Source organism: Lynx canadensis, chromosome C1 (genome assembly GCF_007474595.2).
Source record: "Lynx canadensis isolate LIC74 chromosome C1, mLynCan4.pri.v2, whole genome shotgun sequence".
Classification (NCBI taxonomy): domain Eukaryota; kingdom Metazoa; phylum Chordata; class Mammalia; order Carnivora; family Felidae; genus Lynx; species Lynx canadensis.
In genome coordinates this window covers 31,084,872-31,156,960 of record NC_044310.1, presented here as the reverse complement: position 1 = coordinate 31,156,960, position 72,089 = coordinate 31,084,872, and the positions used below count along the sequence as shown (strand labels likewise).

General features: G+C 39.6%; 1 protein-coding gene and 1 long non-coding RNA gene across 3 annotated transcripts; both read right to left on the bottom strand.

Annotated features, from left to right (window-relative positions):
- Positions 1–35,874: 35,874 nt before the first annotated feature.
- Positions 35,875–47,288, bottom strand: LOC115521262. Its single transcript, XR_003971008.2, has 3 exons — positions 47,161–47,288; positions 41,693–41,819; positions 35,875–37,346 (listed from the first exon to the last, which is right to left on the bottom strand). It is a non-coding gene; the product is annotated as an uncharacterized LOC115521262 (long non-coding RNA).
- Positions 47,289–53,158: 5,870 nt separating this feature from the next.
- On the bottom strand, positions 53,159–68,392 carry ZNF684 (zinc finger protein 684). 2 transcript variants are annotated; one of them, XM_030326371.2, is made up of 5 exons: positions 68,234–68,392; positions 66,468–66,506; positions 60,671–60,797; positions 60,245–60,340; positions 53,159–54,709 (listed from the first exon to the last, which is right to left on the bottom strand). In XM_030326371.2, the coding sequence occupies exons 2-5, from the start codon at positions 66,480–66,482 to the stop codon at positions 53,805–53,807; spliced, it is 1,143 nt and encodes a 380-aa protein (XP_030182231.1). In that variant the 5' UTR covers positions 66,483–66,506; positions 68,234–68,392; the 3' UTR covers positions 53,159–53,804. The 2 variants fall into 2 exon arrangements, with proteins under 2 accessions (XP_030182231.1, XP_030182233.1); XM_030326373.1 differs by having other exon boundaries at positions 66,468–66,493; positions 68,234–68,360.
- Positions 68,393–72,089: the final 3,697 nt, after the last annotated feature.

The following is a 72,089-nucleotide window of genomic DNA, read 5'->3' as shown; positions in this document are numbered from 1 at the left end:
AATGGCAGAACACTTTTCTACTTTTCACGATGTTGCTAAACCTTTTTATTTATTTATTTAATTTATTTATTTATTTTTTTTTGCTAAACCTTTTTAAAGATAAGGTAATCTGGGTTGTCTGGATGGCTCAGTTGGTGGTGTGTGTGACTTCTGGTCTTGGGATTGTGAGTTCAAGCCAAATGTTGGGTGTAGAGATTTCTTAAAAAATAAGATCTTAAAAAGGTAACCTGAAAATTGACCAGAGAAAAGACACTGTCTCAGAGGGAACAATAAATTGGTTAATTATGGACTTTATTTATTTATTTTTGTATTTGGGGAGAGCGCAAGTGGGGAAGGCTCTGAGAGAGGGGGACAGAGGATCTGAAGTAGGCTCTGTGCTGACAGGTTGACAACAGTGAGCCCAATGTGGGGCTCGAGCTCACAAACCATGAGATCATGACCTGAGCCAAAGTTGGACACTCGACTGAGCCACCCAGGTGCCCCAATTATGGATTTTAAAAAGCAGCCCCAGAGGCTAAGGCACTGCTAAGTAAAAATAAATGTCAATTTAGAATTCTATACCTAGCTATGCTATAATTCAAGAGTAAGGGAGAAATAACTTACACTCAGGGAATAATTTACTTCTGTAAGAAACTCTTATAAGGCTTACTATGTGCCAAGCACTATTGTAACCATTCCACAAATATGAATTCATCTGATCCTTATACCAACCCCATGAAGTAGATATTATCATCCCTATTTTATAAATAGAAAAACTGAGGCACAAAGAGATTCAGTAATCAAGGTCAAAGGTCACAGAGCTAGTGATCAACAACAGAGCTGCATAGCCACCACAGGTCATCTGGCTGCAGAGTTGGTGCTTTTGACCAATGCACAAGCTGTCTCTGCTCTAGGATGCCGAGGAGTGGAATTCACAAGGAAGGAGGAAATACAAGAACCTGTGGTAAGAAGCTGGCAAATGTGCAGGTTAATCTAAACTTGCATGGTCTACTTACAACAAAATAGTGAAATATTATACAACCATAACATGTAAGGAGAAGCAAAGCAAGTGTTCTAGTCTCTACCGTTAATAAAGTTTGCATTAATGCCTCTTCTTAAGTTATGAATGTTAACACCAAACAAAAAGAGATCAAATGTAACTACTATCTTCTAGAACAAAATAGAGAATAAATAAAACATAACCCAATGGAAGGAATGAAAAGAAGAAAAAACCCAAAAATCCCAATCTGACAAATTTTCAAGGACTTTGACAAGCTGATTCTACAACTTACATGAAAGAATAAAGGGCTTTAAATAGCCAGGATGATTTTTATAAAGCTAGATCACTCAAAAATGTATTATTGGCACAGAGGCACACAAGTAATGTCTTCAGTAGATTATCTGTCTGATAGCTTAGATGACAGAAGCTGAAATCCCTTAATTAGTTCTAAAACATCAGCATAAAAAAATCTCAAAAATGTAATGCTTGGGGCATAAAGCAAATTACAAAAAAAAACAAAAACAAAACAAAAAAAACTAAGATATCATGGACACACAGGTAATTAAAAAAAAAAAAAAAACCCGAACACACACAGAAATAATACACAGCAACTTGAGCATAATGGTTACCTCTGAGCAGGGCTGAGGGAAAAGACAGCATGAAGCTGCAGTTCAATCTGTTTTTTCCTTACCACCCCCCCCCCAAAAAAAACCTGATGCTAATGTGGCAAAATTTAACATACTATTGTTACATTTTCTGAACTTTTCTGTATGCCTGAAATATTTTATAATTAAAGTATTTTTTAAATCTAAAAACAGAAAAGAGAAGAAGAGTTGGAGAGGAAAAAGCAAAGAGGAAGAAGGAAAAGAAACTAATATAAATGTGAGTTGTTGGAATTTTATTAATACCCTCATTCAATATTTGAGGGCCTCTCACAAGCCAGTTGCCATTATAGCCCTTGGGCATACCAACACCGGCTCCCAATGTGAGCCGATGGTCTCTGGACAGGTCAGCTGACAGTCCTCCTAGAGCCCCAAAGTCTCTCTAATGGTGGATATCCTTCCCCTTGCAATGGCTGCCTAGGGGCACATAGTACAAAGAATTCAGACAAACCGCTCTCTTCCTTACTCACATTTAATGATGAAGCTGGGTCCCTAACCTCTTCCTAACCTCCTGGCCCCAGTCTTCCTGCTTCATGGCCAGGCCCTCAGGCTCTGTCTCTGATTAATTTATGCCTCCTGAAGGGAGTCAGCCTTATTACTGCCTTCCTATAGGATCCCTCCTTCCATTGGGGGGATAATGGTCCCACCTGACTTGGGCCACTTGGGGAAACAATGAAGCATGGAGTTGCTTTCCAAGGCCCTTCACAGCAGCTTTTCCACCTCTGGTCCCAACGCTGACGGGGTCCATCTCTACCCACTACAGCTCACCCTCTACTCAGCTCAGACTACTCAGGGAAAGCCCTGTACTGGGGTCACCACACTTGTTTGAAACTTTGGAGAAGCCTCTGGGCTTTCTACCCCCACCATCCCACAACCTCCCTCCTATGCACTGTTCTTTTTCCTTTCCCTCTAATCATTTCCTTTCAGACTTGCTTTCCTCTCCTGACCCAGCCCCTTTCTTTAGCTGTCTCTTCTACAGACATCTACTCTAAAGATGCCTTACCTCGAGACTTCTATAATCCATGGTGCAAGGCACCCAGAAGCCTGGTGACATGATGGACGGGAAGATGCTCAATTAGAGCCAGGAGGCTTTCAGTCTAGAAGGGCCTCTGCCAGGTAAGGGGCATCTTTCCACGAGGAAAACCTTGTTTGGCACGGGTGCTGGGTTACTTATTGGTTATGTCTAACATAAACCTCTTTGTGATGGAATCAACCTCTGTGGAGCTTGTCAGTCCAGAGCTTGACACATAATTTCATGTCACAGGATTTTTCCTGAATAATACAATAGATACATGTTTTAGCATGAGTTTTGACAAAAGTATTTTTACAATTGATAGTTTAGGGGTGAGAATTCTTATGTTGAAGGCATATAAATCTACTATAGCGATTTAATAACATGAATATTATCTCAAGTCCATTAGTATATTCATCAGTTTGACAGGACTTCTCCCCTGCAGGGATTAACTAACGATGAAACCCATGATCTGACTGAAATCTTTACCGTGCGGTATTTCAATGTGTGGACTGTGAAGTCTTTACTGCACATCACACTTAAAGGGGTTCTCTCCCAAGTGGATCTGCATTCAAGAGATATTTGTTGAATAGCTACTTGTACCAGGCAGGATGTCAGGAGCTGGGGACAAAATGGTGAGCAAAGCATGCGTAACGAGACGCTCACGGGGCTCACAGAATTGTTGCAGAAACAGACTCTGGTAAAGGGGGAGGGATGCACTCTAATAGAAGTTCTGACCACACGTTCCACACCTGTAGGGTTTGTCTCCCACGTGGGATCTGATGAAGATGAAGGTAACAAACTCTTACAGCATCTATCCTATCTAATGGTTTCTCTGTGTGAATTCTTTGATAAACTTGGAGATCTATGCTCTGACTGAAGAAGTTCTTACCACACACACTTGTAGAGTTTCTCTCCTCTGTGGACTTTCAGATGAGCATATAAGTGTGTTTTCAGAGTTTCACGTTTGTGTGGACTCTCTGATGCACTTGGCGATCTATGTTCTGCCTGAAGCCCTTACCACATTTATCACATGTGTAGAGTCTCTCTCCAGTGTGGACTCTCTGATGGATGCGAAGGTTGGAGCTCTGAGGGGAGCCCTTGCCACACTCACACTTAAAAGGTTTCTCTCCTGGGGCGCCTGGGTGGCTCAGTCGGTTGAGCGGTCGACTTCGGCTCAGGTCATGATCTCGCGGTCCGTGAGTTCGAGCCCCGCGTCAGGCTCTGTGCTGACAGCTCAGAGCCTGGAGTCTGCTTCAGATTCTGTGTCTCCCTCTCTCTCTGACCCTCCCCCATTCATGCTCTGTCTCTCTCTGTCTCAAAAATAAAATAAACGGTTAAAAAAAAAAAAAGGTTTCTCTCCTGTGTGAACTCTCCAATGAACACGAAGATTTGTGTTATAACTGAAGCCTTTGCCGCACGTATCACATATGAAAGGTTTCTCTCCAGGGTGAATTCTCTGATGATAGCGAAGATCTGTGCTTCGACTAAAGCTCTTCCCACATTCGGCACAGTCGTCAAGTTTCTTCGCTGTGTGGAAAAGAGGATGTTTTGAGAAAAAGAAAATGTTAACTAAAAATCTCAATCAAGGCTGCAAGCAATAGGATATCAGACTGGAGAATGTGGAAAACTATATTAGTTAAAAAACCAACTTGAAGAGTTCTACTAGGATTCAAAGGGAAAGGATCAAGAAAGTGAAATTGTGAAAATGAAATTATGAGAAAAATATTAAGTCGTGAAGGCTAGATCTAGAAGATCTTAAAAATGTATAGGAGATCCAGAAAGAGCAAACAAATAGAATTCATGAAAGTGTTACTTAAGCTGAAAGAGACTTTCAATCTAGAAAATCAAATAACCCTCCCTGCCCAGTACCATGTAGGAGCTGAAAAAAGGACAAACATATTCACATATCTAGATGAAATTTCTGAATTTCAAGGATCAAGAAAACAAAAGCATATACAACATTTAAAAAAAAATAAAACAAGTTACTCCCTTGAAAAGAGAGTAAGATTGGCAGAAGACAATAGTACAAGGTCTCCAGTATCCTGAAGAAAAAGATGATACTCAATAATTCTAAAACCTCACCTGATGGTTCCTTTACATAGGCAAAAGGAAGATACCCTCAAAAAAGCAAAGACAACCAAAGTTAAAATAAAAACTCATGAAGAGGGAAAACACGAAATATAAAAAGTAGAAATAAATAATAAAAATGTAAAAGCTCAGGGTGTCTGGGTGGCTCAGTCGGTTAAGCCTCCAACTTTGGTTTCGGCTCAGGTCATGATTTCATGGTTTGTCAGTATAAGCCCCCCATCAGGGTCTATGCTGACAGCACAGAGCCTGCTTGGGATTCCCTCTCTTCCTCTTTCTCTGTGCCCTGCTCGTTCTCTCTCTCTCTCTCTTTCGCGCGCGCAAGATAAACTTAAAAAAAAAAAAGTAAAAGCTTTACCTCCTTTTCACCCAACAAAATCTCATAAAACAATAAGGGGAAACTTCTCTGATCTGAAAGATTCAGAGATGAACAGGCTCAATGACTGGCAAACATGATTACTTAAAAATTTTTTTTCACACCTAGATATATTCTGTTAAATTTCAAAATTCCAAGGAGAAAAAGATGAAAGTTCTAAATGTTTTCAGAAGGAAGGGGGAAAAAAAGAACAGGTTAAACAAAAATGAGAGAATTACTAAATGAATGAATCAAATTGGAGTAAGCAATATCAGGAGGTTAAAAACAAAGATAGGATGGCTAAAACATTCTCAGGGAAAAATGATTTTGAATCTAGAGGTCTCTACTCTGCTACACTAGTATCCAAGATTGGGGTGAATATAAATACCCTTACAAACATGTAGAGATTCAGAAAGTTTGTTGGCAAATGAAAAATAGATCCAAGCAAAAAAGATGTGGGATTTAAGAAATTATGGAAAAAATTAAAGCCACCTTAATCTCTGAAAAAATAAAGACACGATGTAAGAAAATTAAGAATTATATCTTGTTTCAACTAAACACAGGCCATGGGGAAAAAGGTGTGTGTGTGTGAGAATGCTAAGTGAAAGTTTGTTAATAGGTCTGTATTGTTCTGGAAAGCAGAAGTTATAAAGAACTGTTTAACACTTGCCACTGACGGAAAAATATAACTTTTAAAACATGTTAAAATCTTAAGGATAATTAAAGAATAAAAATGGAGGGGAAAAAGGAAAGTAACAATTCATTTAGAACTCCCTAATAAGGGAAGAGGGTGAGGAATTAGAATGCATAAAATGTCAAGAATCATTATTACAGTAAATGTAAAAGGACTAAATTCCCCAAGAGTCTTAAAGACTCCAAGATTAGGTTTAAAAATACAGCCATTTTCAGCTTGCAAGAGACAAATCTATAGCAGGCAAATGCTAACTAGGAGAACAGAAGAACAACATTAATATCTGACAAAGCAGAATTCAAGGCAAAACACACTAGGGGATTTCTGGGGAAGATGGTGGAGTAGGAGGACCCAGTTCACCTCATCCATGGCCACAACTAGATAACACCCATATCAGTATAAGTAACCCAGAAAACAACCCAAAGAATGGTAGAACAAACTCTACAACTCAATGTAAAGAAGAAGCACCTCAAAGAGGGTATAAATAATATGGCAGGGAGCTAAACATAAATTGTGGGATACCCGAGGAAGGGAGGGAGCAACAGGCGTGGAGAGGGGGGAAAAAGATGATCACACTAGGGAACCTGTACAGGGTACATCACTCGCCATAGCATTTGGCTCTGAAAACTGGAGGGGCTAAATTTTGTGGGTTCTTACAACCAGCAGAACTCGAAGCCTGGAACATCAAAAATCAGCAGGCTTTGCTCGGGGAGAGCCCAGAGGGCAATAGGAAACAGAGTCACTGCCATTAAAGAGCTAGCATGACAGATAACCCATGGAGACACAGTGTAGAAGCAGCAGCTGGAAAAATGTCTGGGGCATATGGGAGGGAGAAAGATATCCAGATCCAGGAGGCACGGAGCTCTCCTGACAAAATCAACCCGAGGAGGTTCACACCAAGACACAGTAATCAAAATAGCAGAAAGTAGCGATGGAGAATTTTGAAAGCAGCAAAAGAAAAGACAGTTATATACAAGGGAAACCCCATATGGCTATAAGTGGATTTTTCAGTAGAAACTTTGCAGGACAGAAGGGAATGGCATGATATGTTCAAAGTGGTGAAAGAAAAAAAATCTACAGCCAAGAATACTCTATCCACTAAGGCTATGATTGAGAATAAAAGAGAGAAAGAATTTCCCAAACGGAAGCTAAAGGAGTTCTTGACCACTAAACCAGCCCTACAAGAAATGTTAAAGGGGACTCTGAGTGGAAAGGAAAGATCATAAGAATAAGAAAAGTAGGAAGCACAAAGGCAGTAAAAATAAGTGTATCTGTAAAACTCAGCCAAGGGACTCACAACATAAAAAGATGTAAAGTATGACACCACGTACCTAAACTGTAGGGGGTGGGAAAGAGTAAAGAATGGGCTCAAACTTAAGTGACCACCAACTTAGTGTAGACTGCTATATGCGGAACATGTTATATACAAACCTAATGGTAACCACAAATCAAACACCAGTAATAAATGTGCAGAAAGGAAAGGAATCCAAGTACATCACTAAAGAAAGCCAACTTACGGTGAGAGAAGAAAGCAATGGAAAAAAGAAACAGATAAGATCTACAAAAACAACCATAAAACAACAAAATGGCAACAAAATATCAATAATTTCTTTGAATGTAAATGGACTAAATGCTGTAATAAAAAGATATAGGGTGATGGACTAGATAATAAAAACAAGACCCATCTATATGCTGCCTCCAGGAGACTCATTTCAAATCTATAGGTACATGAAGATTGAAAGCGAGGGGATGGAGGTGCCTGGGTGACTCAGTTGGTTAAGTGTCTGACTCTTGATTTCAGCTTAGGTCATGATCTCACAACTCATGAGTTCGAGCTCCACATCAGGCTCCATGCTGACAGTGTAGAGCCTGTTTGGGATTTTCTCTCTCTCCCTCTCTTTCTCCCCCTCTCCTGCTCACACTGTAAGTAAATTTTTTTTTTTTTAAATGAGGGGATGGGAAACATTTATCACGCAAATGGATGTGAAAAGAAAGCCAAAGTAGCAATACTTATATCAGACAAAATAGACTTTAAAACAAAGATTGTAACAAGAGACAAAGAAGGATATTATGTAATCATCAAGGGGACAATCCAACAATAAGACATAACAATGGTGAATATTTACACACCCAGCATAGAAGTACCCAAATACATAAAATAGTTAATAACAAACACAAAGAAACTGATAGTAATACAATACTAGTAGGGGACTTTAACACCTCACTTACATCAATGGACAGGTTATCTAAAAGGAAAATCAATAAGAAAACAGTGACTTTGAATGACATACTAGACCAGATGGATTTAGTAGATATATTCAGAACATTCCATTCTAAAACATCAGAATACACATTCTTTTCAAGTGAACATGGAACACTGTCCAGAATATATCACATATTAGGCCACAAAACAAGTATCAACAAATTCAAAAAGATCAAAGTCCTACCATACATCTTTTCTGACCACAATGCAATGAAACTGGAAATCAACCACAAGAAAAAATCTGGAAAGAGCACAAATACATGGAGGTTAAATAACGTGTTACTAAACAATGAATGGATCAACCAAAAAATCAAAAAATACATAAAGATAAGTGAAAATGAAAACACAATGATTCAAAATCTTTGGGATGCAGCAAAAGCAATTCTAAGAGGGAAGTTTACAGCAGTACAAGCCTACCTCAGGAAGCAAGGTTGGGGATAGGGTTAGGGTGAGGGTTACACAACCTAACCTTACACCTATAGGAGCTAGAAAAAGAAGAAAACTAGCAGAAGGACAGAAATTATAATAAAGATTAGAGCAGAAATAAATGATACAGAAAATAAAAAAACAATAGAACAGATCAATGAAACCAGGAGCTAGTTCTTTGGGAAGATCAACAAAATCAATAAGCCTCTGGCCAGACTCATCACAAAAAAAGAGGACTCAAATAAAATCAGAAACAAAAGAGGAGAAATAACAATCAACACCACAGAAATACAAAGGATTGTAAGAGAATATTATGAGAAATTATATGTTAACAAATTGGACAACCTAGAAGAAATGGATAAATTCCTAGAAAGCTACCTAGGAATTGCTAGATTGAACTACCTTCAATCTACCAAAATTGAAGCAGGAATAAATAGAAAATTTGAACAGACCAATTACCAGCAGTGAATTGAATCAGTAATCAAAAAACTCCCAGGGGAAAAAAAAAAAAAAAAGCCCAGGACCAGTTGGCTTCACAGATTAATTCTGCCAAACATTTAAAGAAGAGTTAATACATGTTCTTCTCAAACTTTTCCAAAATATAGAAGGGAAAGAAAATTTGCAAATTCATTCTATGAGGCCAGCATTACCCCAATTCCAAAACTAGACAAAGATATCACAAAAAAAGAGAACTACAGGACAATACCTCTGATGAGCACAGATACAAAAATATTAGCAAACCGAATCCAACAATACATTAAAAAATCAATCACTATGATCAAGTGGGATTTATTCCTGGATGGCAAGGGTGGTTCAATTTTCACAAATCAATTCAATGTGACACATCACAATAAGAGAAAGGATAAAAACCATATAATCATCTCAATAGACACAGAAAAAGCATTTGACAGAGTACAACATCCAGTCATGATAAAAACACTCAACAAAGTAGGTTTAGAGAGAACATATCTCAACATAATAAAAGCCTTATATGAAAAACCCACAGTGAACATCCAACTCAATAGGGGAAAACTGAGAGCCTTCCTCCTAAAGTTAGGAACAAGACAAGGATGTCCACTCTCACCACTTTTATTCAACATAGTGATGGAAGTACTAGCTGCAGCAATCATACAAGATAAAGGAATAAAAGGCATCTAAATTGGTAAGGAAGAAGTAAAACTTTCACTCTTTGCAGATGACAAGATACGATATATAGAAAACCCTAAAGACTACACCAAAAAACTATTAGAACTGATACATAAATCCAATAAAGTTGCAGGATACAAATGCAATATATAGAAATCTGTTGCATTTCTATACACCAATAACAAAGTGTCCGAAAGAGAAATTAAGAAAATAATCTCATTTACAATTGCACTAAAATGAATAAAATACCTAGGAATAAGCTTAACCAAGGAGGTGAAAGACCTATACTCTGAAAACTATAAGACATTGATCAGAGAAATTAAAGACAACACAAATAAATGGAAAGATACAGCATGGTCACGGATTGGGAAAACAAGTATTGTTAAAATGTCCATACTATCCAAAGCTTTTAGAATGTTGTTCAAACTGGGATGCCCAGGTGGCTTAGTTGATTAAGCATCTGACTCTTAATTTTGGCTGAGGTCATGATCTCACGGTTCACAGGATCAAACCCCACGTTGGGCTCTGTACTGACAGCATGGAGCCTCCTTAGGATTCTCTCTCTCCCTCTCTGCCCCACTCACATGCTTTCTCTAAATAAATAAATAAACTTAAAAAAGAATATCGTTTGAACTTAAGTGACCATCGACTTAATATAGATTGCTATAGAGGTGCCCAGGTGGCTCAGTCGGTTGAGCATCCAACTTCGGCTCATGTCATGATCTCACAGTTTATAAGTTCAAGCCCTGTTCCAGGCTCTGTGCTGACAGCTCAGAGCCTGGAGCCTGCTTTGGATTCTGTGTCTCCCTCTCTCTGCCCCTCCCCTGCTCATACTCTGCCTCTCTCTCTCAAAAATAAATAAACATTAAAAAAAATTTTTTTTATCCTCAAAAAACTAAAAATAGAACTACTCTACAACCCAGCAACTGCACTACTAGGCATCTATCCAAGGGATACAGGTGTGCTGTTTCGAAGGGACACATGCACCCCCATGTTTATAGCAGCACTATCAACAATAGCCAAAGTGTGGAAAGAGCCCAAATGTCCGTCGATGGATGAATGGATAAAGAAGATGTGGTATATATATACAACGGAGTATTACTTGGCAATCAAAAAGAATGAAATCTTGCCATTTGCAACTACGTGGATGGAACTGGAGGGTATTATGAGAAGTGAAATTAGTCAGAGAAAGGCAAAAATCATATGACTTCACTCATATGAGGACTTTAAGAGACAAAACAGATGAACATAAGGGAAGGGAAACAAAAATAATATAAAAACAGGGAAGGGGACAAAACAGAAGAGACTCATAAACATGGAGAACAAACTGAGGGTTACTGGACGGGTTGTGGGAGGGGGGATGGGCTAAATGGGTAAGGGGCACTAAGGAATCTACTCCTGAAATCATTGTTGCACTATATGCTAACTAATTTGGATATAAATTTAAAAAAATAAAAAAACAATAAAAAAATTTTTTTAAATAAAATATAGATTGCTATCTACACAGTCTGTTCTATATGAACCCAATCAATGATAACCACAAATCAAAAACCTAAAATAAATACACAAAAGATAAAGAGAAAAGCATCCAATCATAATGCTAAAGAAATCCAGTAAGCCACAAAGGAAGAGAGCAAGAGAAGAGAAAAGGAATAGAGAACTATAACCAGAAAAAAAAAAATAATAATAACAAAATGGCAATAAGTACATGCTTATCTATAATTACTTTAAATGTAAATAGACTAAATGCTCCAATCAAAAGACAGGGTGACTGAATGGATTAAAAAACAAGACCCATCGGGGCGCCTGGGTGGCGCAGTCGGTTGAGCGTCCGACTTCAGCCAGGTCACGATCTCGCGGTCCGTGAGTTCGAGCCCCGCGTCGGGCTCTGGGCTGATGGCTCAGAGCCTGGAGCCTGTTTCGATTCTGTGTCTCCCTCTCTCTCTGCCCCTCCCCCGTTCATGCTCTGTCTCTCTCTGTCCCAAAAATAAATAAACATTGAAAAAAAAAAAAATTAAAAAAAAAAAAAAAAACAAGACCCATCTATATGCTGCCTATAAAAGACTCACTTCAGACCTAAAGACTCAAAGAGACTGAAAGTGAAGGAATGGAAAATGATATCCATGCAATAAAAAGGGAAAAAGAGCTGGAGTAACAATACTGATATCAGACAAAATAGACGTTAAAACAAAGGCTGTAGCAAGAGACAAATAGGGTAGTACATAATGATAAAGTGATCAATCCAACATGAGGGTATAGCAATTGAAAATATCTATGCACCCAATATAGGAGCACCTAAATACATAAAGCAAATAGTAACAGACATAAAGGGAAAAAATGACACTAATACAGTAATAGCAGGGGACTTTCACACCTCACTTAAATCAATAGATAGATGATCAAGACAGAAAATCATTAAGGAAACAGTGCTTTGGAAGATACATTAGACCAGACAGACCTAACAGATATATACAGAATGTTCTATCTAAAAACAGCAGTATACACATTCTTTTTGAGTGCACATGGAACATTCTCCAGGATAGATCACGTTAGTCCACAAAATAAGTCTCAATAAATTTAAAGAAGACTGAAATCACATCAAGCATCTTTTCTGACCAAACAATATGAAACTAGAAAACAATACTAAGAAAAAAAAAACACGAAAAAACACAAACACACAGAGGCTAGACAACATGCTACTGAACACCAATGGATCAATGAAGAAATCAAAAAGGAAACAAAAAATACTTGGAGACCAATGAAAATGAAAACATAATGGTCCAAAATCTTTGAAACACAGCAAAAGGAGTTCTAAGAGGGAAGGTTATAGAGATGCAGGCCTACCAAAAGAAACAAGAAAAATCTCATATGAACAATCTAACCTTATACCTAAAAGAATTAAAAAAAAGAACAAACCCTTGGGTTAGGAGAAAGTAGGAAATAATAGAGTGGAAATAAATGATACAGATAAAAAAATAGAAAAGATCAATGAAACCAAGAACTGTTCTTTGAAAAGATAAAAAAAAAAAAAAAGCTGAGAAACCTTTAGCCATACTCATCAGGAATAAAACAGAACTGAAATAAATACAATCAGAAATGAAAAAGGAGAGGTAATAACTGAGACCACAGAAATACAAAGAATTATAAGACACTATTAAAAAATTATATGCAAACAAATTGCACATACTATGAGAAATGGATAAATTCCTAGAAACACATTCATCCAAAACTAAATCTGAAAGAAATAAAACATCAGAACAGACTGATTACTACTGATTCAATTAACAAAATTGAATTGGTAAATTCCCAACAAATAAAAGTCTGGGACCAGACAGCTTCACAGATAAATCCTGCCAAACATTTAATGAAGAGCTAATACCTGTTCTTAAGCTATTCTAGAAAATAGAAGAGGAAAGAAAGCCTCCAAATTCATTCTATGAGACCAGAATTACCTTGATACAAAGATAGACAAGACACTATAAAAAAAGAAAACTATAGGTCGATATCCCTGATGAACACACATGTAAAAATCCTCAACAAAATAATAAGCAAATCAAATTCAACAATACAATTAAAAGGATCATGCACCATGATCAAGAGGGATTTATTCCAAGGATGCAAAAGTGGTTCAATATTCTCAAATAAGTCAATGTGATACATCACATTGACAAGAGAAAGGATAAAAACCACAGGATTATTTCAATAGATGCAGAAAAGGCATCTGACAAAGTACAACATCCATTCATGATAAAAACTCTCAACAAAGTAGGTTTAGAGGGAAAATATCTCAACATAATAAAGGCCATACATCATAAACACAGTGTTAACATCATACTCAATGGTGAAAAACTGAAAGCATTTCTTCAAAGATCAGGAACAAGACAAAGATATCTGTTCTCACCACTTTTATTCAACATAGTAGGGGAAGTCCTAGCTGCAACAATTAGATGAGAAAAAGAAATAAAAGGCATCCAAATTGATGAGGAAGTAAAATGGTCACTATTTACAGATGACATGATATGATATGGTTAAAAACGCCACCAAAAAACCCTTCTAGAGCTGATAAATGAATTCAGTAAAGTTGGAGTTTACAAAATTAATATACAGATATCTGCTGCATTTCTTTTTTATCTTTGCATTTCTATACACTAATAATGAAGTAGCAGAAAGAAAAATTAATCCCATTTACAACTGCACCAAAAAGAATACCAAGGAATAAACTTAACCAAAGACATGAAAGATCTATACTCTGAAAATGATAAGACATTGATGAAGGAAACTGAAGACAACACAAACAAATGGAAAGATATACGTGCTCATGGACTGGAAGAATTAACATTGTTAAAATGCCCACTGTACCCAAAGCAAGCTACCAATTCAATGAAATCCTAATCAGAATACCAATACTATTTTTCATAGCAGAACAAATAATCCTAAAATTCATATTGAACCACAAAAGATCCTGAACAGCCAAAGCAATCTTGAGAAAGAAGAATAAAGCTAGAGGTATCACAATCCCAGATTTCAAGATATACTACAAAGCTACAGCAATCAAAACAGTGTGATACTGGCACAAAAATAGACACAAGATCAACAGAATAGGATAGAGAGCCCGGAAACAAGCCCACGCCTATATGGTCAATCTATGACAAAGGAGGCAAAAATATACAACGGGGGAAAGATAGTCTCTTCAATACTGGACAGCTACATGCATAAAAATGAAATTGGACCACTTTCTTACACCATACACAAAAATAAACCGAAAATGGATTAAAGACTTAAATATGAGACCTGAAACCATAAAATTCCTGAAGGAAAACATAGGCAGTAATCTCTTGGATGTTAGCCTTAGCAACTCATTTATGGATATGTCTCCTGAGGCATGGGAAACAAACGCAAAAATAAACTATTGGGGCTACACCAAAATAAAAAGCTTTTCATAGCAAAGGAAACCAACAAAACAAAAAGGCAACCAATTGAATGAGAGAAGATATTTGCAAATGACATATCCAATAAGGGGTTAATATCCAAATATTTAAAAACTTCTACAACTCAACACCAAAAAAACAATCTGATTAAAAAAATGGACAGAAGATGCGATTAGACATTGTTCCAAAGAAGACATCCAGATGGCCAACAGACACAGGAAAAGATGTTAAACATCACTCATCATCAGGGAAATCCAAATAAAAACCACAATGAGATATCACCTCATACCGGTCAGAATGGCTAGTACCAAACAGAGGGAATTAAGTGTTGGCGAGGATCTGGGGAAAAGGGAAGCCTTATGCTCTGTTGGTGAGAATGCAAACTGATGCAACTACTATGGAAAACAGGATGGAGGTTCCTCAAAAATTTTAAAACAGAAATATCATAGGATCCAGTAATTCCACTACTGGATATTTACCCAAAGAAAATGAAAACATGAATTCAAAATGATATATACAGCCCTATGTTCACTGCAGCATTATTTACAATAGCTGAGATATGGAAGTAATCCAAGAGTCCACTGGCAGATGAATGGATAAGGAAAATGAGGTATATACATATACAATGGAATATTACTTAGTCATAAAAAAATAAGATCTTGCAATTTGCAATAGCATGCATGGAGAATACTATGCTAAGTGAAACAAGTCAGACAAGAAAGACAAATAGTATATGATTTCACTTACATGTGGAATCTAAAAAACAATACAAACAAAGTAACAGTAACAACAACAACAACAACAAAAACCCAGAGAACAGATTCATAAATAGAGAACAAACTGGTGGTTGTCAGAGGGAAGATGGAAAGGGGGATGGGCAACATAGGTGAAGGGGATTAAGAGGTACAGACTTCCAATTACAAAATACATAAGTCATGGAGATGAATACTACAGCATAGGGACAGTCAATAATATTGTAACAACATTGCATAGTGACAGACGGTAAGTGCACTTATCATGGTGATCATTGTGTAATGTATAGAATTGTCAAATCACTATGTTGTGCACCTGAAACCAATACAACATTGTATGTCGACTATATTTCAATAAAAAAATTTTTTAAATTGTGATTTGGATACTCTGATATTTGAATCTCAAGCCCTTACTTAGTTAAAAACTTTAAGAGCCCACAGATTTTAAACACCATGGAAGCAAAAATCCTCCAAAGAGTGGTTGTCCTCACCCACCAAGACCAGGTTGTCATAGATTTCCAGCATCACCTCTTTATGTAGGGCCCTTTGTGTGGGGTCTAGTTGCCTCCACTCCTCCTCAGTGAAGTCCATGGCCACATCCTTGAATGTAACAGGTTCCTAAAACACCAAAGAACAGTAATTCCTCTTAAGCATCTACACCAATGATTGTGGTACAAAAGGCTAAACTTGGGAACACTGACAAAGGTAGACAGAATAAAGAAAACTTCAGAGTTCTGCCCCAAGACATAAGAATAATTAAAAGAGAGGTGCCTGGGTGGCTCAGTTGGTTAAGCGTCCAACTTCAGCTCAGGTCATGATCTTGCGGTTCGTGGGTTCAAGCCCCGCATGGGGCTCTGTGCTGACAGCTCAGAGCCTGGAGCCTGCTTTGGATTCTGTGTTTCCCTCTCTGTCTGCCCCTCCCCTGCTCATGCTCTGTCTCTCTCTCTCAGAAATAAACATTAAAAAATTAAAACATTTTAAAAGATAACATCTTATGCAGAGGTTCACTAACCCTAATAATACGAAGAGCTCTTAAAAGTCAATTAGAAAAAATTGGCATTCTCTCTCTCCCTCTCTCTCTGCTCCTTCCCCACTCATACGTGCACTCTCTGAAAATAAATAAACTTAAAAAAAAAACATACAAGTGAAAAGTCATCTGAATAATCTCTAAAAGAAAAATAAATGGCCAGGGGCGCCTGGGTGGCGCAGTCGGTTACGCGTCCGACTTCAGCCAGGTCACGATCTCGCGGTCCGTGAGTTCGAGCCCCGCGTCAGGCTCTGGGCTGATGGCTCAGAGCCTGGAGCCTGTTTCCGATTCTGTGTCTCCCTCTCTCTCTGCCCCTCCCCCGTTCATGCTCTGTCTCTCTCTGTCCCAAAAATAAAAATAAAAAACGTTGAAAAAATAAATGGCCAATAAACACCAGGTAAAAACTTTGGAGAACAATTTGGCGGTATCTATCAAACATATACTTTGATCTAACATTCCCAATTCTAGAAATCTATCCTCATTAAGATAATCAATGACTTCCTTGCTAATAGATCCAATGGAAAGCTTTCAAACTTTTTTATGCTTGACTTTTTCGCATTATTTGGCTCCACCCACATGGTCTTCCTCAAAACTCTCTCCTCCTAGAGCCTGGATATTATAGTAACCCAGTTTTTCTCCTGACTCTCTGATCACTCTTTCTCAATCTCTTTTTCTACTCATCAATGTTGGGGTTCCCAGGCCCTCCTCTCGCTCTCCCTATGTGATCTCATCTATTCTGACGGCTTCAAATGCCTTCAAATGCTGGCAACTCTCAAATGCACTTTGGCAGCCAAGACCTCAAGCCAGACCTAGAGTTCCAGACCCCATTAGCTGCATGATGAACATCCAGTGTGAAGTAGGTAATCGATTAATATCTACCAAATGAAATAAATACCCACCTGCATGTTTCAAAGCCATCTAAATCAACCTGCTCAATTCTGACTTTATCTCCCTTTCCAGATCTGCTTCCCTCCCAATGTTCCCTAATTCAGGCAACCACACCTCCACCACTCAGATGTTCAAGTCAGCAAAAGAGGCACCATCATTTCCTTCCTCTGTGTCCTCTCTCACACCTGCTCCATCACTAAATCTTCCTAAAGATCTCTCTTCTCTCTGCTGACACCACTTTTCTGAGCCACCACCTCACCTCTGCCTCCTAACTGGTCTATACCATCTTGCCTCCCTGCAACATAACCTCTACTCTGGCCCCTCTTATTGTGACCAGTCCTTAAATAGTTGTGTTCCTCAAGGCTTTTCTCTAGTTACCTTCTTTTTCTTCTTTTGTCACATATTGGCTGGATGATCTTAACCAAGCCCATGACTTTAGTCACCACATACATGGTGACAACTCATAAATTTGTATATTTAACCTGGATCTGTCTCAGACCTTGATATCTTTCTTCTAGACTTCTTTAATTGGATGTCCCAGAGGCACTTCAAAGTGTCTTCTAACTCCCCCTCCACACACACACACGCAAACACACAAGTACATACACATTCCATCTCCTCTGTTTCTTATCACAGTGAAGAGTTCACCATTCACCCAGCCGCCCAAAACTTGTGTTGCAGCCTTAACCAGGCCCCTTTCCCCCACTCCCCACAACTATACACAGACCCATAGTGTTTTGTCTGTTTTAGATACAAACTTGAAGATATCCATATTCTTTATATACTTATTTATCTACACAGCCAGCTTCCATTTCATTTCAAAGTTATAGTTCAACATTAAGTTCACTGAACTCTGCCTAACTAGGCACGCTAACAGATACATTTATTATTAAACAAATCTAAGGATTCCTTGATCTATCATTCTTTTTTGGCAACCCAGCAACTTTAAACACCCTAAGTCTAAGGAATTTTTCACCTTATGAATCTGTGTGTCCTCAAGATAAAAGCCAGAAACTTGCTTGCCAGCATCCCTCGTAGCTTGATCAGCCAACCAGAGGTACTTGCACAAGTTTTTAATTCAGAAGCTAATGGTTGGAAAGAGTAAGGATGGCATCAGAGGCATCTAGTTACAGAAGCAGTAGAAGCAAATGTTCTGGGGTGGTGTTTGCAGCCCTGGGTCAGCAGTGCAAACTGAGTGCCCAGCAGAAGTGGTCGCTCCATTGGGATGGTCCAACTGTGGGATTTGAGCATTGTTCCAAATTGTGTGGCTTCCAGGCCTGTCTTTCTGGCCTTTGAAGAGATTCTGCGAGCTACCAAATATCCCTCAATAAATTCCTTTTAGCTAATGAGGATTTTGGCTATTTGAACAGTTGGCATTAGAAAAATCTATTACTTATGTAATCAGAGCAAGTGAAAAAGGAAAATTTATGTGATCATCTCACAGGATAGCAAAACAACATTTAATAAAATAAACTTCTGTGTCAACTATACTTCAATTAAAAGAAAGAAAAAAGAAAATAAACGTCTAATTAAAAAACCCTTCTAAAGGACAATGGTTTAGGTAGTTGGGATGCATCGGTGAAATAAACAGAGGAAATATAAACCAAAATGAGAATAACATATCAACATGCAATGATGATTTTTTTTTAAAACAACAGCCATTTGCTTAGGAGTTCAAAACCCTTCTGATCATATTGATGTTCTTTTGACCCCCATTTTCACAAAATTTATAGTTTTTACTTGACTAGGAAGATATCATTCCTATTTTCAAGCAAACTTATAGATTCTTGAACTATCTTATAGACTAACTACTGACTGTAAACATAGCTGCATTCATACCCAAATAGAGTGGCTAGGTATTAAAATGCCCTTGATAAGAACTGGCAGTTTGCACAATAGACGAGCATGTGTCCTATGAACTGAAAATGATTTTATGGGATTAATGAAAAGCTAGTGCTTTTCTTCCCAATTACTGTACTATAAAACAACCAATATGAATAAGGATGTGACAGATCTTTTAGTGTGCTTATTTGTATTTATTATGGTTCTAGAAGAAAGATTAAGTTGTACTGTAGGAAGACTCTCTAAGAATGAAATTCAATGCCTTTTATAAAGATTTAAAATAATTCACTAATGATTTGTCAATCTTAAAATTCAAACATCAGCATCAATAATATTCAGTGTATAATAATCATAACTCATTTTCTAGGACTATGTATTATATGTGACTTAAAGACTGAAAATTAATAAAGGAAACCTCGGTTAGAATGGAGTCAGGAGGCCAGCAGGGGGAGCTCTCACACACTACCAGCGGATCAACTGCAGACCCAACAGGAGAAGCACCTGTACCTTGCAAGTCCACACTACTTTAGCTACTACTTCGCTATCCCAGCAGAAGGAAGAAAGGTTTCCTCCTTCCCTGACAACAGCCCAGCCAATGAGAGGCTGTCACAACTCAGCCACTATATGGGGCACCTGGGTGGCTCAGTTAAGTGTCTGGCTCTTGATTTTGGCTCAGGTCATAATCTCACAGTTCATGAGATCGAGCCTCACATCAGGCTCTGCACTGATAGCATGGAGCCTGATTGGGATTTTTTCTCTCTCCTCTCTCTGCTCCTTCCCTGCTTGTGCGTGGGTGCTGTCTCTCGCCACGCGCTCTCTCTCTCTGAAAATAAATAAATAAACTTTAAAAAGCCACTATTCAAAATTCCTAGTTTACTCCAATGGACTTTTTGTTTATAACAGCCCTCCCAACTTCCCCCACCCCCTTCCTCTATAAAGAGCATTCCTCTCCTTTGTTCTATAGACTTGACTATGGCTTTGCCTTAGCTTGCTTGTCTCTGGTTGCAATTCTCTGCTATTCTTGAATAAACCCATTTTTTGCTGGTAAAATAAGTGGTAGTTTTAATAAGACATATTTAAGACATATGTTCTAGATAACTAGCCCCTATCTTAATTCTGTTTCTCAATCATCACAAACTTATTTCCTATATAAGTCATTTGTTATCATGCAGTGAATTAATGCAAAATTGCTACATCCAGAGATATAGCAACCTCAGAAACAAAGCTGATCGAAATAAATTCCCAATAATTAGGCGTGTTCATACGGTAGCCCTCATTTTCTTTCTTTCTTTTTTTAATGTTCATGTATTTTTGAGAGAGAGCGAGTGCGAGTGGGGGAGGTGCAGAGAAAGAGGGGAACAGAGGATCCAAAGCGGGCCCTGCACTGATAGCAGAAAGCCCAATGCGGGGCTAGAACTCACAAACCATGAGAACATGCCTGAGACGAAGTAGGATGCTCAACCAACTGAGCCACCCAGTTGCCCCTGTATCACCCAATTTCAATTCTTAATCATGAGAAGCGTTTGGGAACTCCCTGTAAAAATGAAAATATTCACATTGGTCTTGAATATAGAAACAATGCTAATATTTTGACTTGGTCTTGAATATCAGGATATTGACAATATTTGTTAAAGAGTCTGTTTTATAAATTTACAAATATAAAATTGGATTTATCTGTAGTCAATAATGAATAATCACATCAGTTACATTTTGTTATTTTCTAAAATGCATTCCTAAATATAATAGAGATGTATCATTATAAATGCCTAAAGCCACAGTTTTTAACGCCCAACGCTAGGTTTTATTTCGGCTGTTAAAGAAAAAGCAACATCAAGTGTATATACAGCTGTACCACTACCAAGTATGTGGAAAAATCACTGGCAGTGTTGAAATGTCTCATATTTATAATGATCCGACACTCAGTGAGCAGTACTAACACACATAAATTAACTGCTGATAGAAATATATAGTCTAAGTCTCTGTTCTGGTTGATCTTATGTAAAGAAAGTACAACCTCTGGTTCTTCTTCATATTCCTGGTTTCTAGAATGTCTGTGCAATACAGCTGTACTACCACTTGGTTGGGGATTTTTTTTCTCAATGCTGCATACTCTCTTTACATATATAAAACCCCACCGATGTAGCTCACTAATTTGGCAGAGTGCTAGCTTGCATTCTAGGCTAGACAACTTAAATTATGACCTCCCCCCCACACCACGGTATGTACTAATATAATTACTATTCATATATGGTAAGAAAACTTGATAATAAAACAACAAACATCTCTAATAACCCTCTGCCCCCCAAAAGGGAGTCACATTTCATTTGCTATTTTTTTCTGATAACAAAAGTGCTATAGAAAATAAGAGAAAACTACAGGAAAAAAATACAAAATACATAATCGTATTTTCCAAAAGAACTGCTATTTATATTCTGGCATACATATGTAGATTTTTTAATTGGGAATATTCTTTACAGCTTAAAAATAATTTTCTCTTAAAATATCATGAACATTTTCCCTTGTTAGTAACTATTCTTCTACACCTTGTTAATAGCGACAGAGTGGTTCATGTTATGGTTACATCATTATTTATTTAACAATTTCCCTATATTGAACACCTCAACTCCTTCCCAATTTTTATTACTATACTGATACTGCAAGTTTTATCACTGTATTTCAAATTTATTTACTTATCAACTTTTTCCTTGGGGTAGATTCCTAGAAGTAGGATTGCTAGGTCAAAGATATAGGCACTTTAAAGACTTCTGACACATATTTCCCAAAGCCCTCCAAAAAGTTTGTGGCAAAAGGACATTTAATTTAAAAGTATTTGGCAGTCTCAGTTTACCAGAAAGTGTTTTTAAAAAACACATACCTGGAGGCGCCTGGGTGGCTCAGTTAGTTAAGAGTCCAACTCTTGATTTCGGTTCCGGTCATGATCTCATGGTTTGTAAGTTCAAGACCTATGTCAGGCTCTGCGCTGACAGCATGGAGCCTGCTTAGGATTCTCTCTCTCCCTCTCTCTTTCTGCCCCTCCTGCACTTATGTGCGTGCACTTTCTTTCAAATAAATTTTTAAAAAGCACCTATCTGCCAATTTGATAGGTGGCAAAAATGCCATTTCATTATATTATAATTAACATTTCTTGGATTACTAGTGAAGTTGAAAAATACTAAACCAGATGTAAAAATATTTATAAGTTCACCACAAAACACCTAGGAATAAACCTATCCAAAGAGGTGCAAAATTTGTACACTGAAACCTATAGAAAGCTATAAAAGAAATTGAAGAAGACATTAAAAAATGGAAAAACATTCCATGCTTATGGATTGAAAGACCAAATAATGTTAAAATGTTGACACTACCTAAAGCAATCTCCACATTCAATGCAATTCCTATCGAAATAACATCAGCATTCTTTACAGAGCTAGAAGAAACAATCCTAAAATTTATACAGAACCAGAAAAGATCCCAAATAGCCAAAGCAATCCTAAAAAGAAAACCAAAGCTGGAGGCATCACGATTCCAGACTTCAAGCCATATTACAATGCTGTAATCCTCAAGACAGTATGGGACTGTCACAAAAACAGACACATAGATCAATGGAACAGAATAGAGAACCCAGAAATGGACCACAAAAGTATGGCCAACTAATCTTTGACAAAGCAGGAAAGAATATCCAATGGAAAAAAGACACTCTCTTCAGCAAATAGTATTGGGAAAACTGGACAGTGACATACAGAAGAATAAACTTGGACCACTTTCTCACACCATACATAAAAACAAACTCGAAATGGATGAAAGACCTAAATGTAAGACAGGAAGCCATCAAAATCCTAGAGGAAAAAACAGGCAACAACCTCTTTGACTTTGGCTGCAGCAAATTCTTACTTGACACGTCTCCAGAGGCGAGGGAAACAAAAGCAAAAATGAACTACTGGGACCTCAAGATAAAAAGCTTCTTCACAGTGAAGGAAACAATCAGCAAAACTAAAAGGCAACTGATGGAATGGGAGAAGATATTTACAAATGACATATCAGATGAAGGGTTAGTATCCAAAATCTATAAATAACTTATCCAACTCAATACCCCAAAAACAAATAATCCAATGAAGAAATGGGCAAAGATATGCATAGACAGTTTTCCAAAGAAGACATCCAGATAGCTAACAGACACATGAAAAAATGCTCAACATCACTCATCATCAGGGAAAGAGAAGTCAAAACCACAATGAGATACCGCCTCATATCTGTCAGAATGGCTAAAATTAACAACTCAGGCAACAACAGATGTTGGTGAAGATGCGGAGAAAGAGGAACATTTTTGCACTGCGGGTGGGAATGCAAACTGGTGCAGGCACTCGGGGAAAACAGTATGGAGGTTCCTCAAAAAATTAAAAATAGAACTACCATACGACCCAGCAATAGCACTACTAGGTATTTGTCCAAGGTATGCAGGTGTGCTGTTTCGAAGGAGCACACGCACCCAATGTTTACAGCAGGGCTATCAACAATAGCCAAAGTAAGAAAAGAGCCCAAATTCTTCAACTGATGAATGGATAAAGGAGATGTGGTGTGTGTGTGTGTGTATATATATATATATATATATATATATATATATATATAATATGGAATATTACTCAGTGATAAAAAATGAAATCTTGCCATTTGCAACAATGTGGATGGAACTAGAGGGTATTATGCTAAGCGATATCAGTCAGTCAGAGAAAGACAAATATCATATGATTTCACTCATATGTGGAATTTAAGATACAAAACAGATGAACATAAGGGAAGGGAAGCAAAAATAATATAAAAACAGGGAGGGAGACAAACCATAAGAGACTCTTAAATACAGAGAACAAACTGAAGGTTGCTGGAGGGGTGTTGGGTGGCGGGATGGCTAAATGGGCAAAGGGCATTAAGGAGGAGACTTGTGGGGCGCCTGGGTGGCTCAGTCAGCTAAGCGTCTGACTTCAGCTCAGGTCATGATCTCATGGTTTGTGGGTTTGAGCCCTGCGTTGGGCTCTGTGCTGACAGCTCAGAGCCTGGAGCCTGCTTCCGATTCTGTGTCTCCCTCTCTCTCTGCCCCTCCCCTGCTCGTGCTCTGTCTCTCTCTCTCTCAAAAACAAATAAATGTTAAAAAAAAAAAAAAAAGGACACCTGTTGGGATGAGCAATGGGTGTTATATGCAAGTGATGAATCACTAAATTCTATTCCTGAAATCATTGTTAAACTATGTTAACTAAATTGGATTTAAGCTAAAAAATATATATTTGGGAGTTCGACAGGTCAATCACACTATTTTACTGAAACAAGTAATTTCACCTAGTAACTAGAAACAATGAAAAAGGACTATTCTTTTCCCCAAAAACCGAAAATGAAAACTATAACAAAACCACAGAGTGAGCTGAAATTACAGTGGGAGGCAGCTGGAAGGCATAGGTTTGTCCCACAGAGAGATGCCAACAGCAGCACTACTATGTGACACAGAACCTTGTGCCAGCTGCAGGGTGGGGGGTTTAGACTGACTCTAAGGAACTGGAATCATCCCATGTTAGTAGCATCCTCTAAGCTACTACCAGAAATAGAAGCAAATTCCCTCTGGCGGAAAATTTCTCATAGGACTCATATATATTAAGATCAATCAGTGAGTTCACAATTTAGACTACCAACAATTATAGATATTTAAACCACCAGATACGGAATCAGAGCAGCAATACATAAATTAGTTGAAAAAATTAAAAAGGCAACTATAAAACGATCAAGCAAAGAAATTACCTGGAAATAACATTCAACTGTGAAAAAACAACAAATTGAACATCTAAAGAGGGCATTAAAAAGCAACTTCTAGGGGGACCTGGGTGGCTCAGTTGGTTAAGCATCTGACTCTTGATTTCAGCTCAGGGCATGATCTCACAGTTAGTGAGATCAAGCCCTGTGTAGGGCTCTGTGCTGACAGTTCGGAACCTGCTTGGGAATCTCTCTCTCCCTCTCTGTCTGCCCCTCCCCTGTGCTCTCTTTCTCTCTCAAAATAAATAAATAAACTTAAAAAAAAAAAAAAGAAACTTCTAAAGAATGGACTTGAGGAAAAAGAAAATTGATCCCAAAAGGCTAAGAAGGAATGGCAAGCAAATAAGTGATAAATATGTACATAAATCCAGACACTGTACAAAATAATAATTCTAATAATATCTAATTTATTAGGTTAAAAAAACAGAATTAAAATGCAGAAAATAATAGCTTATAAGTCAAGCAAGGATACAATCAGTAATAAAGAATTTTAAAGTCTCTGCAATATTCTTAAAGTTGTTTATTACCTTTTTTTTTTTTTTTTTGAGAGAGAGAGTGAGAGAGTGAGCGGGGAAGGGGCAAAGAGAGAGAGAGGGAAAAGGAGAATCTTAAGTAGGTTCAACACTCAGCACAGAGCCCAATGTGGGGCTCAATCTCACAATCCTGAGATCACGACCTGAGCCAAAAGCAAGAGTTAGATGCTTAACCAACTGAGCCATCCAGGCACCCCTGAAAGTTGTTTAAATGTAGACTAGCAAATATATGGTATAATTTCAAGGATAATCACCAAAAGAACAGATTTAGGTTATAAATTTAAAACAAGAGGGGGAAAAAAACCCCTTGCCACTTAAAAAAAACAATATATAAAAAAAATCAAAGGTAAGAAAGGAGAAAAAAGCAAAAAATGAACAAATATAATTAAAATGTAAGATAGTATAAACACATCAAATACATTAATAATTACACTAAATGTAAATAGACTAAACTTGCCAGTTAAAAAAGCAGAGATGATCAGATTGAGGAGGAGGAGGGAGAATTCAGCCTTAAACTGTTAACAAGAGGGGTGCCTGGATTGCTCAGTTGGTTATGCATCTGACTCCTGATTTCTCCTCAGGTCATTATCTCATGGTTCATAGATTCAAGCCCCGAGTCAGGCTCTGTGCTGCCAGTGCAGAGCCTGCTTGGGATTCTCTCTCACCCCCCCACTCTGCCCCTCCCCAATTCATGCTCAAACTCTCTCTCTCTCTCGCAAAATAAATAAATAGTTAACAAGAGATATATCTAAAGCATAAGGCCACGAAACAGTTGAAAGTATGGAAAAAGATAAACCAGGCAAATAACAACCAAAAGAAAGAATAGCTATATCAATATCAGACAAAGTAGATTTCTAGACAAAAAGCATCACTAGTGAAAAAAAGGTCACTACATAGAGATTTTTTTAAAAATCCAATTCTCCATGAAGATATCACAACTCTGAATTTGTATATACCTCTTAAAACATCCATGAATTACATTTTTTTAGGTTTTTTTTTTTTACATTTATTTATTTTTGAGAGACAGAGTAAGACAAAGTGAGAGTGGGGGAGGGGCAGAGAGAGAGGGAGGCACAGGATAGGAAGCAGACTCCAGGCTCTGATCTGTCAGCACAGAGCAGGGCTCGAACCCACAGACCGTGAGATCATGACCTGAGCTGAAGTTGGACACTCAACCGACTGAGCCACCCAGGTGCCCCCATAAATTGCATATTTTTAAAGTGTAAATACTGTACAGAGAAACTGACATACCTACTACTCAAAGAAATTCCACACATTTTTTTTTCTCAATTATTGAGGGGTCAAGCAAACAAAAATAAATGAACGCATATAGACATTGGCACCTAACATTAGAGAATACATAATTTACTCAAGCACACATGAAACGCTGTAAAAATTGATCATATATTAGGCCATAAACAATTATCAACAACAAAAAAAGTAAAGACTTGAAAGAGGTATGGAAGTTCATATACTCAAATCTTCTCTTTAAGAAACAAAAGTTCACCGAAGTCTTCTCAGGCACCCTTCTCTCATGCTGATACCACTGACACTTAAATATAGCTTCTTTCATTTTACTTAGTGTATACATGAGTCGTAATCACCACTTTACACATGTATATATAAGTCTCCCTCAAATAAACCACATACTTTGAAGAACTGTATCTAAGTCAATTTGTCTTGCTCTTACAAATAAAAAGAGCAACTATAGGGGCGCCTGGGTGGCGCAGTCGGTTAAGCGTCCGACTTCAGCCAGGTCACGATCTCGCGGTCCGTGAGTTCGAGCCCCGCGTCGGGCTCTAGGCTGATGGCTCAGAGCCTGGAGCCTGTTTCCGATTCTGTGTCTCCCTCTCTCTCTGCCCCTCGCCCGTTCATGCTCTGTCTCTCTCTGTCCCAAAAATAAATAAACGTTGAAAAAAAAATTAAAAAAAAAAAAAAAGAGCAACCATAACTAAGTGGATAAATGAAGGAGCAACGCGTTAGGTAGAGAACAAACTTAAAAGGAGGGCATCAGGCCAGAAGGGAGCATTCTCTTTGGAGTCCTTAATTTCACGGATTAGACCCAGCCCTTTGGATGTGGACAATTTACACCCAGTCCATGGATGAGAAGACCTGTCCATTGACAACATGTACAGCAGACACAAGGGACCTAGAGATGAATACTGGCTTCCCCATTTAATAGCTTAGTGAACTTGACAAGTCTCTAAGCCTCACTGGGCCAGTTGATACGTCTGCAAAATGGGAATAATATCCACTTCTCACACCTATTGTGAGAATTAAAAGAAAAGTCAATGTTGAGTCTACCTAGCATGCAGTAAGTGCTCCATAAAGGTTTCCCTCTCCTTTCCTAAGGGAGAAAGAGGAACTTACGTTCTTCCTCAAGAGTCAGGACTGAAAAAAGGAAAACTGCATCTCACCTGGGAATTGGTCATCTCTTCTTCCTCCTGGGCAAGGTCAGGGAGTTAAGGAGGCAGAGCTGGAGGAGAAAGGAGCCATGAGACATCAAGCCTTCCTTGTAGCTCCCAGAGTGGCCATTGTTTCTGCCTTGTCTGAACCATTCCCTCGACCATCCTGCCCTATGTTGCTTTCTTTTCTCCACACTGCAGATGGTTCACCATCTCAGCTAACTCGTCTTTCCTCTGTTCTGAGTCAAAACCTCCACGGTCTCTCCCTGTTCTCCGCAAGTGGTCATGTGACCCAAGACTTGCAGCCCCAGCAGCTCCAAAATCCCGTCTTCCTCCACACCCCAGTCTTGGCTCAGTTTTGGCAGGGCTCAGGTCCCAGGTGTGCCCTCTCAAGGATGGGTTCCAGCTGCTGTGGAGCTGCGGCCTTCATTCATTACAGCATGGCTTGCTCCTACTGGCTCAGGACAAGCTGGCTCCTACAGCTTGTCCTCGACTGGCATCTTTGTCCTGGGCTCCAAATCTCTGTACCCTCCAGCAAGAGTCTCCGGAAACCCAGCCGGGGTCAAAGTTAACGCTAAGCACCTCTCAGGATACATACCTGCAGGAACTCAGGCTAGGGACCACTGGACACAGGAATGGCAAAGCAGGAGACCTGAGGCACCAAAGAGGGGAGGCCCCCGGGGCACACTGCTCTGTGGGGAGACGCTGGATCGCGGGCCAGACCTGGGGGCGCGCTCAGACCCGAGCGGCCGGCACAGGGTTGTGGAGCCAAACCTGGACTCGGAAAGAGAAAGGGGTCCTGGAGCCACTGGGGCGGCAGATGCCACTAACCCCAGTCGGAGATAAGTAGGGCCAGCCGGAGTGCGTTAGAGTACCTGGAAGGTTCCCACCCTCCACAGCCAAATCTCGGCAGCATATTCTTTTCAGGACCATAGCTCCCGAGGCCCGTGATTTGGAGGTTCAAGTCCCTCCATCGCACCCGCACTCCGATCTCCATCTTCCTGCTGACGCAGGGTGCCCCTGTGAGCCCCAGTCTCTCCGCGAGAAACCGCGGCGATGAGAAGGGCCGCCCGGACTCACCTGCCGGCGCCGGCCTGGGCAAGCCCGCCCCCGGCAGCACTGCGCCTGCGCCGAGCGAGCCCAGGGCACCTCCCACAAGACCCCGCGGCGCACCGCCCCGCTGCGGTCCCAGGCCCCGGGTGACCGACCTGCGTGGTCCCAGGGTCTGCGGAGGTTCCTCGGCCAGCCCTGTCGGTGCGGAGGTGGGGGTAGAAAAGTCACTTTAAAAAAAAATGTTTATTTGAGAGAGAGAGAGCACCAGCAGGGAAGGGAACAGAGGATCTGAAGCGGGCTCTGCCTGGACGGCAGAGAGCCCGATGGGAGGGCTCGAACTCACAAACCTGAGATCATGGCCTGAGCCCAACTCATCTGCTTACCTATTGGAGCCACCCAGACGCTCTGAAAGTCATTTTTAAATTTAAGTTCCTGGGATCCTGCAATGGAAAAACGGCCTCCCTCCTTCGATGTGGAAGCTAGCCCCGCACCTAGGACCTCGGGGCCCGCGCCTGGCACTTGAGAGTCTGGCTGCTTAGGGGTTGGAGCTAAGAGATGGGGATACTGGTGCCCCTCATTTGGCCGGTGGTCCTATCTGGAATGTCACCGCAAAGGCTCCACTGGGCCGGCAGGTATTCTCAGGGTGGCCGTCCGTCCTGCACGGTTTTCTGATGCGTAGCCCCTCCTAGTGTGACCCTTGCTAACCCACTGGGCCCGTCCCCCGCCTCCAGCCAGTACGCTTAAGGTGATGTCCATTTGGCCGGCCCTCCTCCTTCCTGATTCTATACAGGCTTCCAATCTCCTTGCAAGCAGCCCCAATCTCCACGTGGAATCTCTTGGAAACCTTCTCACTTGGTTTTTGGAGCCAAACTCGGGAGGCGCGGGGCTGCTTCTCCAAGGCTGATTCATGGCTGCTGGTTCCCATCCCCACCCCCTCTAACTAATCTTGTAGTTAGGAATTGTCTAACTAATCTTGTAGTGGAAATTGTCAGGTCTGGGAAAATGGTTGAAGATGGAGAAGCCTGGTTGGCCACCTTTTAGTAAGTCCTGGAAGTGGAGAGGTTGTCTGGCCCCCGGTTATTTATGGCTCTTTTTATATTGTAGGGTACTTGATGCCTCACCTCTTAATCCTAGTTTCCATCCTGGGCTAAAGGACAAATCCCAGTTAACATCATGTTCTGTACCTGTGACTGTAGTAGTCACAAATATTCTGGATTCCCACTTCTTTCCAGGACGTGGTAGACCTGCAGTTTCCCATCCGTTGGAACTTAGCGGTGACAGTGCGACCTGTTTGGCCACAAAATACAAGTAGTAATGTATGCCACTTTCAAAAGGAGTCTTTTAAGAGCCAATACACGATTTGTCCTGTTTCTTTTCTCTCTGCCCCCAGAAATTGTAACATTCGATGTGCAGGCAGCCTCTAAAATGGCTCCCAGTTGTCCCCTGTGCACTTCATGTCTCTGACACATTTTATTAATTTCACAAAATTTCATACTTGCTCATTATTATATTTGTTACGATAATCTAAGATCGGTGATTACCATTTGCTGAAACCTCAGATGACAATTAGCATTTTTAAGAAAAAATTTTTAAGTGTATTTATTTATTTTGAGAGAGAGATTACAAGCCAGGAGAGGGACAGAGAGAAAGGGAGAGAATCCCAAGCAGCCTCTGTGCTGTCAGCATGGAGCCTGACGCGGGACTCAATCTCATGAACCATGAGATCATGACCTGCGTCAAAATCAAGAGTTGGAAGCTTAACGGACTGAGCCACCCAGGCACCACAAGCAGCATTTTTCAATTAAGGTGTGGATATTGTTAGACATAATGCTATTGCACACTTAATAGACTATAATATACATAGTGTATATATATACATATACATGCTTATATAGTGTGACATGACTTTTATATGTACTGGAAAACCAGAAAAATTTGACTTGCTTTGTTGCAGCAGTCTGGAACTGAATCTGCAATATTTCCAGCATATACCTATATTTCAATGACAACCCCTATGTCAGTTATAGGAGACTAAACTGCTGTCACAAATAGACTTCCCAATGCCTTGGCTCAGCCAAAATAGAAGTTCCTTATTCCTCATTTCACAGTACAAGGCAGGTGGTCCATGTTGGTGGGCAGCTTCTTTTCTACATGGTTTTCAGCGACATAGTCCATTAAGGCTGCTATAACAAAATGCCATAGACTGGGTAGCCTATAGCCACAGAAATCTCCCACAGTTCTGAAGGTTGGAAGTCTGAGAGCAGGGTGCCAGCATGGTCAAGAGAGGACCTTCTTCAGGCTGGCAGACTTATTTCCTCACATGGCAGAAGGGGCTCGTGAACTCTGTGGGGCCTCTTTTCTAAGGGCACTAATCCCAACCATGAAGTCGCTGCCCTAATGACCTAATCATCTTCCCAAGGCCTCACCTCCTAATACCCTCACCGTGAGCATGAGGTTTTCAACAGAGGAATTTTGAGAGGACACAAAAACCCAGACCGTAGCAATGATCCAGACTGACAGTGGCTCTACCCTCTTCAACACGTTGCTTCCAAGGTTGCTCTGGCTGACACGGTCCAGCCCCCCAGAGGAGCATCTCCACTCCCAACACCCTAGTCCAAAACACCATCATCTACTGTCTGGGCAATTGCCTCTTACCTGGTCTCCCTATTTGCCCTCTTGCCATCCCTACTGTCTATTCCCCACACACAGCCAGGGAAAAGTTTTCAAAAGTAAATCAGACTATACCACTCTTCTCGAAATCTTCAAAACCTTCCTATCACATTTAGAGTGAAATCTCACATAGTCTGGCACCTATCTAATGCACAGAACTCATCTCCACATCTTTCCTCCAGCCACACTGAACTTGCTGATTTGCAACAGGCTAGACTCACTCTTGCCTCAGGACCCTTGCAGGATCTTTCCAAGGCTCTTCCTTCATTGCATTCAGGTCTCTGTTTAAAGTTTCCCTCTTCTCAGAGGACTTCCTTAGTCACTCCAAATTAGTTTCCTATCATCTTCAATCTCCTTACAGGTTTTAAAAAGTGTTTTGCTTATCATTACCTAAGATGATCACTTATTTGTTTACTGTTGGGCCGCATGCTGGTATCTTGCCTTTTTTGCTCACTGCTGTATTATCAGTATACAAGAGAACAGGGGTCAGCAATCTACATCAGATCTGGTTTTATGCCTGTTTTTGGAAATAGTTTTATTAGCATACAGTCACACTCATTTGTGTACACGTCTTCAGCTGCTTTCATGCTACAGCAACAGAGTAGTTGTAACAGACTGAATTGCCCACAAAGCCCAAGATAATTAATATCTAGCCCTTTACAGGAAAAGTTTAGCAACCCCTGATCTATAGCAATTATTGATATATCAGCTTTCTATTATTTGCTGAGTGGATCTTGTACCATTCCTTTATTTTCTATCCTTTCTGAATGATTTGGTTTCAATCTTGTATGCAGCTTATATTTGGATTTTAAAAAACAATCTGATAGTCTCTGCTTTGGAAAAGTATGGATTTTCAGGCCTTTCTTTTGCTAAGACAAAAGATGGAGGAATAAAAAGTATCTCCTTCTCCCTCTTGATTAAAGTGGAACAAACTGGGGCGCCTGGGCGACTCATTCAGTTAAACAACCGACTTCGGCTCAGGTCATGATCTCACAGTTTGTGAGTTCAAGCCCTGCATTGGGCTCTGTGCTGACAGCTCAGAGCCTGGAGCCTGCTTCAGATTCTGTGTCTCCCTCTCTCTCTACCCCTCCCACTCCCCTGCTCATGATCTGTCTCTCTCTCAAAAATAAATAAACATTAAAAAAATTTTTTTTAATGCAGAAAAGATGGAGAACCTGATGCAAAGAAAACAGTAATTCCTACCTTAAAGACATTTGTACTGCTGCTGTGTGAAGGGCCTAGCTCAAAAATCAGACATTAATCCTTTCTCTGCCCAACATAAAGATAACTCTTAAACTAATTAAACGTGCTTAGTGCTTTATTAGCTATAACTAGTTTCTAGAATTGAAAAAAATTATTTGAATAAAACATTTCGTGTTACAAGAGATAGTATTAGTTCATGAAATAAATCAATCACATCACCAATTTACCTTCTTTCTTCCTTTTCTCCAAAAAGGTATCAGCTTGATTGATTGATTGATTGATTGGGGTTTTTTGTTACTTTTTTTAATTTTTTTTTGCTCCTTTTTTTAAAATATGAAATTTATTGTCAAATTTGTTTCCATACAACACCCAGTGCTCCTCCCAACAGGTGCCCTCCTCAATGCCCATCACCCACCTTCCCCTCCTTCCCACCCCCCATCAACCCTCAGTTTATTCTCAGTTTTTAAGAGTCTCCTTTGATTTGGCTCCCTCCCTAACTTTTTTTTTTCTTCCCCTCCCCCATGGTCTTCTGTTAAGTTTCTCAGGATCCACATAAGAGTGAAAACATATGGTATCTGTCTTTCTCCGTATGACTTATTTCACTTTTAGCATAACACTCTCCAGTTCCATCCACGTTGCTACAAAAGGCCATATTTCATTCTTTCTCATTGCGAAGTAGTATTCCATTGTGTATATAAACCACAATTTCTTTATCCATTCATCAGTTGATGGACATTTAGGCTCTTTCCATAATTTGGCTATTTTTGAAAGTGCTGCTATAAACATTGGGGTACAAGTGCCCCTATGCATCAGCACTCCAGTATCCCTTGGGTAAATTCCTAGCAGTGCTATTGCTGGGTCATAGGGTAGATTTATTTAGTTAGTTAGTTGTTATTTTTTGGAGAGCACCTAATTATCTCCCTTTTGCAACATAAGTTTTAAAGTGTTTCTGACACGTTAAAAAAGTAACCCTAGGGGCGCCTGGGTGGCGCAGTCGGTTAAGCGTCCGACTTCAGCCAGGTCACGATCTCGCGGTCCGTAAGTTCGAGCCCCAAGTCGGGCTCTGGGCTGATGGCTCAGAGCCTGGAGCCTGTTTCCGATTCTGTGTCTCCCTCTCTCTCTGCCCCTCCCCCATTCATGCTCTGTCTCTCGCTGTCCCAAAAATAAATAAACGTTGAAAAAAAAAATTTTTAAAAAGTAACCCTAAAATATAAGACTTTATTATTCCTCAGGATAAGTGATTCAATCCATTTGCCTTTCTTGTGGTTAGTGATATACTTGGACACATCCCTGAGTTTTGCCTTCTATTCACTGTGCCTTTCCTTTGTTGCTTTAGTTTTCCTTTCCTGTGTTCTACTGCATTTATAGTTCTCTTTATTCCCTTTCCTCTCCCTAGTGACTTGTGACATAGTGTGTTTCTTTTAGTGGGTAGCCTTCAGTTTTTGTCATGCATCTTCAGTAAGGTATGAATTTAATATCTATCCCAGAACATGGACTTTAGAAGACTTTAACCCTGATTCCTCCCACTTTTCTAATGGTATTATGTATAATATTCATTTCACCTTATTTCTAGCCCTCTCCCAAATTAATCCTTATTTAAATTACTCAGACCCGACATAAATTCAGATTTAGCAACATGTTTACAATTTGTTTGTTCACCAGTGCCTCTTGCCTTGTATTCCCCCCAGTGGCCTGATGTTAATGAAGGTTTTCTCAGAAAAATGAGATTCCAGGTGGTATTTCATTAAATAATTTTTTTTTGTATTTTATATGTTTTTTTTTTAAACGTCTATTTCTGAGAAAGAGAGACAGAGAGAGAGAGAGAGGCACAGAGTGTGAACAGGGGAGGGGCAAAGAGAGAGGGAGACACAGAATCCGAAGCAGGCTCCAAGCTCTGAGCTGTCAGCACAGAGCCCAATGCAGGGCTCGAACTCATGAGCTGTGAGATTATGACCTGAGCCAAAGTCGGACACCCAACCGACTGAGCCACCCAGGCACCCCTGTATTTTATATATGTCTTTTTTTTTTCTAATGAGGTACATCTGGGTGGCTCAGTCAGTTAAGCATCCGACTTCAGCTTTAGTATTAGTATTAAGTATTTAGTATCAAGTATTTAGTATTGGAAACTTTGCGAGACATGGCTTAACTTTAGATCTGATGGATATTCAGAAAATCACTCAGGTATAGTAAGTCTTCACCCATCATCACCCTGCAAAAATGCTCGTGAGATTAAAACAATTCCAAGTTCACACATCTAATCCAACAACTTTGCTTGCAAGAGAAAACCTGATTTGGTGAATTTAGGTTCAAGTTCAATGCTGTCTGTACCTAAGCCTCACAACCACTGTAAGGCTTAAAGACTTTTTTACATTATCAAGTAACACTTAAACTTAAATCACTGTTGGTTCACGTGTTTCTAAAAGGAAAACACAAAAGGTACCTAATGTCAAATTATACAAGAGCTGGTAAGCAGCTCAAGAAAGCAGAAAAGCTTTTCAAAGAGCTGGATTGGACACCTATGCTAGTCACCTGGAAACTTCCAAACAGGCCTGAGAGACCTCTGAATCAATTTCCACAACAAAAAAGTAATAATTTTCTTCCAGAAGTTTCTGCAAAGTATCACGATGCCTAATTTTTCCAAACAAAGTACCTCAGTTACATGCTGCTTGAGCTAGGTTCTGTCCTACTTAGGTAGCCGTGCCAGTTAAATAGGATGGGCTTTTATTTACATGACTATTTACCTGAAGAAATGCCTCTCTTCCCGTACTAAGTGCTTAGGGTATTACAAAACACAGCTGATTTCTTTCTTCAGTATCCAGTAAATTAGGATTAAATACACACATACACACATGCTTTGGTGTTCTGCATAGACAAGAAAACAGATTACCCAATGTCTTCAGCTCAGCAGAGGCAGTACAAGATTTCATCACTGTCCCTGACTCCTATTATTTAAAAGGAGGCTCCAGAAGGCTCAGTAAAAACCTCCACGACTATTCACAGGTGCCAAGAAATGGTCAGAGATAAAATTCATAGTACTGAACTTCATTCTACATAATAAGGCACTGATTTCACTTATAATTAGCAATTCTGCATATGGTGATTTTAGATTTGAAGAGACAATGACGGTGTTTACCAGACATTTTACCAGACATAGTTTTGGTTTCAAGTTTTATTTATATGTTTTTTCTTGCAATAAAATATACACACCATAAAATGTACTATTTTAACCATTTTAAGTAATTCATGGCATTAAGTACAATCACAATGCTGTGCAACCATCGTCATAACAGATATAATTTCGTGTAATGTGCATAGTACATATTTCAAACCTATGGTTATACAAATTTCTTAAGCAATGCACTTGTATAACTTGTATAAAAATCATAAATTGGGGCAATACATATATGTAATTATAGTCAGCTTGATGTCTTGATTTTTAAATTGTTTACAACTTCTTCAGTTTTATGCTATGCAGTAAAATTCTCAACTTGTAAACTCAAAATCTTCTGTTATCTTCTCAATAAAATTAGCAGTACCACTTACAGAATATGAATTTCAGAACATGCTTTTCCACATTCATCCAATTGGTGTGTTTTTTTTCTCATTATTAATTCTTTGCTGCTTTATTAAAAGGCTAACTGCACGTTCTCCCACATTCACTACAGTGAATGGACAGTGAGATGTGTCTTCCGGTTAAAACATCTCCCACATGCACTACATTTGTTTTGTTGCTCTGCTGTAGGAGTTAAGTAATGTTTAAGGAGACGTGACTTCTTGATGAGGGCTTTTCCACAGTTCGTACACCCGTGGGGTCTCTCGCCTGTACGAATCCTCTGATGCATGACAAGCACTGAGGCTTTGCCACATTCTCTACATCTGTAGGATTTCTCTCCTATATGAAATCTAGAACGTTTATAAAGGGATGAACTGTAATCAAAGGTTTTCCCGCATTCTTTACATTCAAACGAGTTCTCGAGTGCATGAGATTTCACATGTTGGGTAAAGGAGGAGTTCTGAGTGAACAACTACCCACACGGATGGCATTCATAAGGCTTCTCTCTAGTGTGAAGTCTCTGGGGGACCACCAGTTGTGCTTAGTGCACAAATGCTTTCCCACAATCACTGCACACAAAGGATCTCTCTCCACTATGAGTTTTTTGATGGGCTATAAGGTGTCCCTTACTGTTAAAGGCTTTCCCACAGTCATTGAATTCAAAGGGTTTTTTTCTCTTGTATGCTTTTTTTCATGTGTAACAAGATGAGACCTCTTTTGGAAGGCTTTCCCACATTCAGTGCAGCCAAAGCTTTTTTTCCTTCTGTGCTTTTTTCTCATGTCTAATAAGACAAAACTTGTTTTTGAAGGCTTTTCCACAGTCCTTGTATTCATAAGAATTTTCTCCGGCATAACTTTTATTATAACTAAGCCAGTGTGAATTAGGTTGCAGACTCTTTCCATTTGACTCACATTTATGTTGTGTTTGTCTTGAAGAAATAAATTTTATACTCAGGTTACGATTTTGGACTCTCTTCATGGTCAGTGTTTTCTTAAAGGTGAACATATCTTGATTCAAAAAATTGTCTTTGCTTCCCTCCTGTCTCTCTCGTGCATCATCAAGTAAGCAGATAACTTCTAAAAAGGTATAAAATTAAACATTCCCAGTTACTCTTTCCAATCTCATGTTAGGAAAAGAAAAATTTTAAAGTCTATAATATCAACAAGGATGCCTATTCTGACCACTTCTATTCAACATAGTCCTAAAGCCCTAGCTAGACCAATTAGGTAAGAAAAAGAAATAAAGGCACCCAAACTGGAAAGGGAGGCATAAAGTATCTCTGTTCACAGATGACATGATCTTATATGTAGAAAACCCTAAAGAACACACACACACACACACACACACACACACACACACACACACACACACCTATTTAGAACTAATACACAAATTTGACAAAGTTGCAGGATGCAAAGTCAATATACAAAAATCAGTTGTGTTTCCATACACTAAAACAAATAATCCAAAAAGGAAATTGAGAAAACAATTCTATAATAGCATCAGAAAGAATTAATTAGGAATAAACTTAACCAAGGAAGTGAAAGACTTCTATATGGACAACTACAAAATACTGCTGAAACTAAAGACAAGTAAACTGACTTCACAGACTAGAAGACTTAATATTGTTAAAAATGTCCATACTTCCCAAAGCGATCTACAGATTCAATACAATTCCAGGGGTATTTTTTGCAGAAATAGAAAAAAACAATTATAGAATTCATATGGAACCACAAAGGACTCAAATCATTAAAACATTCTTGAGAAAGAGAACAAAGCAGGAGACTTCATACTTCCTGACTTGAAACCATATTTCAAAATTACAGTAATCAAAATAGTATAGTACTGGCATAAAGACAGACAGGCACCTAGACCAATGGAACAGAAGAGAGAGCCCAGAAACAAACGCATGTATATATGGTCTTCAACAAGGGAGCCAAGACTATACAATGGGGAAAGGATGGTCTCTTCAACAAAGAGTGCTAGGAAAACCAGATATCCACATGTAAAAGAGTGAAATTGGACCCTAATCTTACACCACACACAAAAATCAACTCAAAATGTATTAGAGACTTAAATGTGAGACCTGAAACTATAAAACTCCTAGAAGAAAACACAGGGGGAAAGCTTTGTCAGGTTGGTCTTGGCAAGAGTTGTTGAATGACTCCAAAAGCATTGGCAACAAAAGCAAACAGACAACTGGAACCACATCAAATCCAAAGGCTTCTGTGCAGCAAAGGAGACAACCAACAAAGTGAAAAGGCAACCTACAGAATGGGAGAAAAAAATGTTTAAAAAACACTTGCCAGGTAAGAGGTTAATATCTCAAATCTGTAAGGAACCCCCACAACTCAATAGCAAAAAATGGGCAAAGGATGTTAATAGACCTGTCTCCAAAGGAGACATACAAATAAATGGTCAACAAGTACATGAAAAGATGCTCAACATCATTAATCATCAGGGAAATGCAAGTCAAAACCACAGTAAGAGAACACCTCGCATCTGTTAGGATGTCTATTATAAACAACAACAATAACAACAACAGAAAATAACCAGTATTGGCACAAACACATGGAGATAATGGGACCTTGTGCACTGTTTGTGGGAATGTAAAATGGTACAACCACTGTGGGAAACACTATGGAGTTTCCTCAAAATACCAAAAAGGGAACCAACATATGATCCAGAAATCCCACTTCCGGACATTTATCAAAACAACTGAAAACAGGATTTCTAGAGATGTTTACACTCCCGTGTTCACTGCAGCATTGTTCACGATAGCCAAGAGTTAGAAACAATCTAATGTCAATTAAAAGGTAAAGGGAGGGGCGCCTGGGTGGCGCAGTCGGTTAAGCGTCCAACTTCAGCCAGGTCACGATCTCGCGGTCCTTGAGTTCGAGACCCGCGTCAGGCTCTGGGCTGATGGCTCAGAGCCTGGAGCCTGTTTCCGATTCTGTGTCTCCCTCTCTCTCTGCCCCTCCCCCGTTCATGCTCTGTCTCTCTCTGTCCCAAAAATAAATAAACGTTGAAAAAAAAAATTTTTTTTTTAAATAAAAATAAAAAAAATAAAAGGTAAAGGGATATGGGGCAGCTGGGTGGCTCAGTAGGTTAAGCGGCTGACTTCGGCTCAGGTGATGATCTATCTCATAGTTTGTGGGTTCGAGCCCCGCGTCAGACTCTGTGCTGACAGCTCAGAGCCTGGAGCCTGCTTCACATTCTGTGTCTCCTTCTCTCTCTGTCCCTCCCTGTCTCGCGCTCTGTCTCTCTCTCTCAAAAATGAATAAACTTTAAAAAAAATTTTTTTAAAGGTAAAGGGATAAAGAAAATGTAGTATCTACATACATACTATTTAAAAAAAGAAGGAAATTGTATCATAAGCTACAACATGGATGAACCCTGAGGGCATTAGGCTAAGTGAAATAAACCAGTCACAGAAGGATAAATACTGCAAGATTCCACTCATATGAGGAATTTAAAATAGTGAAACACGTAGATATAGAAGGTAGAACGGTGGTTGCCAGGGGCTGGGAGGGGTGGAGAGATGGGGAGTTGTCATTCAGGAGGTACAAAGTTTCAGTCACGCAAGATGAAAAGGATCTAGAGATCTGCTGTTCAACGATGTGCGAACAGTTAACAAAATTGTACTGTACACATAAAAATCTGTCCAGAAGGTAGATCTCCTATTCTGTGTTTTTTTACCACACACACACAAATCTCTCTTGGAGTCTACTTCCCCATTCTGGACAGCAAAACAAAAGAAATTTGTATTTGCCCTGCCCCTGGGCTTTAAGAAAAAATTGCTGAAATGGGGTCTTGTGGAAAACAATAACGACAAATAGCTTTTTCTATTTATAAACAAGACTTTCCAACCTGTGGAAGACGTGAAACAGGAACAAGGTAAAGTTACGATGACAAAGGATGCTAGAAAGCACTCTTAACAAGGACACAAAGTTTTGAGCTCTGAGAACAGAAGAGCCATGTCAGAGAAATGAAAGGGTAATCAGAGAAGCAAGACATAAAAGTATCATGGGGAAATGAGAAGATGTGGATTGGTTTGGAGAAGCTTAATAAGAGTCAAGGCCAACAACATCTAAAAACTAGATTATCCTGGGGGCCCCTGGGTGACTCAGTCGGTTAAGCGACTGACTTCAGCTCAGGTCATGATCTCGCAGTTCATGAGTTTGAACCCTGTGTCTGGCTCTTATGCTGACAGCTCAGAACCTGGAGACTGTTTTGGATTCTGTGTCTCCCTCTTTGCCCCTCCCCCATGCTCTCTCTCTCTTTCTCTCTGTCAATAATAAATAAACATTAAATTAAAAGAAACAAGATTATCCTGTTAGGATCTTCCTAATTTCCTTCATACAACTCTCTTTCTCCTTCCCCTGCACACAACCACCAAATGACTATGAAACCATTAACTTCCTTTTACCCGTAAGCACACTCCTATATCCTCTCAAATCATCCAAATCACGGCTGAGGCCTCTGTGTATAAAACTGTCCAACTCCACTTCCAGCTAGGATTCAGCCCCCAAAGCCTGCATATACCCAGGAACACAAGGAGAGGCCCAGAGGAACATTTGAGAGACCGGCCATAAATTTTTGTTTGCGTCTATCATCAGCTATTTCTACCACTTTTCATGACTTTGTCCTGAAAATTAACTGCTTTTTACAACCTCTTTCAATTTCCTAGATATAACACTCTCCAGAACCCTGCTTTGCCCATGACACCACACCCTTCAACTCAAAGTTTCCATTTTGGTTTCCACACTTATGATTTCTATTAACTTTGGGGACCTGAAACACAAGGCTTCTAGTTTATAGCAACATTTGCCTTTATATATTTTGAGGTCAAGGTCAATTCTGATGGTTACCATGAAGTCAATGTAACCTTGTCCAATGTAACAAAATCACTGCCAAGCTCAAATCCCTACAAGGCTAAGTCCGCTGATAATAATAATGTTAGGGAAATGGGGAGAAGATGGTTCTTCACTATTTCTGAGATTTGATTCCCTTCCACCAAGACGGAGTATTATGAGTGCAACACTCTAGACTCTTACCTCATTCCTTGTTTCTGAAAACCACACAATCTGACTACACTGTAAGAGCCAGATACACAGAAAATATCTGCGATCACGTTTAGGAAGGAAGAAGAATGAGGATTTGGGGAATTAAGAGAACAAAGCAAGGACCTACATAAAACAGGCAGCGTAGGAGCCCGGGCAGAGAGGAGAAGAGGGAGGTGGAAGCATAAACACACATCCCCTGTTTATGCTTCATCTCAAAGGGGATCAAGAGTCTGTGACCACTGACATTCAGGGCCAAACTCCGTAATGCTTTAGAATGTCCACAAGTCCCACAGGAAGGGCACTATGAGTACATGCTCAGTTACAGTGAAGAGTTAGTCACCACCCACTGTCCTTACCCACTGCGGTGAAGTTTCTAAAGTTCTCCAGCATCACATCCCAATACAAGGTTCTCTGATCACAGTCCAGCAGCTGCCACTCTTCTGGGGTGAAGTCCACAGCCACATCCTGGAATGTCACCGATCCCTGTAACGGCACATTCATCTTTAACCTGTAGTGAGTACCGCTGGGGGAAGTGGAGGGGATTCAGAGCAATTACTCTGATTATGTTCATTGTTCTCAGTCTGCAATAAGTTATACAGGGTAACTAAAAACTACTATGTACTAGACTCAGAATTAAAATTTGTGAGAGAACGAAATCATATTCAAATTGCCCCACTACATACACATATACACACATGTATATACACACACACATATATATACATTCATATATATATAATGGGGAGGTACAGAGGAAGAGAAGGAAAAAGGGAGAGAAAATATTAAGTTCACTGAGCATGGCCTTGGCCTCATGTATGTTTAGATAAAAAGGACACCAAAAATGGTCATATGAAAACCCCTACCGCATTTATAACAAATCTCCTACATAATAAACACTTATCAAATTTTTTCTTTCATAGTACATGCGAGGCAAACCTTATCTATGGAATTGTTATGCCTTATTCTCTAGGACAAGACCAATAATTCATTGATTGGCTACATTTTTTCTGACTGACCAAGATTAATCACACATTTGCATTCAACATTAAAGTGCGCAGACCCTATGACCTTCATATCAGCTTTCTAAGTGTGTGTTCAATTTAAATTTCTATCTATATTTTTCCTGTTTCTTATATATTTATACTTTCCCATTGCAGTATATGGATTCTTGTAAGTCACTGCAAATTCACTAGGAAACAAAGTGAAATTTGAATGAATAAATGGATGAACAGGTGGACAGATGGATAAGTGTCTTGCCTAGAAATTGGTCATTTTCTGGTGCTCATGGGAAAGAATGCAGATCTATGAAAACAAGACTAGGGGGATTTCTCTGCTTTTCCAGTCTAGAAGTAAGTATAGTACTCATATGCCTGCTAGAATAGGCTACTGATGAATGAAATGAATGACTATTCAAACAAGTAACACAAGTCCACATTCTGGAAGCACCAACTTGTCCACTTTTTTTTTTTTTAATTTTTTAATGTTTATTTTTGAGACAATGCGAGAGACAGAGTGCAAGCAGTGGAGGGGCAGACAGAGGGAGATACAGAATCCGAAGTGGGCTCCAGGCTCTGAGTTGTCAGCCCAGAGCCCGACGCGGGGCTCAAACTCACCAGCCCTGAGACCATGACCTGAGCCGAAGTCGGACGCTTAACCGACTGAGTCACTCAGGCGCGCCCCACCAACTTGTCCACTTTTAATTCTGCTATGATCATAGGAAAGTTGGACAAGGATGTGCTCTCTTGGGTAGATGTATACATTTCTTCCCATTGATATATTACAACCTATTGTTAATTTCTTATCTAAGGATTTCTTTTCACCCAGAAATTTATCCTAAAGAAATAAAAATGGACGGATACAAAGATTAAAGTTTGGGCTCTGGAGCCAGGCAGCCTGGGTTCAAATTCAGCTACTCCTCTTACTAGCAGTGTGACCCTGATAGAGTTACCTTAACCACTCTGTATCTCACTTCTCTTATCTGCAAAATGCTGGTAATAATAGTACACATCATAGGATTTTTATGACGATTAACTAAGTTAATACATGTAAAGCATTAAGAACAATATATGGCACATGGTAAGCACTCAATAAAATTGTAATTATTTTTAAAAATAAAAAAGGCAAGGAGAGATAAAAAGTAATGTTTTCACATCATTCCTTACAATATGAAAACACTGACAACAGCTTAAATGTCCGTTAATATGGTGTTGATTTTTCTAAAAATGCTATAGAAAGATATTGTTATGGAAAGAGGTTCCATTTATATTTGTAGGTGAAAAAAGTACATTAAAGTACGTAATATGATCCTTCCCTGTATTTTTTTTTTAAATTTTTTTTTTTCAACGTTTATTTATTTTTGGGACAGAGAGAGACAGAGCATGAACGGGGGAGGGGCAGAGAGAGAGGAAGACACAGAATCGGAAACAGGCTCCAGGCTCTGAGCCATCAGCCCAGAGCCCGACGCGGGGCTCGAACTCACAGACCGCGAGATCGTGACCTGGCTGAAGTCGGACGCTTAACCGACTGCGCCACCCAGGCGCCCCTGTAGTTTTTTTTTAAATATGCACCCAGAGACACACAATCTTGGCGGTCCTATATCAAAATGTAAATAATTATTATTTGTAAAGACAGCAGGATCATAACTTTTATACTTGTACTTTCTAAATTTTTTATGAAGCATTACTTTTTCAGATACACGTACATATATACACATACACATAAGAAATAGATATACATATACAATTTACAAATATACATATAAACGTTAAGCCAAGGTCTATAAGTCCCTACACCATTTTGGTTCCACCTCTTCTAATCTCATCTACTTTTTAAAAATTAATTAATTAATTTTTTATTTTAGAGAGAGAGTGAGTGAGCAAGCCTGGGAGAGGGGCAGAGAGAGAATCTTAAGCAGGCTCCACACTCAGCGTGGAGCCCGACGCAGGGCTCGATCCACAACCCTGGGATCATGACCTGAGCAGAAATCAAGAGTCAGATGCTCAACCAACTGAGCCATCCAGGTGCCCCTAATCTCTTTTACTTTAATCTTTCAATCACTCTCTGACAGCTCATCCTATCAGACTTTACGTTTTCTTGCTGTTCCTCCAAAATACCAAGGTTGATTACTCACGATCTCTGTACATTTCTTCTACTTGGACTGTTCTTTCCCTGGAAAAACTCGGATACTGCACAGCTCACTCTCTAAATTCTTAAATTATTATTTTTTTTAATGTTTTAAAAAAAAATTTTTTTTAAGTTTATTTATTTTTGAGACAGAGAGAGACAGAGCATGAACGGGGGAGGGTCAGAGAGAGGGAGACACAGAATCTGAAACAGGCTCCAGGCTCTGAGCTGTCAGCACAGAGCCCGACGTGGGGCTCGAACTCACAGACCGCGAGATCATGACCTGAGCCAAAGTCGGCCGCTTAACCGACTGAGCCACCCAGGCGCCCCAAATTATTTATTTTTTAATGTTTACTGTAGTGTTGTTGTTTTGAGAGACAGAGTATGAGTGGGGGAGGGGCAGAGAGAGAGGGAGACACAGAATCCGAAGCAGGCTCCAGGCTCTGAGCTGTCAGCACAGAGCTCGACGTGGGGCTCGAACTTGTGAACTGCGAGATCATGACCTGGGCCAAAGTCAGATGCTTGAACTGCGAGATCATGACCTGGGCCGAAGTCAGATGCTTAACCGACTGAGCCACTTAGGCGTCCCTCACTCTCTAAATTCTTTTAGGTCTCTGCCGACATGTCACTTAGCAGTGAAGCTTTTCTTGACCCCCTCATATAAAACAGCTTCTCTCACTGTCACCATCAGGCCATACACCCTTACTCCTTTTCCTCATACCACTTGCCACCAGGTGACAGGTTATTTGGTTTTTGCTTATTTCCTTCCACGAAAAGGGACTCTGTTTTGCTCAGTGTGGACTCTGTTTTGCTCACCAAGCAACAGAACGGTGTTTGGCTCACATCAGATACTTAGCAAATGTTTGCTGAATGCATTAATGGATGAACCGCTTTTAGTGCTGGTTCTCTCCTTGCTACGCATTTTCAAAAGAAACTTATTAAGCAACTTTGGCCCAAATGAACTGTGGGGCAGGAAAAAGTCAACGATCTGGGAATCAAAGACTGGACTGGCACCTGACTTAGCCACTAACAAGCTGTTTAGTTCCAGGCACTCAATCGCGATCTCCGGGCTAGTTTCATTCCTCCTTAAAATGAGGAAGCAGAACTAGAAGTTGCCTAAAAAATCTTCTGGCGCTACCAGTCTGTGATTACTCCGTAAACTCTTTCTGCATTTAGACAAGGGGACAGAGGGAACCAGTACACCAAAAGGCAAATGTAACAACTCCAACAGTTTGGAACCAGCCTTGAAAGAACCAATGGACCAATAGGAAATGAAAGGGATGCACTGGTGCTAATGTGTGTTTGTGAGAGCCCAGAGAGGGAGAGAGAAGGAGAGAAAGAAGGACAGGCTGGGGCAGGCAGATGGGGAGGGGAGGAGAGAAGGTGTTTAGGAAAGAAACAATTTCTTCTGTAGCAGTTCTTGATTCTTCCTTCCCTTGATCATACCCTCAATTTCCTCCTGTGAGTTTCCTTCTCCTGTGGAGCCTGACCACATACACCCAACTCTCCATTTTTCTGTAATTCTCAGCTCTCTCCTCAAACACTTAGGACAACACCTCTGAAGGCACTCACTTGTAATGCCATGAGTCAAGCTCTACTCTCACCAGATAGGTGGAATGAAAGATGATTCCTGTCTCTCCTGAAATGGGATAAAAAGTCACAGGTCAGGAGAGTCTTCCCAGGATTAATCTCTTTCTTCTTTCCTTCTTCTAGAAAAGATGGACTGGAGGACAGAGAAGCAACTGGAACCTTCGCTCTGGGCCCCAAGACTGTAAACTCACAATCATCTGTGGCCCTAGGTTGGCCTTGTGTAGATTTTCTTTTTTTAACGTTTTATTTATTTTTGAGACAGACAGAGACAGAGCATGAATGGGGGAGGGGCAGAGAGAGAGGGAGACACAGAATCAGAAGCAGGCTCCAGGCTCTGAGCCATCAGCCCAAAGCCCGACGCGGGGCTTCAACTCACGGACCGCGAGATCATGACCTGAGCTGAAGTCGGACGTTTAACCGACTGAGCCACCCAGGCGCCCTGGCCTTGTGTAGATTTTAACCAGGGCTGCTGGAAACTGAAACAGGCAGGTACATGCAAGAAGGACCCACAGGTTCAATTACAGTCTTCCTGCAGAGACACTAAGGGTTCTCTCAAACACAAACAAACAAACAAACAAACAACAATGATCCCAGGTCGAAATTCACTTAACATTCACTCCTCTGAAAGAATACAAACTAACTTTATTGTTTCAGAGTACTATGCTGCAAAAAGGAATGAAATTTCAGGTAAAACTGCTCTGGGTTTGAACACCATCTCCTCCACTTACTACTAGCTGTGTGCTTTGAAGCAGGTAACTCCACATCTCTCTGTGAAATGATGAGGACACTTAACAACGCTGAGTAACCATGATAAATAAATGCACTTTGAAAAGTGTTTAACAGTGTTTGGCTTTCGATATGCTGGCTCTCGTCTCCGCCACCTTGAGGGGGTTCACTGCAGTTTGAGAGTCAAAAGGCTCCTAGAATAAGGTGAAGGGCAGTTCAACGCCCAGGCGTGGGCTCCCTACGCAGTGCACAGCACCTACAACACGGCGACGCAAACAGATCCGCCGCACCCCAGCCAGACCTGGGCTCCACCCCCAGGGCAGCGGGAGCCTCGTCCTTCCTCGGCTTTCTGAGTCACATGCTACCGTGCAGCGGGGTTACCTACAGTTTTTATTTCCTTTGCATGAACCAACACGCCGGTCTTTGCCCTTCAACTGTCCCTGCAGCCCTTCACGATCACTAGCAGCTCAGCACCCAAGCACGCCGAGGAACATAGGCCACTTCCGGAGGCCCCTCCTGCGCGTGCGCGGGAATAACAACCCGCCGAGATTTCGCGGGGTCTTCCCGGCAAAGCCACCTGAGACTACATTTCCCACAAGGCTCGTGGAATTTATGTCGGCAAAGCCTTAGGGGTTTCCCCTTCATCTGGTGGAAATTTCTAGTTTGGTGGCACTTGAGCTTCATGGAGCGCTCTGGTTATATTGAAGAGAAGCGTGTATGTAATTTTGAGTTATTTATATAGAGATGACATATGGAAAATATATAGCATATCGACATGGCAAATAGGAAACAGTAATTTATTGAAAGGAATATGTATCATGGCCAAATGTGATTTCTTCTTTCATTTTCTTTTTAAAAACAAACTTATTTTAGCAACACAGGAATAACATAAATATGTTTTAATTTTAAATAATTTTTAAATATTAACTGTTTAATGTATTAGAGCCCTGCTAAAAAGATTCTTACTTCAGACAGCCTAATTATGAGTAAGTTTCAGTCTTTTTTATTACGGTCTTGCTGTAAAGTAACATTGGCAGTCCAATTTCAAGTTTCACTCAGGGAAAAGACTTTATAAAAGGAAAAGAGAAGGATTACCTAATCATTTTTGGCTAGCTACAAAAAGGAGAGTGTATCTCTCAGGAATCAAGGTGGGGAAATGACTACTTTCTAGACCAAGTCTTAATCAATGAAAGCCATTTTAAAATTTCTTATTAGGAATGATAGTTTCTCCCAGAATGATAATTTTCCCCATGAATTATAGTGTGCAAAACAAAAACAAAACCCTTTTGCCCAGAGTGGGTTTGAGACACTTTCTCTTTTACATGGTTTTTTGTTTGTTTTTTGTTTTTTGCAGATCTTTTTACCTCAATCCTCTGCCCCTGCCCTTTAAAATAAAATGTGTGGAGGCACCTGGGTGGCTCAGTCCGTTCAGCCTCCAACTTTGGCTCAGGTCATGATCTCACTGTTCATGAGGTTGAGCCCTGAGTGAGACTGCACACTGACATCACGGAGCCTGCTTGGGATTCTCCCTCTCCCTCTCTCTCTCTCTCTCTCTCTCTCTCTCTCTCTCTCTCTCTCTCTCTCTGCCCCTCCCCCATTCATACTCTCTCAAAAATAAATAAACATAAAATAAAATGTGTGTATACTATCAGGCCTTATTGTAAGCATATATCTAATATTCATTCAACAAAAACATGTTGATCAAGCTCATGTTATGTACCAGGCATTGATTTAGGTGTGTACTAATGAACAAAACAGATGAAAATTCCAGCTCTCATGGAGCACTTGTATTTTATTTGATACTAATAAATTTTTGATGAAAAACAGGATATTTCTCCTACAAATTACTTAATTACAAAGGAAAAAAAATGGTAATTTTGCAATGGAGAAACCTGGTAGATGCCACCTTAACCAAGTGATCAAAGTTAAAATTACCAGTAATGAAACAAGTCAACATTGTGCCTCCTGTCCTGAAATGTTGAGAATATCACTTATGTGATATGCTTGCCGAAAATGCATTCCTTGAATCTAATTATGAGAAAACATCAGACCAACTAAACACGAGGGACATTCAACAAAATAACTGGCTTGTACTTTCCAAAAATAACAAAGTCATAAGAGATGTTGAAAGGATGAGGAATTATTTCAGATTAAGGGAATCTAAAGAAATGCAGTGGGAAAAGACCCTGAATAGCCAAAGTAATGTTGAAAAAGAAAATCAAAGTTGGAGGCATCACAATCCCGGACTTTAGCCTGTACTACAAAGCCGTAATCATCAAGACAGTATGGTATTGGCACAGAAACAGACACATAGACCAATCGAACAGAATAGAGAACCCAGAATTGGACCAAAAAATGTATGGCCAACTAATCTTTCATAGCAGGAAAGAATATCCAATGGAAAAAAGACAGTCTCTTTAGCAAATGGTGCTGGGAAAACTGGACAGCAACATGCAAAAGAATGAAACTGGACCACTTTCTTATACCAGACACAAAAATAAACTCAAAATAGATGAAAGACCTAAATGTGAGACAGGAGACCATCAAAATGCTATAGGGGAAAACAGTCAACAACCTCTGACCTCAGCTGCAGCAACTTCTTACTCAACGCGTCTCCAGAGGCAAGAGAAATAAAAGCAAAAATGAACTATTGGGAATTCATCAAGATAAAAAGCTTCTGCACAGCAAGGGAAACAATGAAACTAAAAGGCAACCAACGGAATGGGAGACGATATTTGCAAATGACATATTGGATAAAGGGTTATAATCCAAAATCTATAAAGAATTTATCAAACTCAACACCTGAAAAACAAATAATCCAACGAAGAAATGGGCAGGAGACATGAATAGACACTTTTCAAAAGAAGAACATCCCGATGGCTAACAGACACATGAACAGATGTTCAACATCACTCATCATCAAGGAAATACAAATCAAAACCACACTGAGATACCACTGCACTGGTCAGAGTGGCTAAAATGAACAACTCAGGCAATAATAGATGTTGGCAAGGATGTGGAGAAAGGGGAACCCTCTTGCACTGTTGGTGGGAATGCAAACTGGTGCAGCCACTCTGAAAAACAGTGTGGAGGCTCCTCAAAAAATTAAAAATAGAACCACCCTATGACCCAGCAGTAACACTACTAGGAATACACTACTAGGAATGTATCCAAAGGATACAGGAGTGCTGATTCATAGCCCCAATGTTGATAGCCCTGCTATAAATAGCCAAAGTATGGAAAGAGCCCAGATGTCCATCAACTGATGAATGGATCAGGATGATGTGGTATATATATACAATGGAATACTACTTGGCAATGAAAAAAATGAAATCTTGACATTTGCAACAATGTGGATGGAACTGAAGGGTATTATGCTAAGTGAAATAAGTCAGTCAGAGAAAGATCTATGTTCTCACTAATACGTGGAATTTGAGAAACTTAATAGAAGACCATGGGGGAAGGGAAAGAAAAAAAATAGTATGAGAGAAAAAAAACTGAGAGGGAGTCAAATCACAAGACTCTTAAATACAGAGAACGAACTGAGGGTTGACGGTGGGGCCGGGAGGGGAAAATGGTGATGACCATTGAGGAGGGCACTTGTTGGGATAAGGACTGAGTGTTATATATAAGTGATGAATCATGGGAATCTACTCCCGAAGCTAAGAGCACACTATATACTCTGTGTGTTAGCTAACTTGACAATAAATTATATTAAAAAAAAAATAAAAATAAAGTTATGCCACTAAAGAAATAAATTAAATAAATACATAAATCCATATGCTCTTTGTGAGAGAGAAAGAAAGAAAGAAAGAAAGAAAGAAAGAAAGAAAGAAAGAAAGAAAAGGAAAAGGAAGAAAAGGAAAAAAGAAATGCAATGGTAATCCTGGTTTGGATCCTGGACTGGAAAAAAAAAATTTGTTAAAAAGAACATTGTTGGTTTAAATACAATGTGGTATCTTGGATTGGATCGTAGAACAGAAAAAGGACATTTGTGGGGAAAGTAGTGAAATATGAATAAAGTGTAGAGTTTTTCTGCACTTTTCACTTTCCCTGATCTCTGTTGGATTTATTAAGTTCTCATTATTCCTCTCTTCAGATTTGTAAGTTACATATTCTATTTCTATGCTTTTCTACTCTTAATTTTTTACATCTTAGAAGGCCTAAATGTTCTTTTTTCTAGAACATGAGGACTCCTAAACTCAGATTTCCCTTTCCGTTTTGTTTTCTCATTACATTTTACATATTTGATTCTTAAAAATTACCATATATAATCAGAAAAATGAACAGTTTCATTGGGGGGGGAAATGCCAATACACCATCTATGTATAAATAAAAGAGAGAAAAGGCATTTTGAATTATCTTTTTATAGAGTAAAACAAACAACAAACCCCCATACCCCGAGGTATGACAAACTGTAAAGAGGTGGTAAAAATCAAGGGATTTCTCACCTAAATTGTGCGTGGCTGTCTCAGCCACAGAGCACAAATAGACTAGGGAGTTCTGGGAATGCAAGATGTTTAGATGAGTCCAAGCATAGTTCTGTTTTTCTTCTTGCCAAAATTTTGTACAGCCTGACAATGAGGTCAGTGGCAAAAGCTGTCTAGGAGGCAGTTTATATCTGTCCAGTACTGGAAATACTTTTTTCTACTAGTGCATTCCTACTTCCACTTACAGAAGGGAGCAAAATAATTTATGAACCCCAGATTACATGCTTCCTGATATATTACAATTAAAACTCCCTTGTTTTATTCCCTTATCCCCAGAGCAGATCACCGCACACTTCTTGCCACGTTGACCCACACAGCTGCTCTTTCAAGGGGCCTCACATCATGCTGGCAACAGTAGAGCCCCCTACCGCCTCTCTTCCTACTACTAGCTTTAAGTAGTTTGGAGTTTCTCAGATGAGAGATATGGGCTTGGGAAAGGGAGACAGGATGGGAATGGTAAAACTAAGTAGGACAAAATGAGGATCTCATGTAGGAAGTGAGAAAAACGTTGAGCTGAAAAAAAGGCAAGTCCTGTGACTATAAATACCTAAAGAATTTCCTGCATGGCTATCAAACTGATTCTGAAAGACAATTCCAAAAGAAAGGGGTTCCAGAAATTTTTGGAACTACAAGAGTAAAACCAGCCTGTAGCCTCCTGAAACACTTGGGGAGTATGAGAGAAAGAAGATATTCGGGGCATCTGGGTGGCTGTCGGTTGAGGATCCAACTTCAGCTCAGGTCATGATCTCGCGGTTCGTGAGTTTGAGCCCAGCATCGGGCTCTGTGCTGACAGTTCAGAGCCTGGAGCCTGCTTTGGATTGTGTCTCCGTCTCTGTCTGCCCCTCCCCCACTTGTGCTTTCTCGAAAATAAAAATTAAAAAAAGAAAGAAGATATTCAAGGTCACTTGTTAAAGATGGCAAGACAGGACCATTGCAATAGGTATAAGGACCACTGTATTGAGATTTCAATTGGGTAGAGAGATTGGTCTTAACTCTGAATACAGCATGGGCAAGTGGGAATTTATAACAAAGGAGCAAGGTGGGAATCAATGGGTGGAAAATCAGAGGTAAGGAGGATTCTGGCTAAATCGACCTAACAAACGCGACTGTTGCTGAAGACAGGCCAGGGTGATGGATGGTAGAGGATGAGGAATCTGATCAAATACCAAGGGTAGGGAGTGCTGGTTAAACTGACTCCATGCGATTCTTGCTAAAACCATTTTACAGGGAAGTGCACAGAAGAGAAGGCCTAGGAGAAGGTGCAGGCGACTGATAAAAGTTTGGTCAAGCGAAGAATTCTTGTCAGTAGACAAGATTTAACTTAGTTCCGTAAGTTCTTGTGTGCTTGTTCAAAAAAGCACTCTCTCACAATCATTACTCAATGTTACTCTTCAAAAAATGGCTAATGAAAGAAAAACAATATAACAGTTATAACTCAGCTTAAATTTGAAAAGGCTTGATTTCCAAATTTAGGTTCAGGTTGTTTTGTCACTACTCAGGAAAAGGCATAAAGGTTTTTTGACATTATCAAGGAATACTGTGGACAGCAATTAAAAACTCCAGCTTAAATAATGGGTGGTTCATCCTTTTAAGGGACTATGCATAACTTACATAATATCACATTCCAAAGTGAAGTTGCTAAGGAGGGACATGCTCTCTGCAACTTAACGCCGCCTATGCTGTCACAAGGACAACTCCAGGCACCCCTAAGAGCTAAGCCTGTCTCAATTTCTTACAAGAAAACAAAAACAGACACAAAAACTCACTCCCCCAAAGTGCAAAGTATCAGGACACCCTAGTCTATTAAAATCAAATACAGATGGTACCTCAGTTAAACATTACTTGAGCTGTGCTTACACCTTATGTAGATACACCAGTGAAAAAGAACAGGAATGTGTGAAGGGCAAATGTTTTATTTACAAACTTATTTTCAACTGAATGCTTACCGTAATACAGAATACAAATGCTTTTCCCCTCTCAATTGGTATATTGTTTGTTCTGCTGCTTACATACACAGGAAAACATCTTTTTAACAAGTTTTATAATTAAAGAGGAGACTGAGATTCAGTAACACTGCCTTGCCCATTAAAAGTGCCAGCAAATGGATGAAAATATTACTGAAATTCATACTTCGTATTAAACCACATTTTTTCACTTGCAGGTTTTTAGGATTGGAAGAAAAAATGATATGTGCTTCACTCTTAACAGATATAATTTAATACGTAAACATTTTATACTCACACTTGCATATTTGATAATTTGTTATAAAAATAAAAATCAGAGAAGGTAAATGTAGTTTTCACTAATTCCTTCATTATTTTATGCTACTTTTTAAGCTCCATGCTCTATTATTTATAAATCAATGTTTTCTGTGATCTTTTTAACACTTTATTATCACTTTCAGAACATGACTGGCATTATTTTTTTATGGGAATCTACTTTGCCAAATCCAAATTGGTGGATTTCTCTTCACCATGAATTTTCGATTTAATAAGATTTATCTAATATTTAAGGCTTTGTCATATTCACAGCATGAATATTATGTATGAGTTTTCTGATGTACAATAAGATTTGACTTCTGGGAAAAAGCTTTCCCACATTTGTTACATTGATAGGGCTTTTCTCCTGTATGAGTTATCTGATGTCTAAGGAGATGTGACTTCTTGATGAAGGCTTTGCCACATTCAATACACCCATATGGTTTCTCTCCTGTATGAATTCTTTGATGCGTAACAAGCACAGATGTGTTACCAAAGGCTTTGCCACATACAATACATCGGTAGGGTTTCTCTCCTGTATGAAATCTAGAATGTTTATAAAGGGATGAGCTATACCTGAAGGTTTTCCCACATTCTTTACATTCAAACGAGTTTTCGAGTGTATGAGATTTCACATGTTGGGTAAAGGAAGAGTTCCAAGTGAATGACTTCCCACACTGATGGCATTCATAAGGCTTCTCTCCAGTGTGAAGTCTCTGGTGGACCACCAGTTGTGCTCTGTACATAAATGCTTTCCCACAATCACTGCACACAAAGGCTCCCTCTCCATTATGGATTTTCTGATGAGATGTAAGGTGAGACTTCCTGCTATAGGCTTTCCCACAGTCGTTGCATTCAAAGGGCTTTTTTCTTGTATGATTTTTTTCATGTCTAATGAAATGAAACTTCTTTTTGAAGGTTTTCCCACATTGAGTGCATTCATAAGAGTTTTCTCCAGTATAGTATGTATTATAATTAAGTAAATCTAAAGTAGACTGCACACTCTTCCCATATGATTTACATTCATATGGTTTTTTTCTTGTAGGATTAAGGCTTGTGCTCATGTTATAACCATGGAGTCTCTCCATAGTCAGAATTTTATTGAAGGTGAACAAAACTGAATTCAAAAAATTGTCTTTGCTTTCTTGGTTCTTCTCTGATTCATCAACAAGTAGCCAATCAGCTTCTAAAAAGGAGTACAATAAGACATGCCTCGTTAATTTTTTCCATCAACAGTTATTGAAAGAAACATGATTTCAAATCTAGTATCTAATTCTGAAATCAATCCTGTATTTGCCTTGCTCTTGAGCTTTAAGAATAAAACTGCTGAAGAGGAAATGGGAGCAGATGAATGACAATAATGAGAACAGATGGCTTATCTTGTGACCTATGGAAAGACAGTTAAATAGGCACAAGTTACAGTGAGTAGGGCACAAAGGAAGTCAAAAGGTTGCTCAACATTGATGCATGGTTATCTCACAGAATGGAGACCTATTGCAGGGATCTACCAATGGATGAGTGACCAGAGGAACAAGAGACTCTGGAGTTAAGGGAAAATATCAGAGGAAAAACCAGATCTGGAGGCAGCAGATCAGAATCAGAGTCCCCACCACCCCGGTCCTAGATTACCCTGGTAGGACAGCTCCCCGTTTCCCTCATTCACATCTCTTTCTCCTCTTAATCACCTGGCACAATGGCAGTTACCTTCAAGAACATTCTTACATCTCCAGTCCTCTAACTCCATCCAAATCACAGGTGAGACATGTCTGCAGAGGACACCAATCTACAACAGCTGGGATTCATTCTCCTGTGTCCTTGGAAGCCCAGGCACAGATTCTGTCTGCTTGCTATTGCTTTTATTCTGGTTGGGTTTCTATATATGACAACTATTTGTTGTATTTGTATTTGACAAGTACAGTTTTTACATTTTCTTTCAATCTACCCAACAACCTAGTCCTTAGAAAGCTGAAGTCACTTTATCCTGAAGTTACATTTTTTCATTCCTATCCTCAAGACACTACAAATCTCCAGTCGATCTCTCCACTAAAAAAGGGGGGAGGGTGCCTGACTGGCTCAATTGGAGGAGCACATGGCTCTTGATCTTGGGGTCATGAGTTTGAGCCTCATATTGTGTGTAGAAACTGCTTAAATAAATAAACTTAAAAAAAGAGGGAGAAGGGGTTATATCCCCCTCCTGAATTTCTCTCCTTGTGGAGTGTTAGTACAACACCCCAGCTTTTAACCTCACGCTTTCTTCTCTGTGGAGCTGCGCCAAGCAGTGGGCTATAGCCACCGGTACACATTTTTTTTTTTAATTTTCTTAACATTTATTCATTTTTGAGAGACAGAGAGAGACAGAGTGTGAGCGGGGGAGGGGCAGAGAGAGAGGGAGACAGAATCCGAAGCAGGCTCCGGGCTTCGAGCTGTCAGCACAGAGCCCGATGTGGGGCTCGAACTCACCAGCAGAGAGATCATGACCTGAGCTGAAGTCGGACACTCAACCGACTAAGCCACCCAGGCACCCCTTCGGTACACATTTCTTTATGCAGAGTGAAGTTCCTGTCTTCTTTCCTCGCTGCTTCAACTAATGGGAAGCAGCGTCCTGGGTTCCCTCAACTAATAGTAACCAACTGAAATATCCAGGGCAATCAGCCTGGTGAACAAAACTATACATTATAATGAATTCATTCATGGTATCTAAGCACGCATTTTTCTAGTCCTGAACAAATACCTTCTGTTCCAAGAATTCTAGACTCTAAATAATTACAATATTTTGCTCATGTTCCTTTCCCAACTTAACTTGCTCTACCTCATCACCCTCACCCTATTTAGTACTTACATATTCTTTAGGGAGGAGCCATTGTTCCATAATCTCAAAAAATGACTCCTCTCATCTTTTGCGTACTTTAACTTTAAGCTCCATTTTCTCTGAACCTCCAGGACAGTCCCACTGCTGCCCGAAACCACTCATTCTGACAATTAGCTAGAAAAAAACTGCAATGTTATTGTACATCCAACAAATCTTCCACACTCATAAAATTTTAAAATATCTGATATGGCTGTTTTGCCTCTCAACTACAATTTTCACACCTTGGCAAATGGTAATGGGTTTTTTTGCTTTCTTTGAATCCTCCTCAGGAAACGTAAAAAAAAGCCTCACTGAAAGAATAAGAAGCATCCCACAGTGCCTGACTTTACAACAGTAAATTAATGAAATGTTCGTTAAATATCCAGTGTGAGCTCAGCAATGGTATAAAAACAAAAAATGATATAGGACTTTCTCTTAAGGGCATTATCATGAGAAAAGATGTCTTAAGAGCACACAGGGTTTAAAAAAAATTTTTTTTTAACATTTATTTATTGTTGAGAGACAGAGAGAGCACGAGCAGGAGAAGTCCAAAAGAGAGAGGGAGACACAGAATCCAAAGCAGGCTCCAGGCTCTGAGCTGTCAGCACCGAGCCCAACGCGGGGCTTGAACCCACGAACCGTGAGATCATGACCTGAGCCGAAGTTGGACACGTAACCAATTGAGCCACCCAGGTGCCCCATGAGTATACAGGGTTTTAAACTGGTGCAGACACCCTGGAAAATAGTATGGAGGTTCTTTAAAAAATTAAAAATAGAACTACCCTACGACCCAGCAGTTACACTACTAAGTATTTAGCCAAGGGATACAGGTGTGCTGTTTCAAAGGCGGCACATACACCCCAATGTTTACAGCAGTGCTATTGACAATAACCAAAGTATGGAAAAGGCCCAAATGTCCATGGACAGATGAATGGATAAAGATGTGGTATATATATACAATGAAGTATTACTCAGCAATCAAAAAGAATGAAATCTTGCCATTTGCAACTATGTGGATGGAACTAGAGGGTATTATGTTAAGCGAAATTAGTCAGAGAAAGACAAGTATCATACGACTTCACTCATATGAGGACTTTAAGACACAGAACAGATGAACATAAGGGAAGGGAAGCAAAAATAATATAAAAACAGGGAGGGGTCAAAACATCAGAGACTCTTAAATACAGAGAACAAACTGAGGGCTGCTGGAGGGGTTGTAGGTGGGGGAATGGGCTAAATGGGCAAGGGGCATTAAGACACACACTTGTTGGGATGCGCACTGGGTGTTATACACAGGGGATGAATCACTGGAATCTACTCCTGAAATCATTATTGCACTATATGCTAACTTGGATGTAAATTTTAAAAAATAATAATAAATAAATAAATAAAGTTTTAAAAAAGTCTAAAAGAATATATGTCAAGTTTTCATGAAAGAGCCATAGTAGAGCTGGGACGGAGCTTCAAAGAAGGTAGAGATTAACATAGGCTGGAGTTATCATGAAAGAGGAGAACACTGAATTCAGACTTAGTAGCATGCTGGTTTTAGAGCACACCAGTATCAAAAGAACTGACACACAGAAGAAAATCGTGTACAAAGTTCACTAAAGAGCCCAACTGCCATGGAATAGGGAAAAGATGGACCATTCCAGATAAACAGAATGGGATCACATTAAAGAGACCTTAAAAGCCATTTAAGTGTCACTTAATAAAGGTTATAAAGGAATAACTCCTGCTAATTTGCCAGAAGAGTGACTCAGAAAATGAAATGATTTGGATAAATCTTGCAGGAACATCTAATATAAAACAGAAAATAGAACAGAATTGGCAATGTAGAATCATGAATGGCCTAGACACCATAGCAGGAGTTAAAATTCACTTGGTTTGTATTAGAAGTTGGGGTCCCAGGAATGTAAAATACACTTAATTGGTGTCTTAATCATTTGAAACATACTTCTTTTACGGGCTCTGTGGAAAAAGAAAATTTTATTTTAAATCAGTCTTGGATAACCTAATAATTGAAATCACCGGTAATAAGTCTAACGGTATTTAAGGAAACACTCGTGACACAGAAAAGCTAAGTTGTTTACCACAGTGATTCAGAGACTGCAAAGCAGCAGGCCAGTCATTATCCTTGATTATAATTTAAAGAGAAAGGTGAAGGTTGAAGCATATTAAATATTTGTTACTATGAAAAAACAGAGATTAAACCAGGTGGGGAAAATTATGGGAATGGGAAGTTGGAGAGGCACAGATAGCACAAAGAAAATCATGCGAGTTCTTCAGAGGGATGCAGTTTCTGAAGGAGTTACTGTGGGAGAAGTTCTGGAGAGAGACACGAAGGCAAGAAACAAAGGTGGATAAGCAGGAAGTGAGGGTGAGGGCAGATTAGCGAGGAACCAACTCAAATGAAGTTGGAGAATTTCCAAATGACATCAGTATCACCAAGTGAAGCAGACAGATGCACTATAAGGTAGATACCCCAAGTCAGCAGTGAGATGAAAGATGAGCAAGGTGGGGTACAGAGATGGGGCATATGCTATAAGAAAAGGTTTTGGGGGTTTTTTTTTGAAAAGAGGAATAATTAGAGCATAATGTTCCTATAAGTTTTAAAATAAAAATCTCTTTAAAAAATTAAACAAAAAAAATAAAAATAAAAATAGCCAACATATACTGAACTCTTACTATCTGCCAACTACTTGAATGGGTTTGCATGTGTTAACTCACATAATCTTTAAAAGAAACCTGAAGTGAGGATTAATATTATCCCTGTTTTATAAATAACGTTGTGCTACAAAATAATTAGGTTAGACAGTGACTGGTGGAGTAAGACTTCAAATCTACATGATCTGACTACAGTATAAGAATTAAATGTATAGGGGCGCCTGGGTGGCTCAGTCAGCTGAGCTTCTGACTTTGGCTCAGGTCATGATCTCACAGCTCATGAGTTCGAGCCCCGTGTTGGGCTCTATGCTGACAGCTCAGAGCCTGGAGCCTGCTTCAGATTCTGTGTCTCCCTCTCTCTCTGCCCCTTCCCCGCTCATGCTCTGCCTCTCTCTGCCTCTCAAAAATGAATAAACGTGGGGCACCTGGGTGGCTCAGTCGGTTAAGCGTCCGACTTCGGCTCAGGTCATGATCTCGCGGTCCGTGAGGTCGAGCCCCGTGTCAGGCTCTGTGCTGACAGCTCAGAGCCTGGAGCCTGTTTTGGATTCTGTGTCTCCCTCTCTCTGACCCTCCCCCATTCATGCTCTGTCTCTCTCTGTCTCAAAAATAAATAAACGTTAAAAAAAATTAAAAAAAAATGAATAAACGTTAAAAAACAAAAAAAAAAAAAAAAAAAAAAAAAAAAAAAAAAAAAGAATTAGATGTATAAAAAAAGATCTGGGATCATTTTTTAGTTTTGTTTTGTTTTACAAAGTAGGCTCCATGCCCAGTGTGGAGCCCAATGTGAGGCTTGAACTCACGACCCTGAGATCAAGACCTGACCTGAGATCAAGAATCGGTTGGTTAACTGACTAAGCCACCCAGGCACCCCAATCTATGATCATGATGAGGAAAAAAGAAGAATGAGGACTTGGGGAATTAAGAGAACAAAGCAAGGACCTACATAAAACAGGAAGCATAGGGAGCCTGGGCAGAGAGGAAAGGGACATCCCTCCATACAAGAGCTGAGCAAAGACAAAAAACAGCTATGTGGGCACAGTGAGTGAAGGTGTCATCTGCGGATCTGACAATGAATGGTAGGTCAAGCATATCCAGTCACTTCCAAAGGTGTGTGGCTTTTAAGAGGTGCTTCAAAGGTACCTGTCCCTCACTGACCAACTGGAATCTCAATTCCAAAGACTCCCATCTGCCTAGCTTTCTCTCACTCACCTGGATAGCGCCAACATGGGTTCTCCCCCTCCACCATCCATGACTCCTGTCCTTGCTCCTCCTTGAAGATCACTTTTGTTTTGGTAACTGGACCCCCTGTTCGTGGGAAGCAACACAGAACTGGAGATAAAGTGCTAGACAGAAACAACTACCTCACAATTCAGGTCTGCCTCCTTGAATCTCAGAGCCTGGAAAGGATGACAGACTTTAGAACAAAAAAGACCTTTCTCCGCCATTTGGAAGGTGGAAGCATAAACACACATCCTCTGTTTATGCTTCATCTCAAAGGGGATCAAGAGTCTGTGACCACTGACATTCAGGGCCAAACTCTGTAATGCTTTAGAATGTCCACACGTCCCAAAGGAAGGGCACTATGAGTACATGCTCAGTTACAGTGAAGAGTTAGTTACCACCCACTGTCCTTACCCACTGCGGTGAGGTTTCTAAAGTTCTCCAGCATCACATCCCAATACAAGGTTCTCTGATCACAGTCCAGCAGCTGCCACTCTTCTGGGGTGAAGTCCACAGCCACATCCTGGAATGTCACCGATCCCTGTTAACGGAACATTGATCTTCAAACTAAAGTGTGCATTATCTGTTGGTGGGAATGCAAACTGGTGCAGCTGCTCTGGAAAACAGTGTGGAGGTTCCTCAAAAAATTAAAAATAGAACTACCTTATGACCCAGCAATAGCACCATTAGGAATTTACCCAAGGGATACAGGAGTGCTGATACATAGGGGCACATGTAACCCAATGTTTATAGCAGCACTTTCAACAGTAGCCAAATTATGGAAAGAGCCTAAGTGTCCATCAACTGATGAATGGATAAAGAAGCCATGGTTTATATATACAATGGAATACTACTTGGCAATGAGAAAGAACGAAATCATGCCATTTGCAGCAATGTGGATGGAACTGGAAGGTATTAAGCTAAGTAAAATAAGTCAGTCAGAAAAGGAAGATATCATGTTTTCACTCATATGTAGATCTTGAGAAACTTAACAGAAGACCATGAGGGAAGGGAAGGGGAAAAAATAGTTACAAACAGAGAGGGAGGAAGGCAAACCACAAGAGACTCTTATATACAAAGAACAAACTGAGGGTGGATGGGGGCATTGGGGAGAGGGGAAAATGGGTGATGGGCATTGAGGAGGGCACTTGTTGGGATGAGAACTGGGTGTTGTATGTAAGCCAATTTGACAACAAGTTATGTTAAAAAAAAATAAAACAAGGGGCGCCTGGGTGGCGCAGTCGGTTAAGCGTCCAACTTCAGCCAGGTCACGATCTCGCGGTCCGTGAGTTCGAGCCCCGCGTCGGGCTCTGGGCTGATGGCTCAGAGCCTGGAGCCTGTTTCCGGTTCTGTGTCTCCCTCTCTCTCTGCCCCTCCCCCATTCGTGCTCTGTCTCTCTCTGTCCCAAAAATAAATAAACGTTGAAAAAAAAATTAAAAAAAAAATAAAAAAAAAATAAAAAAAAAAATAAAACAAAGTGTACATTATTTGGGAACTTGCAGGAGAATCATCGCAGCCTCTTATGATCATATATTCATTGTTAAGTTTTCATAAAGTTATATATGATAACTACTGTATGCTTGACCCAGAAATATACTTTGTGATAGAAACAAAAATCACATTAAAAATATTCACTAGTGTCGGGACAATTAAATCGAGTAAAGATTAGTCTCTTTAATAAGTGGTGTTGGGACCAGATATCCACATGCGAAAGAATGAAGCTGGACCTCCTTAAACGTACATGAACACCTCACATCATATATAAAAATGAACTAAAAATGGGGGCACCCGGGTGGCTCAGTCATTGAGTGTCTGACTTCAGCTCAGGTCATGATCTCACAGTCTGTGAGTTCGAGCCCCGCGTCGGGCTCTGTGCTGACAGCTCAGAGCCTGGAGCCTGCTTCGGATTCTGTGTCTCCCTCTTTCTCTGCCCCTCCCCAGCTCACGCTCTGTCCCTCTGTCAAAAATAAATAAACATTTAAAAAAAAATTTTTTAAATGAACTAAAAATGGATCAAAGACGTAAATGTAAGAACTAAAATTATAAAATTCTTAGAAGAAAACATTGGAGTAAATCTTCATGAGCTTGGATTAGGCCATGGTTTCTTAGATATGAAAGGAAAAGTGTAAGTGACAAAAGAAAAAAATAGATAAAATGGAAATCATTAAAATTTAAAATATGTGCTTCAAAGGACACCATCAAGAAAGTGAAAAGACAACCCACAGAATGGGATGAAATACATGTAAATCATATATTTTGGTAAGAAATGTGTGCCTAGGATATAAAAAGAACTCTTACAATACAACAGTAAAAAGACAACCCAATTTAAAAATGGACAAAGGATTTGAACAGATTTTCTCCAAAGACATAGACACTCATATGAGCATGAAGCACATGAAAAGATGCTCAACATCATTAGTAAATAGAAATCAAAGCCACAATGAGATATTGCCTCACACCCACAAGGGTTGTTAAAATCAAAGACAGACAATGACAAGTGGTGACAAGGATGTAGAGAAACTGGAACTGTCATACACTGCTGGTGGGGTTGTAAAATGGTGCAACAACTATGGATAATAGTTTTACAGTTCCTCAAAATGTTAAACATTGAATTAACCATATTACCCAGCAACCCCTCCTAAATATATACCTAAGAGAACTAAAAATATAAAACCTGTAGACAAATGTTCATAGAGAAGTATTCATTAATAGCCAAAAGTGAAAACAATATGGGTATCCATCATCTGATGAATAGATGGAATAACAAAATGAGGTATATCCATATAATGCAATATTATTTGACATACGTGTAACATTGATGACCCTTGAAAATACTGTTACTAGGTGAAAGAAGCTAGTCAAAAAAGATCACATATTATATTGTCTTAGTTACATAAAGTGTTCAGAAAAGGAAAATCCATAGAAACAGAAAATAAATTAGAGCTAGGGGATAGGACAAATAGGGAATGACTGCCAATATGGGGTTTCTTTTGAGGGTAATGAAAATATTCTAAAATTAGATTGTAGAGATGGTTTTACAATTCATGGACAGACTAAAAACCACTGAGTTGTATATATCTTAAATGGGTCAATCTGTAATATGTGATTATGTCTCAATAAAATTATTTAAAATATTGCTTATATGTTCTTCATTCATTCAGCCAATGTCTAATGAGGACCTACCAGACACTGTATTAGTGATACAAAAAAGAATAAAAATGTTACTGGTCTCAGAGATCTTACAATCTATTACATACTACAAAGCAAATATACATAAGTTAGAAGGGCTATAAGGTTAACATGTCAGACTCACATGACCATAATAAAATAGAATATAAGACCTTATTTTTACATAATATATCCTCTCAACCGTAATGTTAAAATCATGTTTAACTAACTTAAGCTGAAATTAAAAAGGCATGTGGCTACATGTCTACCACAAAGACATAGTTAAAACCATATAGAACAGGGGTCAGCAAACTACAACCCATACCCTGGCCTGATGTTTCTGTAAATAAAGTGTTACTGGAATATTTATACCCACTCATTTGCTTCAGATGCAAAGTTAAAATTGAGTAGTTGCCACAGAGGCTGTACGGCCTTCAAGCCTAAAATATTTACCATCTGGCCCTTTAAAAAGTTAGAAGACTAGGTAGGATTTATCCCATGAATGCACAGATAGTTCAATATTGAGAAATATATTAGAAATTCTCTGAATTCCTATATTAAAGATAAAACATTATTTTACCAACAGGTATTTTATTTATTTATCAATCTATTTTTTTTATTTTTTAAATGTTTTATTTATTTTTGAGAGAGTGCAAGCAGGGGCGGGGCAGAGGATCTGACAGCAGTGAGCCTCATGTGGGGCTTGAACTCAGGAACCATGAGATCACGACCTGAGCCGAAGTTGGACACTCAACTGAATGAGCTATCCAGGTGCCCCAACCAACACATATTTTTAAAAAACATATAAGAAAAAAGGTTTCCCCTTGATGAAAACAATGTTCACAAGCTAAAAATCTTTAACTTGATTAAAAACAAGAAAACAAAACAAAACTATTTATCAAAATACAAGAGGAAACAATAAAATACTGGAAACATTCCCATTAAAATTGGAACAAAAAGATACTGGCTAGCAATTTATAGTTCCTGGGGCACCTGGGTGGCTCAGTCAGTTGAGCATCCAACTTGATTTCAGTTCAGGTCATGATCTCACAGTTTGTGAGACTGAGTCCCAGGTTGGGCTCTGTGATGGAGGCACTGAGCCCGCCTGGGATTCTCTCTCTTCCTCTCTCTCTCTCTGGCCCTCCCCTGCTCACACATGTACACTCTCTCAAAACAAATAAACATTTTTAAAAAATTATAGTTCCCAAAAATCCCTGTCCATTGCAATAAGACAAGAAAAAACAGGAAGACATACATATTGAGCAGTAAGGAACAAACTCCATTTGAAGAGTGTATGACTGTCTACCTAGAAAACCTAATAATCAACTAAAAAAATCTTGAACTTAATAAGAGTTCTGCAACATTAAAAAAAATTTTTTTTTTAATTTTTAAAGAAGAAACAGGGGGAGCCTGGGTGGCTCAGTTGGTTGAGTGTCTGACTTTCGGCTCAGGTCATGATCTCGCAGTTTGTGAGTTCGAGCCCCGCATCAGGCTCTACGCGGACAGCTCAGAGCCTGGACCCTGCTTCAGATTCTGTGTCTCCCTCTCTCTCTGCCCCTCCCTTGCTTGCACTCTGTCTCTCAAAAGTAAATCAACATTTAAAAAAAAATTTTTTTAATTAAAAAAAATTAGTTCTGTAAGTTGACATAAAGTCAAATAGATAAATGCATACTTTCCTATACACCAAAATAACCAATTAGAAAATACAATGAAAAAAGATCCATCCTATTCTCAACAGCAACTTAAACCATACGTAAGAATAAATATTACAAGAAATTCTTATACGAGAAATGTATAAGAATTATAATAACAAACCTATAAAAAAGTAAAGAAGGACCTATATGAAACATTAGAGAATACATTATTGAAAACTAATGAATTTTCTACAAATTAATGGAAACATATATTGCAATCACAATAAAAATACCTAAAATACTCCTTTATAGACCCTGACAAGCTAATTCTAAAGTCCACATGGAACAGGGCCCATAGGTGGCTCAGTTGGTTGAGCATCTGACTTTGGCTCAAGTCATGATCTTCCGGTTCTTGAATTCAAGCCCTGAATCGGGCGCGCTGCTGTCAGCACAGAGCCTGCTTTGGATCTTCTGCCCTCCTCTCTCTCTGCCCCTCCCCTGCTCACTCTCTCTCTCTTTCAAAAATAAATAACATTTTAAAAAATAGTAAAATAAAATAAAATTCACATAGAAGAGAAAATGCTCAAGAATACTAGCAGACTCTGGAAAAGATATAAGATTTACTTATGGTTCCAGAAGAATATTAAAAAAGATATGTACCTGAACTTACAAACGGAGTTCGCATAGTGCTGCTTATTGGCACTAAGCTCTTTGCTTACTCTAGGAAACATTTTAAGAAATACAGCATGCTATATAATATAAAATGTGATGTTATATTTATCACAGGGTTGTTGCTGTGAATGTTATTTCTCTTTTTTTTAAACTTTTTTTCCCCAAGTTTATTTATTTGAGAGAGAGAGAACAAACACGAACAGGAGAGGGGCAGATTAAGGGAGAGACAGAATCCCAAGCAGGCTCCACCTACAGTGGAGTGTCAGCAGTGCAGAGCCCAACATAAGGCTCGAACCCACGAACCACAACATCACGACCTGAGCTGAAATCAAGAGTCAGAGCTTAACCAACTGAGCCACCTAGGCACCCCTGTGAATATTATTTCTAACATTATCTCCATGAAAACCCATTATAAGATATTTTCTTCAGAGAACTGCATCAGGAAAATCTTTACTTCTCCGAGGGATTGTTTTCCTGTATCTTTGTGGACAATACCAATACGTTAACTGGTTGACTATCCATTTTCTGTGATTGCTATAAAGACTGGGTACACATATGCAGCTCAAATTTATTCCAACTATGTACAGACCCTGTGACATGGATATCAACTGATCAATTTTCTAAATTTTCTTTTGGACCTGATCTATTCAATCTATATTTTCCCTATACATGTCTATACATGTCCTTTTTATATAGATTTTTGAGAGTTTTAAATTACTCAATAAATGGATACCTACCTGGAAGTTGATCATTTTCTGGAGCTCTTAAACACGGATCTATGAAAGTAAAAATAGGAAAAAGAATAGAAAGACATGAAAAACCAAAACGCAATGTAGAAAAGAAAAGAAACACTATTAGAAAAGAACTCTTGGGGTGCTTGGGTGGCTCAGTTAGCCCAGTGTCTGAATCTTAATTTCGGCTCAGGTCATGATCGCAGGGTTGTGAGATTGAGCCCCACATCAGGCTCTGTGCTGAGCATGGAACCTGCTTAAGATATTCTCTCTCTCTCTCTCTCTCTCTCTCCCCCTATCCCTCTCCCTGCACCTCCCCCCATGTTCTCTCTCTCACGCAAAAAAAAAAAAAGAAAAGTTAGAAAAGACTCACATTGCAGCTTCAATAAATGTCACCTAGTGAGAGAATGACGATTCTAGGAGATGTCAGGAAAGTCCATATTTTATAAGTGCTGAACTCTACTGGTGGATCTGTTATGAATCTATGAAATTTAGGTAAGTATGTTGTACATTTTTGTCCTACTGATCTAATGGCAAGTTGTTAATCTTAGAACTAGTGACATTTTTTTCTTCCCAAAATTTTATCCTAAGAAAAAAAATAATAAGTCTAAAAACTAACTAAAACCCTGGTTTCTGAAACTCAGTATATCTCTGGAAGTCAGTCCTTCCTGTGACTCTCTGGTCTCTGCTCTGAAGCTGGGATAAGAGAGCTCAAATTAGGTTGGGTTTTCTTGAAAAGGCTGGATTGAGGGATCCAGGAATTTTTTTTTTTTTTTTAAAGACAGAGCCTTCAGTTTAAATTCTAAATCTGTCTCTCTCTCTTTCTTTGGAAATTCACCATCTTCTATGAGCCAGTATAGTTTTTTAAGAATTTAAACCAGCAAAGTTGGGGCCATAGAAAGGCTAAAATATGCAAGAGGGACTCACAGCTTTATATACACAGTCTTCACTGGAAGATCTGCAAATTCACCAATGACTATTAACAACAACAAAAAAAGACTACAAATCAAAATTTATTCTGCATTCATTGCTCAAATATTTCAAAAGGAGAATAAATACAACTCTTTTTTTTTTTTTTTTTGCAGGGTCCTAACTACACTTGTGGCGATCATAGCACAAGGTAAAACTTGTCAAATCACCAAGTTGTACAGCAGAAACTAATGTAAGATTGCGTGTCAACTATACTCAAAAACAAACAAACAAAACGCCAGAATAAAATTCGGTGAAAACTCGTCTGGTTCGACTCTCAGCTCTTCCACTTATTGTCAGTATAAGCAAGTAAGTAACTTAACCTCTCTCTCAGCTTCAGTTAATTCATATGCAAAATGGAGAGAACACTTACTTCAGATAATTGTTGTGAGAATATACTGAGAACATGGCAAGTTTCTCTAGAAATACTCCCTAGATCCCTTGGAATGGTTTGATATTGCCTTTTGCGGGCTCTGGTAGGGCCAGCGATGTTCTTGTAACCAGGAAAGGTAAAGCCTGAAGCACATATTCCTACACTGTGATCTCTACCTACAAGGGCAGGAATACAAACTGAGCCTGCCCCATCCCTACTCGGGATCCGGGAACCCACTTGAGTGGCAGTCAGCCGCTTCTCTTGCTTTCTCTGAACTCCAGAATTGGACAGGACCCACACATCCAAACACTAAATCGCTGCACGTGGGGGTTGTGAAGTTTTACCTTCCTTTGGGTACGCCAATAAACTGGTGCCTATCTTTCTCCCCGCCCTTCCCTTACGTCCCCAAGCTCCGCAGAGTCATACCTACCAGTCTTTCACCACCACACTCCCATCTTTGGTTCTAAAAGATCAGATTACAGAGATCTCCCACAGGCTCTCGGGGAGAAAACCCCGTTCCCCCTTCACGCGGCGCAGGTTGGAAGATTACTGAACACCGGCTACCGCCCCACTGCGCGTGTGCGGAAGTAACTGCCGCCCAGGTTCCCAAGTCCCCCCGCGGTGCAGGCTCTTCTTAGGGGACTACATTTCCCATAGGCCTGTGGAGCTCGTTTCCGGAAGGCTTCAGAGGCCTCTGCCTCTTTGTAGGGAGAGTCCTGGGTTGGTATCTCTGGGACTTCGATGACAGCCAAGCTCATTTATAAGAGGGAAGTGTGTATATCATTTTCGTTTAAAAATACAAGACACCAGGATTTTTAAATACTAGAAAATCTAAATCAGCACTATAAGACAATAATCTACCCTTAGTTCAGTTTCTTTTAGCAACGCACTAGCTTAGGTCCCAAAAAGGAGGTGAAGCGGAGGACCCAACAAAGAAGACTGAGAAGGGATAAGGTGTGAGACAGACGTAAAAGTAGAAGAGTTTGATTCTGCAAAATCAAGGGAAGAAAATGTTTCAAGAAGTGGGGAATAATTCAGCAGTATTAAATGCTGCTAATTAGTCAAGTAGGATGATCACTAAGAATTGACCATTGGATTTAGCATTGTGGAGGCTGTTGAAATATCCCATTTTGGCATAGTGGTAGAATTTCAATAAAATCTTTTAAGAATTTGATAAGAGCGGAATGAGTGGAATTTGATAAGAGTGGGAAGAGAGGAAGTGTGAAAAGCAAGTACAGGCAGTACCTTTAAGAAGTTTGGCTTTTTTAAGATGAGTAGAAAAAGAAAGCTGTCGTTGCATATAGATTTGGGGTCCAGAATTTTTTTTAAGATGGAAGAAATTATAGTATGTATGCTAATTAAAATTATACAGTAGAGGGAGAATACAGGAGAAATGGGATAGTTGCAGGAAGAAAAGTCCTTCTGGAGAAAAGGGATGGGATTCAGTACACTGTGGAAGGATCAGTTGTGAGTGTGGACCATTCATCCATTGAAATAAAAAGGGAGACAGAATTTACAGGTACAGGTGAGATACAGATTTAGTGGTGGGAGAATGAGCCTATCTTCTTCTAAATGCTTGTATTTTCTTAGTTAAATAGGAAGCTGAAAGTGAAGGAAGGGAGAAGGTATTGGAGATTTGAGGAGAGAAAAGTAATACTGTATGGCATTGATTCTAATATACACTTTTTTTCATATTTGAACATCTGCAAAACTGGTATTTTACAAATGATGGCATGCTATAGTTTAACTGGCAGCATGTTTTTTTCTCTTTGAAAGTATGTGAAATAATTATGTATCTTATAATCAATGGCATCTGAGATTCTAATGTTATTTAGGAATGTGGAAGAGTGGGGGCACCTGGGTGGCTCATCGGTTGGCGTCTGACTTTGGCTCAGGTCATGATCTCATGGTTCACGGGTTTGAGTCCCCTGTTGGGCTCTGTGCTGACAGCTTCGGAGCTTGGAGCCTGCTTCTGTGTCTCCCTCTCTCCGCCCCTCCTGTCCCCCACTTGTGAGCCCTCTCTCTCTCAAAAATAAACGTTAAAGGGGGAAAAAAAAAAGAATGTGGAAGAGTGAATGGATTAAGGAAATACAGTACTACTGCTTGGTAGCATTAAGAGCCCACTTGATATTAGTAGCCACTGTATTCATTGGCATTTTCAATGTCATAAAAATGTTTTTTTATATCTTAAAAAAAAAAAAAAATCCTTTCTTGGAGCGCCTGGCTGGCTCAGTCGGTTAAGCGTCCAACTTCGGCTCAGGTCACGATCTCGCGGTCCGTGAGTTCAAGCCCCGTGTGGGGCTCTGTGCTGACTGCTCAGAGCCTGGAGCCTGTTTCGGATTCTGTGTGTGTCTCTCTCTCTGACCCTCCCCCGTTCATGCTCTGTCTCTCTCTGTCTCAAAAATAAATAAACGTTAAAAAAAAATTAAAACATGGGGCGCCTGGGTGGCGCAGTCGGTTGGGCGTCCGACTTCAGCCAGGTCACGATCTCGCGCTCCGTGAGTTCGAGCCCCGCGTCGGGCTCTGAGCTGATGGCTCAGAGCCTGGAGCCTGTTTCCCATTCTGTGTCTCCCTCTCTCTCTGCCCCTCGCCCGTTCATGCTCTGTCTCTCTCTGTCCCAAAAATAAATAAACGTTGAAAAAAAAATTAAAACAAAAAATTAAAACAAAAAAACAAAAAAAATCCTTTCTTAACCTATAGCCCATTTGAACAACTGCACCATTTCCTAACTTTCCTTCATAGAAAAATCTTTCTAAAGAGCTGTCTCTTGTTGCTGTCTACATCTTCTCACCTCCAATTCTCTCTGCAGTCCACTCTAATAGCTTCTTGACTCTACTCTCCTAAAACCGATCTTGTCAAGTTACCAATTAAATTCCAATTCTGTCCTCATTATATTTGACCTCAACAGCATTCAACACAATTAAAATACTTCCTTATCTTGGTTTCGAGGACATCTCATAAAAGCTAGTTTCTCCCACTTCACTCAGACTACTTCTGTATTTCCTTTACTAAAACTCTGTTCCTCTGTTCCTCCTCCAAATGTTGGAATACTCAAGGGTTTGACCTTCAGCCTTTGCTTTCTGAAATTGTCCTCTAAATGATCTCATTCAGTCCCATGGCCTGAAATACCATTTATGTGATGATGAATGATGACTGAAAATCTGTATTTCCATCTTTCATTTCTCCCCTGAACAGCAGACCCCTAATTCCTTATGCCTACCTGAAATCTCCCCTTAAAAATCTAAACGTCACCTCCAACTTCGCACCTCCAAGCCAATTAATCCCTGCCTTCTCCCACCCCCAATCTAGCACTTCTAGTTCAATAAATGCACCATCACCACCTCATTACTCAAGAAAAAATTTAGGAGCCATCCTTGATTTCTCTTATTCCTTTTCTTTTTCTCATAGTATATATGTTTATGAAAGCACATATTTTTGTTTGGCAATACTGTGATTTATAATAAGAGATATATATTTGATCTTCATCCCTGTTTTTGGTTCAGAGCTCCTAAAAGTCTTGGAATTTCCTAAGTGATGAGAGCAATAACGGTGTCTTTTGTTATATTACTGAAGTGATTTTGTACTGTACCTAAGCAGGGGGCTGGCTGCCAGGAGAACCAATCATATGATTGGAGATTAGAGAGTTGAAACTTTCAGTCCCAACTCTGACTTCTGGGGAGGGGAAGAGAGGCTGGAGGTTGAATCAATTGCCAGTCACCAATAACTTAATCAATTGTGCCTATGTAATGAAGCCTCCATAAAAACTCAAAGGACAGGGCTCACAGACTTTGTGGGTTGGTGAACACGTGTAGGTACAGAGAGAGTGTTGGCCCAGAAAGGGCATGGAAACTCTTTTCCCTTTCCCCATACCTTGCCCTATGCATCTCTTCCATATGGCTGTCCCTGAGTTATATATCCTTTTATAATAAACTGGTAATATAGAAAATAAAAATGTTTCCCCAAGCTTTGTGAGCTGCCTAGCAAATTAGTCAAACCTAAGGAAGGGGTTGTTGGAACCTCCATTCTATAGCTAGCAAGTCAAAAGCACAGATGACAATCTGTACTCGCGATGGGCATCTGAAGTGGGGGGAAAAGGGTAAGCTTGTAGGACTGAACTCTCAACCTGTGGGATCTAACGCTATCATCAAGTAGTATCAGAGGATTGTTTGGTGGTGGGGGAAAGCCCACACATTGGAATTTGTGTGAGTAGAACCCGGCACATAATAGGTGCTAAATAAATATTTGCAATACTGAATATACAATTGTCCATAGTTTTATCTCCATTA

Excerpts from the sequence above, each read along its gene's own strand:
- ZNF684 (XM_030326371.2), bottom strand. Across the intron at positions 60,341-60,670 it reads TAGAAACCTCACCGCAGTGG|GGGGTCCAGTTACCAAAACA; the intron begins GTAAGGACAGTG and ends TCCCACGAACAG. Across the intron at positions 54,710-60,244 it reads CCCATGTTGGCGCTATCCAG|AAGCTGATTGGCTACTTGTT; the intron begins GTGAGTGAGAGA and ends ACTCCTTTTTAG.